Here is a 69,964-nt window from a genome sequence, read left to right as displayed (position 1 = left end):
GGTTAAATGTATATTTTCAAGATTAATAACTCACGAAAATAAAATAAAAAAATTAATATCATTTATGCATTGATTTTATAAAATAACAAATATTAAGAATCATCTATATTTTTATTAAGGATGACATAAATAAGAACATAGGGAGTACCATGCTAAGTTAAAAGAATGCCACATACAATAAAGTGGAGAGTAAATTCTTTCTGGAAATAGCATAACATTTTTGTCGTAGTTCAATAAAGGAACCATTGGGCTTCTAGTTTTGGGGGACAAAACTGGACGACCTAACAAGTCCGGATGACCCATTTTTACGAGGCCTCTTATATAAACCACATCTCATCATATGAGAGGTAGGAATAAGTAGGCTAAGCATGATTTGATAGTTATCCAATATCATATTGAAATTGAATTTTTTGACATCACACTTTTGATATTATTATATGGTACTTGGTGTGAGTTTTAAAAAAAATATTGATATCTGAGATAGTATTCATTATTTATAAGAAGATTAAAAAAATATTGAATATCATATCGAAATATATAATTACATATATAAATTATATACAATAGTTACAAATACTAATTATACAGTCTTCAGAACTTTAATTATCATATCTTTGATTGAAATGTTTTTTTTTCCTGTAAATGATTAAAAAACTGAATTGCATGTGTGTATGGTATAATTGATACATATCTTAAAAAAACAAAGTCATAATTCTTCATTACATCAATATATGTAAATTAAAGTCGAACAACTTATTATTATTATTTTATCATACAACAAATTATTGAAAACGAACTTTAAAATTTCAAATTATATCAAATTAATTTAATATGCCAATAATATAATATTTTTAAAAATCAAAATTATCGAATTAAAATTTTTAATACCGTAATGTGCCCACTTAAAAATAAGTACATCTCGAACAATGGGTGCTGCACTCTGATTTTGGCACCACATTGAGCCAACATCAATCTAACAGTTCTAATAGCTAACACCTTAATCGCTTATAAAAAAGAATTTGAAGAATATAGTCGTGCTATAGTCGATAAAGTTCATGCAGTCAATAGAACACCATATATCGATATTCTAATTAGTTTAACACATTTCAATTGTTAATCATTTCATTGATATTGTTCATCAATTTATTTAGCTTAACTTTAATGCTTTAAAGGAGTAATAGTACGATGGACCAAGTTTTTTAGATAAAAAATAAGTAATTTTTGGGTTAAATGAGTAAAACACACCCCACCTAACCCTCGATTTTCAATTTTTTTATCATTTCTTAAAATAAAATTTTTATTTCTATTAAATTCAATATGCAAGTAGGAAAAAATATTTTTCTAAAAATATATATATACATATCAAATACAAACTGAAAAAATGTAAATTAAGTACAGAGGGTTAGATGGGTGAGTATGAATTTTTTTTTTAAAAATAAAAATAATAACATTTTTTTTTAAAAAGGAGAAATATGAATTATTTTTTAATATATTTTATAAAAAAAAATTAAAAAAATAAAAGAACAGAAATTAATAATAAATAATAGTTTAGATATGATACTCAAACTTTTAATAGTTTTTTACACCTATGTCAAGATAAAAAAAATAACTTACACTTTCAAAGAAAACACTTTTTAAAGCTGGGTCAATTATCCCAATACTATTATTTTTAAAATATACTTTATTAAAAAAAAAAAATTCACAATAATATCCACAGTTAACCCATTCACAAGGTCGTTGGCTCTATCGAACATAAAAATAACATAGAAATTGGAGGTAGCATTTTATCAATGCTAGTCATGAACTGATTTCTACAGCTACTCTTTTGGAGACAGGAAGGAATGGAATTTTTGTTTTTTAATTATACAAATGGGCATGCTGATAAACTTGGTCAATTAAATCATTAAAATCTCACAATCCATCTAACATTCACCTAATGAATAAACTTGGTCAAACTACCAATAAACAAATTCTAATTCCTACGAGAACCAAGCAAATCTATACTTGAGTGAACAAGAATTTATAGCTTATTCAAAAAAAAAAAAAAAAATCTAAGAAATTAAAGTCTTCATGATTTGTCAAACAATATTATGACCCAAAGAGTTAATTAAAAAAAAATGGATTGAATTTAAGGGCGATACAGGCAGCATAGACCTGAGATAATTCCTAGCTGCAAAGCGGAGCCCTATAAAATCAGTATATGCACTTTTAATATATTAGGCGTCTGGGCATATGCTTTCTGCAGCCACAGATCCTATTTCCTAGTGCAATTTTCAAAATAACAAGTCATAAAGAGAATTTACTGATACTCCGTTGAAAGCTGCAAGCTCTCTCGTTAACATGGTGGTAGGGGAACCCTAATTCCAAAATTTTGAGGTTTCGCGCTATTTATGGAGTACAGAGTTATCGTAGTTGGGCCAGATGGGCCAATTCCATTTACCAAGAAAATAAATGGGCCTCCATTTAAGGGATTGGAGGTTGAAACTAATTTGATGAATACGGAAATCGGCTCATTGGGCTTCCAGTTCTGGGCACAAAAAGACCACGCCCTATATTGCTAATGGTCTTGAATATTTGAACCCTTTCAAGAAAAATGAGATCTCTTGTTTTCTACAATTTGAATTTTTTTAAAAAAGACATCATTTGATCTTTACATGTAAAAATGAAGATCTCGGTAAAAAGCTAGAAAATTATTTCTCTTCTTTGCCCATGGAACGAAATTTATTAAAGTTTTTACATAGTGCAAACGGATCAAAAGTGTATAATCACATAGTTTCAAAATCAATCTTGTAAATCACCCATTAAGAAGAAAGTGAATTGAAGGAATTAAGACAATTGAAACAGTATCTCTTTAACATTTGAATGGTGATGCACTAAGAGGTAAGTCAACCCGATAATAATATATGTTTCAAATTTGTTATAACATACTGTTAGAATCGACATAATATTAAGCAACTTCAATATTAAATTATTCCACCCAACTATGTAAATCTGAAGTTCCTTACAACTGTTTGGATGGTTGTTACAGTATCATTTTGTAGATGCAAAATTTGAATAGATAATATCATTTATTGTAATTTAATAACAATTATATTCTTTACTTGGTGTGTATCATATTATACAATTACTAATAAGTTTACTTAAAAAACTTAATTGTTGCAAGCATTAGATTTATATAAGAATTACAAATAAATTGAGACATTCATTTTCTTAATTTACACAAATAATGCCTGATAAATATTTTAAGATATCGTTGCGTAAAAATGAAAAAAAGAGGTGCAGAATGACAAGAGAGAGAGAAACCAAAAAGATGGACAAACTAGAAATCTGAGACATTGATGTCCAAATCACAACATATCTTTTGTTGAATCAAATGAGTCTTTTAGTTGTTCCGAATTTAACAATGCAATAAAATATAATTTGACACCAAGATAATATTATATGTAAAATAATAGTACAACACAACACAATACAGGGGTAACAACCATCCGAAAAGCTGTCGATAGCAACCGTCCAAGTATGTATAAAATAAGAAACCGTATGAAATGTCATCATCAACAATTTACGACAAGCATACATGACATATATGAACAACAATTTACACACCACCAGAAAATGTGAAAAAAATCACTTATTTTCACGTACAACACATTTTTTCAAGAAAACATTTTCTGAAAAAAGTTTTTCATCATAGGAAACACACCCCGCGTCTCTTCAGGAAATGGGATGGAAGCACAGCAATGGAAATAACCATTGCTATCGTACACATACCTTTGTGAAAGATGAACTTCACGGATATGACACTCTCCCCACTCTTCTGAGCCATATTGAGCAAAAATTGGTCGTGCATCAGAGGGATCAGTTTTTTCTGATTTTTTTTTGCTACAATTTCCAGATCAGTAAGTCAGTGCAAACTCAACAGCAAAGATAGTTATGCAACTGGTAGAATCATAAAAGACTTCAAGCCGAGAATAAACGAGACACAATGAAAGAATTAAAAATGTCACCTTCTTCTATGTTGCGCATTCATTATTGTGGCATGCAACTGTATAAGAAGATGGCAAAAATAGAAAAAAAGGTAACTTTAGGAATTTTCACCAGGAGAGCTTCATGGTAAGAGGGAAAACAAGAAGCCACAAGAGACGATGAAATATATCGAGAAAGTAACTGCATACTTGAATAAGCTGAAGCATAATGTTTAAGTACTTAATGCTTGATACCAGAATAAAAATGAATGAACACCACAAGAAAGCACCAGCAAGCAAAATGCAACTGAAGAAATAAGTTCCAGGCATATAGTTGGAATGCAGGAGGTGAGAATAAAACAGGGTTCCAGAAAGCCAAATTCCAAAGGTATCAGAAATAAAATTGTTGATTCTTGGTAGTGAGTAAAACTGCTTCCCTTTTCAAAACAGGCTAGAACCATTTCTCGCTGTATTAAGAGATTCTCTACCAAGTGCCTTACATTTTTAGGACCTTGTTTTTTTATAGCCAAGAAATCCCAGAGGGAACTCGATGGATAACAAGCCTGCCTGTCTACCCTTCTCCACTTAAATAACAGACTTTTGTACCATAGATCAAAGCCATGGGGGCACTTCTAGAACCTTGACTGTGATGAATAAATTGCTTTTACGAGAAAAGAAGGTGGAGCGGTCGACAGAATAAAGAATTAACACCTTGAGAGCTATACCTCTAACTTATGGTTTGCATCTTTCTCAAGAACAAGACCAGCTTCAGTGAACGCATCAATTATCACCTCTAGAAAGGTTAAGGTATAACAAATGTAGGTACTGAATTCCCTTAAAAAAGCAGAGAAATTAAAATAGTGGCTAGGGTGAGGGAATAAGATGCCAGAAATTGTGGATACGACAGGCACGTAAAAGTCGGGATTTTCCACCAATTACTTCCAGAGGAGCATGTACAACATAAGCTTTTGCTGGAGTACCTCTATCTTTCATGCAGGCCTGCAGAATAAGAACAAATTCTGAGTTCCAGGCTTCCAGCCAAGAAAAGTTATGCCGTTGTGAAATCTCATTATATGCAACAGCCTCGAAACATCCAGCATCTAAACGTCTACATGATATGTAGTCTCTCTCCCTAATACACACACAGGGACCAACCGAACGAAGAAGCATCCATAAAAAGACATGGAAGGAAAATGAAATCACTAGATATAATATTAGATTCTTTTTGCAGTACTAAATCATTTTGTTCATTTGCTTTGCGTAATTCCAAATTGGTCCATATTGCTACCAGTGGCATGGTTGAAGGCTCTAATACACATTTACCCATTGTTTGTTTCAGAGTTAAAAATTTACAGAAGCCTATCATTACATAACTTGGATAAAGACTTACCAAGCCCTTCAGTCTTATATAGACAGGTCGTCTCTCCAAAGCATCAATTACTTTTGGTGAGACACACTGGAAGGACAATGAAAAGCAATTTATTCATTTTGAAAAGTTAGACAGCCAAAAATATATTACAAAAGGAATAAAATGGTCATCTAAGTATAAACTTTTACCCGCAAAACCTCAGCGGCAGCTTCAATTCGATCAGTATTCCAAAGCTTCAGCATTTGCACAGTCAAGTGTAATGTTTTTGGATTAATAAAAATGGACTTCTCAATTCCCAAACCTGTTGAGTCGAAAAACATTTGTCAATTTAGTCATAGATTACGACATAATGAAGGAAGCAATGAGCCCCTGTGCTAAATTAAACATAATAATGATAAAAAATTTCATCTTGATTAACTTTATTAGTTCCAAGAACAGAGTTCTGAAAGTTGTTGAGCTTGGCGACCATTTCAGGATGCAAGGACAATGGAAGTGATACAAAGTGAGAGTCCTCAACATTTTTGCTTTTAATTGCCTACAGGAAAAAGAGGGCGACCATAAAACCTTAAGGAATAACTCAATAGTAGAAGTAACTCTCTGACAATAAAATTTTTATTCATGATTTTATCAGTACGTTTAGAATCAATCAAAGGAAAATAGACAGAGAACATCCATAATAAAGAGTCTAGTGATAGTGATAAAAGCATCCGCTGATGTAAATTGAAGATGTCAGGCCATCTCCAATCCATAACACCAAATTTTACAGACAGATAACCAAATTCAGCTGAAAAAACACTCACTTGAGAAGTCGTCATAGTATTAAAGCTGCAGGTCTCCCGTTGCTATGGAGGAGAGAATTTGTTAATTTTGACACTTCTCTTTTTGGGATGAACGGGTCAATCCACATCGTGTTTACCAATTTTTTCCAGTCTATTCATCATTTGATTGGATTGGACCCACCAAGTAGGAAAACTTCACATCAATTCATTCAAAAGATTGGGTCAGTCACCATTTTCATTTTTTTAATTCAATTATGGAGCAGTGTCACCGTTCAAACTATTTTGATCTGGAAAAAAAATACTAATTAGATTATAACTTATTCATTAATCGAAATAGGCCAAAATTGCCTTTGAAATATTGAAAATGGTATAAAAATGTCACGCATCCATCTATTGAGCCTAAAATACCTTTGACATCCATCTTTAGGTCCAAAAATAATTTTTTCTCTAACGAAAAAGGGCACTTTAGACCCAATATATGGATGAGGGAAATTTTTTTACCATTTTCAATAGTTCGAGTGCATATTAGGCCATTTTTAATTTTTAATTTTCAGAATCATCAAATCGAATTTTTAATTTTTTACCCACTGATTATTATATAAAATTCTGAAAATTAATGCCCTTGTCATCCACCTTTAGGTCCAAAAATAAATTGAATATTTTTTTTAAATACGTGGCGACCATCTATTGGTTAAAATTTAATTAATTAAAATTAATGATAAATTAAAATTTATTTATCAGAATTTTAATCATGGAAAAGGGCCTAAAATGCTCTCGAACTATTGGAAATGATACAAAAATGCCCCTCATCCATATATTGGATCTAAAATGCCATTTTTCGTTAAAGAAAAGATCATTTTTGGACCTAAAGGTGGGTGTCAATGGTATTTTAGACCCAATAAATGGATAATGAACATTTTTATATCATTTTAAATAGTTTAAGTGCATTTTAGGCTCTTTTCCATTCTTTAATTCAATTCATTTTATTTTATGAAATGTTTTCACTTCTGCTTTTGATAAGTGACATGACAAAACTAAGGCGCAAATACATATTAATTATAAATTATGTTAAAATTATATTGTACAACATATATCATATATTTTTTGAATTACTATAAATACTAATAATTTCTTAATCATTAATACATGCAACAAAATGAAATAAGAGTAATCTTAGTAGTTTAGTTGATTGTCTGTCTAAATTTGATCTCTACATTAAAATTTACTTCCACATTTAAAATTTTAGTAACTTAGTTGGTTGATTATCTAAATTGCTTTCTATTTTGGAATTCACTCCCTAGGAAATATTAGCAGTTCAGTTGTTTTACCATCTAATTTCAAACCTTGAAATCCAGTTCTCCATTTATAATTTTAATAACTCAGTTTGTTGAGTATTTAAATTTAATTTCTACTTGAAATCTACTCCCCTTTTAGAATCTTAGTAACTCATTAATGGACTATCTAATTTGATATCGCACCTTTTAATTCACTCTCCATTTCTCCTTTTTTCGTTGCTCCAAATTTAAATGAAAAATTAACAAAAAAAAAGGAGAAGAAAGAAGTGCGGGAAAGTAGAAACGTGGGTTTTGTTAGACCCCCAAGTTCGAACCTAGACGCAAAGGGGCGAGGGCAGTGTCAAGGGCTTGTACAATGCCCCTTGACACGGGCCTATGTGGCTATGGCAAATAATGTGCGGAGTTGCATGCCTATGGCATGGTGTGCAGCTAAGTTAAGATGCTTGGATGTTGGCAAAGCAGCTTGACGAATGTCAGTGGCGCGACAGGAGCATGTCACCAGTCGGGCATGCGCGCGATAAGCGCATGGCACCAGGCGGACATGCGTGCAGGCAAAGGGTTGGCACCGGCTAACATGAGCATTGACATGGACTGGCTGGGGCCAAGGCGGATGGACGTGGCAAGTGTTGGCATGGCATTGGCAAAGCCAAGGCAGATGGACATGGCAAGGCATTGGCATGGCGTTGGCGAGGCCAAGGCAGATGGACATGGCAAGGCGTTGGCTAGACCAAGGCAGATGGACATGGCAAAACGTTGGCATGGTGATGGCATGACATTGGCGTAAAGCTATGAGGCGAGGATCAGGATAACGCACGCGCGAGGCACGTGAACGAGGCGTGCGCGCGGCACATGCAGAGGAGTCATGCGCGAGGCACATGTGACGGTTATGCCCGATTCTCTAAAGGCTTTACAGACGTGGGTGAAATGTTAGGCCCTGTATGTAGGCCATGATTCCCATGATCCCCATGTAAATGCTGGCACATGCCATGCACATCCCTCCCCTTGTAGTTGCTTGTAACTGCCCTGGTAGGTTGTATATATGTAGGACGAATTTGGCTAAGGCAAGGGAGCAAGAGTTTTGTAGGCCTTCCAAATTCGTGAGTTCCTTTTTGTATATCTAAGTGAGAGATAATAATAAAAAGGTTGGGCACTACCTGTAACGTTGTGTGTCATTTGTTTATATTGAGTTTGATACGAAATTAAACTAAGTATCAAACGTTTTTATGTGTTGGTAGGTTGAAATTGACTGCGACGCTGACTGTTGGACGATGGTGACGTTGAGGAGAAAAAAAAATCACCCATGTTTCAGTTGCCTCGTTGAGAGGACAAACACAGCTAAAGTTGGCAGGTCAATCTCCATTTGTACAAGTATATTCCTTTCATGCACATAAAAAGCCATTACAAAATTCCCAAGTTGACTTTTCAACACCACAAAGCGTTTGCTATTCTGCCTTTTGGTTAACTTTACAAACCTACAAACAAGAGAAACACGAATTGTCAGTTGTGAGTTAATATTCTGTAAACAAAAGATTCCCAACTCCATCGCAACCTTTTTTTCTACTATTTCTCGCATATACGTAGCATTCATAGTTATCTTCATTATATTCTTAACAATCCAAAAAGGCAATAAAATAAAATATAATCACTGCGTTTACCATAACTGATTGTATCTTATAATAAATAATAAAATATGTTTCCTCTTTGTTCTTTCATCACATGATTACAATTAGAGACCCAAAAGGAAATTATTTGATCAGTTGTTTATTTAATCTAAATAAGATGAAATTGATTTGATTGTTGTGTTTTTCTGGAAGAAGTGAGTGATTAATTCTTGTTATGAAATTCGGGAAAGAGTTTACAACGCATTTAGAAGAAACCCTACCCGAATGGAGGGACAAGTATTTGTGTTACAAACCCCTGAAGAAGCTTCTCAAGCACCTTCCTTCTACCGGCGATAATCTTCCTGACGGCGGTGAGAATCCTCCTGCTCCGCTTCCACCTCCGCCGCACTTGCAGGACTGGTTCGTCAGAATTCTCAATGAGGAACTTGACAAATTCAACGATTTTTATGTCGATAAAGAGGAGGAATTTATTATTCGTTTACAGGTTTCTTTTCTTCTTCGGTACAAATCTAAGTATGTCAATCAATCAATCAAACTTCCTATTATTAATTGGGGCCGGCTATATGAATCCATTATACTAATCTACGCCCAATTTCTTAGAATTTTATCTGAAATTTTGATTGATTCATATTCTTTTACCACATTAATCTTGTAAATTGCACGGGGATTAGCTGTGATCTTTACTGCTTACATGATGTTTTTTGCCCTTTTTACTGCTGATTATTCCAACTTACAATTTAATCTCCATAAATTGTTTGTTAATTTAAACCTTTGACGGATCATGAAAGGTATGAAGCAGGGGTTTACTTGTACTGCTTGTTACAATGGATTTCTAGAGTTTGAATGTATGATGAATAGAATGGGGAGACTTCATTTGCTTGATAAATGGGTTGTCTAGGCCAACTTGTGCTTGCTATCTTCAGTAGCATAAGTATCAGATAAGTCTACTCATCAAGACTTGGTAGATGGAAGAAATCACCTGCATGAAGAGATTTTTAAGATTTCATCTGCTGCTACGTCACATAAAAGTTCGTATGCAGCATTGACTGGAATTCTACGCAAATATAAAGCAGGTCAAATGTTATTGTGGAAATTGATGACATTATTTGAAGTACAAAAAGAGGGAAGTAGATGCAAAATGAAATTATGAGGAACTTGAGAGGGGTGACAAGAACTTAATAGCTACAGCAAGGTGAGAGGAGATAGATATACGCAAAAACAAATAAATAAGTGGTCAGGGAGAAGGTATCACAGGAGCTACCTGGAGAATATTCTTAGTTAAGCTGAAGCATAAGAGTATATTGATGGTATATTCCACCTTAGTGCCTTTCAAACTTGTTGAACTATTTTAAGAAAATGACCCTACATACTTAAATTATAATACTCCTGTCATAATCAACACGACCTACGTTATTTTTAATCTTATAACGGTGGTCCCGAGCGAATTTATGTCCACCTTGATTCTACCGAGTTCCTGCTACCTCCCACCAATATAGATATAGGTAACTCTAACTATCAACGCTTTTGCATATCACATATGGGGAAAATCACCTAGTTTTTTTTTTCTCACTGGGATTTAAACTCTAGTCTCCAAGGTGTTCACCCACTTCTTTGATTACTTGGCCAAACTCTTAGGTGTTTAATCAACAGAACAACCTACCTTGATTTATGTAGTTAAATATCGTACAAACAGCCTGTCAATCCATCATCAAACAAAGCCTTTATCTCAGATTAGGTGTATGAATCCTCTTATACCATTCTACTCTATTCAGGTCCATTTGATTGTAATACTTTAAATAACATATTTGAACTTATTGTTTTTTTTAAATAAATTTTGGTATTTTATTGATGAATTAATGAGTATAAACACCACCTTACACCTCCTCGGGCAATGCTCATCCCCTACATGGCCCAATCGACTAGGAAAGAAATAAACAAACAACCAAAAACAAATACCTAACACTTTGAACCTCCTTGTCCCCTCTATCCCTTAGCTGGAGTTACTCTCAAATAGGGACATTTTAGTTTATCACTATTAATGATCTTTCTTCCTGCTACTTTCAAACTGCTGAAATCTTAGTAGTTGCACCCTCTTTTATCGATTGTAATATTTGCCAAGTAGTCTATTAGTTGATTTCCTCCCCTGAGAATATGCTGGAATGTATGTTGTTTTTTCTGTAAAGATATTTTGATTTCTGTCACCATCTCTGTGATTATCCTGGGACATGACCATTTTTCTTCTAGAATCTTGTACAATAGCATAGAGTCTGTTTGAATGATTATATTATTGTGTTGTTCCTGCCTGTTATGTTTACATGCTTCTAGAATGTCTTCGCCTCTGCTATAGTGTTAGTCGTGTTTTCAATAGTAACTCCCCCTTCATAGAGTAAATCCCCTCTTTCATTCCTCAAACAAAAGGCATAGGAGCTTATACCTGGATTTCCCCTCGAAGCTCTATTTGTATTGTATTTTAGCCAGCCTACTGGTGGAAAATCCCACAATACTCTTGTTATCTTCATCTTGGGATTGTAACCTTCTAATTCTTTAATCATATCTGGCCAATTATTAGGACATTTCATATTAGGATTCTTCATTTGTATCATCATGAAAATGTTCCTGGTAATATTAAGAATAACTCCCTCAATTGATGTCTTCTTTCCCTCATGTTTCATTCTATTCCTCCTTCTCCAAAGTTCCTATATTATAAAGCTAGGGATAGCTCTATAGTATGGTCTCATTCCTTTTTTAACATCTGTCTCCCACCATTTCCGAAAGGTATCCTTTTTAAAGTGACATTTACAATGTGGAGATTATGGAGGGAACTTTCATGTCATTATGTGTTGCATATGGGTACAACATGGCATCCCTAAACTTAGATTGCCTAAGAAAAGTTCCTCCAAATTTGATGGTGCTGCCAGTTAGTTTCATCGTTGTTGTATGATTACTGCCTAGTTTGGAAAGGGTTTGACAGTTTATTTCTCTTTTCCCACAACTGCCGGTTCATTGTGCTATTTTCTACTGCAAGTTTTGTTTGTTAATAAGCACTATACATAGTAGGAGTTAGCAATGAGTCATGCTAACATTTGATGCTAGTAGCAGTCTAACAGATATTTTTTGATTCACTACAACTAACTAGTTGGTCCTTGGATACTTTTATGCTTTGTATAAAACTATTGTAGGGTGACAGATTAACATATAAATTTAAATTGAAGCATTCTTCGTGGAGATAAAAAGCACTCAAGGTGAAAAGTATGTGCTATTTGACTATAGCTAATGTCAATCAATATCTTATTTTTTCCCCTTAATTTGATTTAGTTGGGTCCCTTGGTCTCCATAATGCTAGCTTTATACAAGTTGTCAAATTTTCATGAATGATGAACAATTTATCTGAATCATGCATGGGCTCAGGTTTGATCTTGACAACGACATTTGGCGCGATATCATAATGAGCATTTCCCCCCTTTTTTCTTTGCACTAATCAGAATTTGATGAAACTTGGAAGGGAGGAAGTTAGACTTTCGAAGTTACTCTCATCTGTTTCATGCCTTGGGTGGAAGATTGATATCTAGCTTAGTCTTGTATTAGGATTGTTAGGTGGTGAAATGAGATATGCAATATATGATATTTAGAAGTTCATTCCTTTTTGGATTTGTTGGTATGCCGTGGAGGATGACATTCACTTGTGGCGGTTGATGGGCAATAAGGAAAAATATATATGTTTGAATTTATCAAGGGAACTTTTTTCATTTGGACTTGGATCGATCTCTCTAATGGAGTTCCAGAAGGGGACTGAAAGTAGGAAATTTAGTTCTCTTTCTCTTTTCTTGGTCTTGGAGAGGTAGGATTGGGAAGGAAGGGTTCAAGAAAACATGCCCCAGAGTAAGCAAGTAAAAATTTAGAAGTGAAAAAAAAAAATACTCAAATATGTGGGTATCAATTGTAATTGTCTTTCGTATGCAAATTGATCTTATCCTATCTACTTCTATACTAGGAATTGAAGGAACGAATTGAAAGAGTGAAGGAGAAGAGTGGCAAAGATGGAGTTCTCACAAAAGACAGTGAATTTAGTGATGAAGTGATGGGTATACGTAAAGACTTTGTTGCCATACACGGGGAGATGGTTCTTCTTAAAAATTACAGCTCTCTAAATTTTGCAGGTACCGCAGCAGTTACACTCTATTTAAAGCATATATTTGTGATATCAGTTAGTTACCATTGCTCAAGCATGTGTGTTTCAAGTATCGTATTGCTCTTGTTTTAACGGAATAACAACCTCATGTAGAGCCTGTTTAAATTTTATGCAAGGCAAGTTCCATCAGCTTTCCATAACAAATTGTTTTTTCCCTCAGGTCTTGTTAAGATTTTGAAGAAGTTTGATAAAAGAACTGGGAGATTGTTGCGTCTTCCTTTCACACAACTTGCTCTTGATCAGCCCTTCTTTACAACGGAGCCTCTAAATAGATTAGTTCGTGAGTGTGAGGAAAATCTTGAGCTCCTATTTCCTTTGGAAGCAGAAGTTGTAGAATCAGATGCTACTGCAGGAGGAACTACTTCTTATGCTTCAAATGTTTCTTTGGCACTGCCACTTGGGGAAGATAATGTGGATATATATCGAAGTACACTTGCGGCAATCAAAGCTATTCAGGGACTGAAGAAGGCAAGCTCCACATATAATCCACTATCATTTTCATATATCTTTGGTAACCAAGATAATGATAGCACAGGCGCTATAACTGCAGAAAACTCTGATTCAGACCAGTTGGTTGCCTCTCAGAGTGATAAAGATACAGGTCAAGAGGATTCCCATCCACCGGAATAGAGTTCACCGTTCTAGTTTGCCCAGTGGTTTGCTTCTTCATTGTATACTACTGTTCTGGAATAAATTGCTCTCCAGCTATAACTTTTAGCACTAACTGGACTTTAGTGATTCTTGGATTGCTTCTCATTTGTTTGAAACTTTTAGAGGGCAAAACCTTCTAAGTTATACATTCTGGGGAAGATGTGTAGCATCGAAGTTAGTCTTTTCAAAACTCGAACACTCTTAAGATATAGGTGCTACCATTTCTGTTAATGGTGTGTTTATTATGTGTCCAATCTAACTATGTCGCGAGTTTTGATCAACAGATATGAAGTGTGTTTTCATATAGAAAAGGAGTATTATGTTGTCAGTCTAATCTATAGGCATAATACATAAAACAACACTCAAATGAAGTGTGTTTATGTACTGTGCCTAATCCATATTATATTCCTTCGTTCTTCTACTATTACGTGTCCACTTAAGTTGATTGGACGTTTGTCCTTCATAAGAACTAGATAATGGCCTTGCCAGTCATTTTCATGTGAAATTTTCGAAAGCTATGGGACCTCGAGCATTGATTGCCTTGTTAAATATTTTGGAACTCTTTTGATGAAGAAAGCTGGATGTGGACGGATATATATTAGCTGTAATTCTTCAGCTATTGTTTTTGTCATGGTTATGCTAATGTCATACATCAATCATTTTCCTAAGAAAATAATACTATGAGACATGACTAAAGGAAAAGATCAGCTAAAGGCACATTAAATTCAGATACAACAATACATAGAACGTAGAAATCTGAGCAAAAACATAAAAGAACATTTTTAGCCTCTTGATTATGGATATCTCCTCTTCCACTTTTAATCCTTAATATAGAGGCTGGAATTAACTTTCTTTTCGTCCTATACACTGTCTAATTTCATGAACAAAACTTCGTTATAAGCACCATTGACATGAGTCGAAGAATTATACAAGAAAAGAGGAACCAAGGAAAAAGAAGATCATTTTTGAATCTCGACTACTCTGGATTCCTTTGATTTTCCTTTTACATACTCTTGTCTTCGTCGTAGTTGAAAGGGAGTGGTACAGACTTGGAGACACGATATTTCCCAACGTTATTTAAGTGCTCATTTTCCAACCTGAACAGTAAAAACAGCAGAAAAAGTACTACTGTGAGAAAAGCAGTATCTTCTATGTGAAGTAAAATAAATACACAAGTACCTGGCTAACTCATCAAATTTCTGTGATGAAATAGATAGGATTTAACTTATGTGTATATATATACTGACAGTGCAAGGATTCTTAACAATATCTGTGTATCTAAACATGTTGTAGCATACGACCAGGTAACCTGTCGTTACTCATTCCACCTTTTAGGGACAGTAGTTATTTTTTGTAATGTCTGTGAATGTTCTTTAAATAGTCGATGTATAGAATTTAAACTCAATAGGTAATGTATCTGACCTGAAAAAGTTCCACAAGCCTCGGCGAAGGATTTCCAAACAGGCAACAATTGCAACAAAAGCTTTCTTGTGCAGATGAGGTAGTTCTTGAAAATCTAGAACCAACTGCATCCATACTAGTCTAAGAAGAATGTCAAGAACCTGCATTAAGACTTCAATCATCAAAAAACTTGATTTCGCTGCGAGTTTTTTATAACTGATTTTCGAAACTTGTGCCCGCACTTACAATGGCAACAAAGTAGACAATCTTGTGTGGCACAAGTAGCTTGTCTCTCAACCAGGGATTTTTGGAATTCCTTTGCAATAGACCCCAATCTATGACAAGGTCCCAGTAAGTGTTTGCAACTGTAGTAATTCCTGAAGTTGATGCTGCCATTACTTTCCAAAAGGTTCCTCTCTTCTGATCATATAGTGTCCTCATTACAAGAGCAACAATAGTTGAGAAATATTTGAGGCTATTAAGCCCCTGCATCGAATCTTTCTCTTCAAATAAGCGACGAAGACACTGTATATATCAAGAAATCATACGAAGCACCATATTACATAATTATCAAGATATCTATAGTGGGAAATAGGAATGATGATTTGCTGGGTGTAAAAATTCTCAAACCTGAATAAACCGAGACCAAAAGGGAATAATTGCAACGACTATGTATAAGATCTGGTAAACACTGCTGTCTTGACATGTGCTTGATCTTGTTTTGAAGTTTCCCCATACATAGTAGCAGACATAGAATTGCAAACTTCTAATTGCTTGAACCTGAAATACAAGAGCACAGTTTGGTTTTTTGCGACAAGCACAGAACAATTTGCACATTATACTGACTGAATTATCAACATTTTGGATCCTATTTTGGTATAGTGTAGAAGTTTCCCATATAGAAAAAGGCCGAGTGTCGAACCTGGCTGGTAAGTTGATCTGCCAAGATGAAATCTGGAAGAGTAACCTGCAAATTGATGTAAGACATTTTAGTATGTATGCACTTCCTGTGATATTAATGCGTGTGAATCTGTACATCTCTTAAACAAACTGCTGGTACCTTATAGAGGGGAGCGCATAGGCAGTGCCAGGCAGTTCTTAACAAGAAGAAACGACTTGAACGATATAAAATGTTCAGAGGACAAAAAGTTATCAAAATAAGAACCTGAAAAGAAGGATTTAAGATCATTAGGGGGTTCAAATTTTTTGAATAGGTCAGTTGTAGAATGAAAGTAGAAGGAGAACTAATGTTCCTAAACTTACAAACACCAACAGAAGTGGGATCAGCTCTTTCATTGTCTCAAAACTTTTTGTTGTCGGGTTCATATCCATATCCAGGTTGGAGAGTGCAGCAGCCAATGCAAGTACTGAAAGACCAGAAGCAAGGAGGAAAACTTGTTTGTAACCCAACTCTGTTCCCTGCTTGAAGCCAAATATGAAGGGATAATTGACCCGAAAACGCTTCCAGTAGTATACATTCGCCCCGTACATGAGCATATGGAGGACAATGTATCCAAATAGGCTGCAATGTTAGAGGGATAATCATTACTCATATGTCTTGCTTAAAACATGGTTTCGCTTGTAGACAGACATTAGGAAAGAATCAATATGAATTTGTAAAAGACAGATGGTTAGTTCACCTATAGAGTGGAAATATGTTATCCATATACTGCCCGCGACCGACATGCTCTAGAAGGTGCCCTGCACGTATCGCTACAACAATAGCTGCCACTAATGCTATTGAGCAGCCAGAGAACAAACCTGTAGGTGAAAAGTGTATCAGTTACATAGTTCAAACTGAATGCAATAGGTTCAGCTGAACCAGCAGAATCTGTCCTTTGACCTTTTATTAATAATAAGGATGCATCCTTACCCATGAAAAATGTTACTCGATGAGTCTCTCTTTTAGCTTGTGGTCTTAAATATTTCATTCCTTTCCTTCGATTTCCATTGACAAAATGTTTTACGAACGTAACCTCCACTCTTTCTATGAGCTTGTTAATCTAACAAAGGGCAAAGATTGATGAGAAGTTCAACCTTCAAACTATAGTTGCAAGTGAAATAATTGAAGGAAATGTACCTCATCTGAGTTACCAAGATCAGATTTATCAACCATATCTGAGTATGATTTAGAAGCTTTCCTTGAAGTGGTCTGTATAAATAAATTGCAGGGTTAAAAGCCAAAATTCAAACTTTTACTTTTTATTGCCAAATAGTTATCGATAACTTCAGTGTAGTACCTTATCATACTTCTTCAAGATCTTGGAGAACGCCAACACGTTTAAGAAACTAATACAACAAGTAGCAAAGTGTTAGTTAAAGTGAAAACAAAAACAGCTATAAGTCCTCATTTGGGAGAAAGAGTTTGCACCATTACCGGTAGCTTTTCAGAAGTCTAAGCTTTTTATAGAACTCAACCAAAGCCTTTTTCATTTGTTCTTCAGCTTTTCTAAGTTCATCTTTGCTGAATTTTAAGTTTGCTTTTGAACACTTGATCACATTTTTCAAAGTCGAGATAGGTGTTGCGGGATCAATATTGATTTTTACATTGTCCAAAATCTCAATTGGAGCAGGCCTAAAACCCATGAGATTCTTCTTTGCTTTCTCTCTTTTCTCTGATGTTGATTCCTCTTCTAGAATTTCTTCACCAGTCATCTCAACTTCTTGAATTGCCTCCATATGTGACCCACCTGTATTCGGGTAAAACATGAATTCAAACAAATTACAGATAAGTCTCCGTGTGACCTATACGCCACAGGTTAGAGACTTGGAGTATTTGAGAGATTGGACTAACCTGGACTTCTCATATGAGTAGGAACCACTGATGCTGGAGACAAAGTACTATCATCATTGGTTGAAGGATCCATCATCACTTGGTCACTGTGCATTGCAATTGAAGGTTTATCAACCATAATTCTTAGAGCAATAAGTGCATCCATTTGTTTACTCAACTCATCAGCTTCAGCCTTCACTTCCCCTACTTTTTTCTTGTAAAAAGTTATCACCTTGTTGAATTCATCATCAAGTCTTCTAAAGAAAACCATCTCATATTCTCCACCTTGTTCAGATGACATAAGAAACATAGTTTGATGGTGTCCTTGGGATCCTTCTTGCTGCAGTGAACTTACTAAAATAACTTCTTCATCTTCATTGTCACTTCTACCAGGAGAACCTTTGAAACTGAATCTACTTTGTAATCCACTAAAAGCTCTGTACATAGATATCCTTCTCTTTAATGAGCCTTTTGGGGTGGCTGCAACTTCAGGTAATGGTGCATTTTTCTTCTTGAAACATGATATGTCTTTCAACACACCCTTTAGATAATTATAATCCATGTAGGCTTCTTGCCATTCAGGAACCATTTGGGAAGCAAATTCTTTCCCAAATTTCATCTTTATCAAAACTGTATGGTTTTCCTTTAAGAAAAAAAAGTGGGTTTTCCTCTGTTTTACCAGAAATGAAAAAGATTGGAGTTTAAATAAGAATGTTGGCGTGGGGGGTTTTGGGTTGCAGCCGTCAGTGAAGAAAAGGTCAGAATCAAACTAGTAAGGTTCCAAGAAAATCGTGGAAAAATGAATACAAGATTTTGTAAGATTAGTCTTGGGTAAAATCAACCGCTTTCCTTTTTCTTTTCTTGATTAGTTTAGGGAATTTGGAACTTCTTTTTCTTCAAATACACTTTAACAATGGCAGCAGCAGCAACCCAGAAAGGCACTGTGCAATAAATTATATTACTATCAAGTGGTCGCTATGTCAGACCTGGCCTCTTCTTCTCTGCCAACGTTGAACTCTTCACCAATTGACTGCCCCATTAACAAATTACCTTTTTTCTGTTTGTTTGATAGTGATCACATTTAACATTTAACTTTAACGGTTTCTATCATACCTCAATTTTTTTATGTGATTTTGGCTTCACATGAAATTTAAAAATAAAATAAACATCTAATAATTTATTGAACTGCATTATACAGAATCTGAATCAGAAGTTACTAAGCTCAAATGAAGCCATACATTATATTAGTCCTTGATAATAGGCTAGTTTGTGTACACGCTACATCCTAACTGCTCTACTTAGATGGATGAGAAAAAATATCTTACTTGCTTAATGTTTTTGGACTATATTAAAATATAAACTTAATCTCTCATTATTTTTTATGAAAAATTATCTAAACACATATTTTATTTTATCATAAATATTAAAATTTCGTATAATTTAAAAGAAATTCAAAAATTCATTTTGAATATATCACTTTCCTCTAGCTATCCCTTCTTAGATATATTTGTCTCCTATGTATCTAGATATTCTATATCCTCATAATCAATTCTTAACATTATGAAATTTATATAAATTACGTTTTTTTTATACAATCTATTGAACACGAAACTATTTCAGTATTTACAGGACTACACCTATTGAAAGAAAAACCTTCACTTCCTCCCATCCATATTAAAGAGTACTTTTAGCTTCTATTTAAGAAGAGTTTTTATTAACTTATCCTGTCTTTAATTAAATTGCACTTATTTAATATAATTTTTTAGTTACACAAAATATCACTAGGAGTAAATTTATAAGAAAATAAATAATACCTTTTTTGTTAGAAACGTTATTTATTTTGACTCAAAAAAAAAATTCTTTATTTAAAAAAGAATGACTTTTTTTTTAGTCAATTTCAAAAAGAATGACCCCTTTCATTTTTGGATAAGACTTTAATTTCATCTTTCACATAACATGTTTCAGATCATAAGATTAAAGGATATTTTTATAAATTTGATATAATTTTAATTTAGAACTACAAAAAATTATTTTTTTAAAACGGAGGGAGTACTTAATATGAATTACAAGGAGGAGGAGTTTTCAAATTATTTAATGATGACCAAAACCGTCTAAACTGGAAAACAAATGGGGGAAGAAGACTGGTTCGTGGATATTATAAAATATTGATAAAAAAAGTGTCTCATCAAATCTCTATAAAAAGATACAAATGATTCTGATCCAATTGGATAAGAATGTACGGATAGAGACATTGGCCCTAAGATCACAATTTGCACCTCTATTTAAAAATAATTTAATATTATCATCTATCATAAAATCGACATAAATATATTTTTAATGTTATAAAAGTAATTTAATTTTTTTTTTTTTTTAATTTTAATTAAAATGACATGTTTAATCATCTTATTAAAATGTTACTCAAAGTCATTAACACTTTCACCTATATGTCCATTGCTAATTCACTACAAATATAATTATTCAATTTAGTATTGCATTTGTTACTCTACTTTTATAATCACAACAGGTCTTTGATTATCAAATCAAAAGAATTACTTTTTCAATTAACATTTTTGTTGATTAATATTTAACTGTGGTTTTTTCCCTATAATTAATTTTAAAAAATAATTTTGGCTTCCCATAGGCCGTGCATCAATCATATACGTAGATATTTTCATAATCATATTTAACATTTTATTTCACATAAAATAAAATAAAAGTATTTGCAAAACATATGCAAATATTTATTCTGAGGAAAAACTAATTTAAAACAAATATTTTGAGAAATTATGTCAAAAATTAATATGGTTGTAAGTTCAGACAAAAATATTATATAAATTAATCTTTAAATTTGTGCGAAAATTAATCTTATTTTATGTTTTACTCCCAATCAAAATGAAACAAGACGGCTGATTTGGTGAGTTGACATGTCATTTTGCCTAAAATTGATGAGATTAATAGAGAAAGACAAATTTGAGCAACTTATATATTATTAAGAATATATATAAACTAATAATATGATACTAATGGGCAATGGCATATATAAACAAATATATACAGTATGATGAAAGATATTATTAATTTATTTTTCAATAGTAGGTGAACAAACACGATCGTTTCCCTATATTCTAATTAAAAAAAATTTAAACGTTTCGTAAAAGTCCTTACAAAATGTATTTAAAATAATTATTAGAGTATATAATAACAGGTAAGTAAAATGAAATCCATGATGTAACAAGCTTCTTATTTCGTAATCCACATCATGATTCGAGTTTTTAATTAACTTTTATTTCTTATATAAGTATATATAATTCAGCTAAAATATAAATAAACATAACTAACCCAGAAAGATTGACCTTAATTATTTCCACATTGACTCTAACAGTGACCCGTACACCATGCATAAAACAAGAAAATTGTATTGTATTAATTCTTCTGATATCCCACTTCCAACCGTAAAAAGATATCATGGGGATTAAATTAAAAGAAACTTTTAGAGTGTAAATAAAAAAAATATGACACAAGTTTTAAAAATGAAGTAAAAGAGACTCTTCTTTAATTAGTGATAATGACACATATTTTAAGAACCCACAAATTTTTTTAATTTATAAAAGACCTCATCTCTTTTTTTCTCTGCCCCTCATCCACCCCTCAGCCCCATCCTCGCCCAACCTCCCCTCCTCCACGTAATCATCACTTCCAAACAACTGACAGATGTTTAAACATTTGTCTAAACAACTAACAAATGTTTTCATATTTCGATCTCCAAAACAATTAACAAATATTTTCATATCTCTCCAAACAACTAATTGATATTTAAAATATTCTCATTGTTTTAACTAAACAATCATAAAAAATACTTAAACAATTTAGGGTTGTTTAAATATCTCCTGATTGTTTGAACTAAATAAATTTTGGTTATTTAAACAATTTTTGATTGTTTAAACAACTTCTGTTGTTTGAACTAAACAACTTAGGGTTGTTTAAATAATTTTTGGTTGCTTGAACGACTCCTGTTTATATAAACAACATATCAAAAAAAAATTATAATTTTCACAATCAAATTAGAGTGAAAAAAAAAATAAGAATGACAACATTCGAAAAAAAAGATGAAAACACAAAAAGTTTGAAAAGAAAGACAAAAACAGAGAAAAAAAAAGGCAAAGAAGAAGATGAAAGGGAAAATGAACAAGAAAAGAAAAAAAAAAGAGATGGAAGGAATAAGAAATTTTGAATTTTGAAAGGAACAAGAAAAGAAGAAAAAGGAGAGATTAGTAAAAAAAAGATACGGAGAAAATAAAAAAATTGAATTTTGAAATATAAAAGAGGAGACTTTTTGGGATTGTGTTTTTAATCTTTTAATTTTTTATCCTAAATTTACAAATATTTTAAATCAACCCCACTTCTTTATAAGTAACCCCTAATTAATGTTTATAAAAAATAAAAAAAAAATTATATTTTACATTCCACTCTCAAAAGTCTAGCTCATTTTCCGAAGTAATTAGAAGAATTAAAAGAGCCAGGCTGTTAGAAAAGGTATTGAGCAAGAATCCAACATTGTATTTATTAACGATGTTACATTTGATTGTACAAACTAGGGGTGTTCACAGTTTTGGTTAAAATCAAAACCAAATCGAAAATTTAACCAAACTGAATAAAAAAACCGACATTTGGTTTGGTTTGGTTTGGTTTGGTTTTAAATTTGAATAACCGATAATATTTGGTTTGGTTATGGTTATAGGAAAAAATAACCGAATAAATAACCGAATCAAACCGATAATTATATACATAAAATTTATAATTATTTATATGTATAATATTAGTTTTTCATAAATAATTAAAGATATTTTATACCTTTTAATTATTAATTTAATATTAATCTACTTATTTTTAAGGCCCAACAATCCAAGCCCAACTCTCAAGCCCAATTCTAAATCCTAAATTCCTAATAAGCACTAAGCACTTAAGCAGCAGGCAGCAACATAAGGTAAAAGTTAAAACTTTAAAACCCTAGTATCTATTTTTCTTTTATATTTCTGTTCCTCTCACGTTGGTTTCTCACAAAGTCACAAACCCACAGTCATAGACTAACAGTGAAGGCTCAAAAGCAACCTCAACTTCTCAACTCCAAGTACAAGATTATCAAATTTTAAGAAGGTTTATAAGAAGTTTTTCAAATTTTAAATTGATTTTAAGTTGTTTTCTTTTTTGTTTAGAATGTTTAAGTTGTTTCCTTTTCTGTTTCAAATCTCTGTGGGCCGTGAGGAAAAAAGAGCTTCGTAAGAATTTGAAGAATGTAGAGAGAGAATATTTGAATTGTCTCGGCTAGTCATAAACCGAATAACCGAACCAAATCGAACCAAACCGACAATAACCAAACCCGTAGTTATTATTTTACTTGGTTTGGTTATGGTTTTAGACATTTAATAACCGATTAAATTGGTTTGGTTATGATTTTAATCAATAACCGACCCAAACCGAACCATGAACACCCCTAGTACAAACTGCATTTATTTCTCTTTTATTCATCCCTTCCTGGTCCGCCTCTTCTTATAATACCCTTTATGGACCTATATTAAAAATTATGTTAAATAATGCTTTTTAAAAATTAATTATTAATTTTAATAATATTTTTTATTTATAGCAATACATAGCAATATTATAATAAATCTACACTTATATTAAAAGTAAATTATGCATACAATATAAATATATTATAAGTCTATTAAAATATGTGATAAATGTATTATCTATCTATAAAACTTGTATTATATATGTTTTATAAATAGTTATCTACAATATTTATTAAAACTGTATTATAAATGTACTATAAGTGTACAGTAATTTTTTTTTATTGCTATAGATGATAAATATTTTATTAATATTATATATTTACGTAAGTTCCCTTAAATTATACGGTAAGCAATACCTTTTATATCTTTATTATTTTATTTATCACACATGTCTTTTTCATTTAATTTTGCTATGTGGTAATACATAATTAACATCAACGAATCCACGGAACAAACTTCCCAAACAATCATATTTCTATAGTTTTGCAACACATAACTATACTGAATTGGAATTTTTTTTTAGGTTTTAAAATGCAACTTCAACTTCATAATATTTGACGTTTAATAATTACTCCCTCAGGTCCAAAATAATTGATGTTTCACAAAGCAAGATAAGATATTTAATTCTTTTTCAAAATTTCCCTTATCACATTTCAAGTCAATTCAGTATACAAATTTATAATGTCAACCTAAATTTTTTTATAGAAAGGGTATTTTAGTAAAGAAACAAACTTCTTAATTTTTAAGAGTAAGCAGATTCTTAACTCATGTACAAAATAATTGATGTTTTACAAAGCAAGATAAAATATTTAATTCTTTTCCAAATTTTCCCTTATCACATTTCAAGTCAATTCAGTATACAAATTTATAATGTCAACCTAAAAAGAAAAAAAATATCATATAAAGGGTATTTTAGTAAGAAAACAAACTTCTTAATTTTTAAGAGTAAGCAGATTCTTAACTCATTTGCAAAATAATTGATGTTTTACAAAGCAAGATAAGATATTTAATTCTTTTTCAAATTTTCCCTTATCACATTTCAAGTCAATTCAGTATACAAATTTATAATGTCAACCTAAAAAGAAAAAAAAAATTATATAAAGGATATTTTAGTAAGAAAACAAACTTCTTAATTTTTAAGAGTAAACAGATTCTTAACTCATGTGCCCAAACCTAAAACATTTTGGACTGGAGGAATCGGTATTAAATATGACATACATTCTCATCACTTAATAATTTAAGATAAACAATTTGCTAACTCTAGTCTTTAGATTGTGTTTCAAAGATAGTATATAAAGTTACAATAACATTCGGCAAGTGCATAAAAATAGTAAAAATAAATAAATAAAAACTTTCCCTACTCACTTATCTCCTAGAAAAAGAAATAGAAATTGCTAGTTTTACAGGTATTTCACAATCAAAATCTTGTCATAAACAAGACATTATTTATTGACAAAAAAATTGAAATGATAGCTAAGTCAAAAAGGTATTAATTGAAAATTGCTTATCCCACCGCCCAGAGGACTATTAGAGTCTTTTGCTTCTCCTATCATAACTAAATCATAATATAACTAATTTTATTATAACTTATATTCAAATCAAACGATCCTAAAAATATAGAAAAAATAATTTACTTTCTTGTACTCCCTTTATTCTATATTAGTTGAATTTTTAAGGTTATGCACACATATTAAGAAAATAATTCATAGACAAAATTTGAATCATATTTTCCTCTATTGCCCTTTTGTTTAATCAATATTGTAAAGATGATTAAATATGAAATCATAAATACAAGTAGTTCTTTATTGAAGTATAACTTTATAAGTAATTTAGTTACTCCTAGAAAACTACAAAATTTCATTAATGAAAAGTGTAAACATGGAATTTTTTTTAAAATATTTTTCTTGATTTTTGAACAATTTAATTATTTTGAATAATAAAAAAAACTCAACAAAATTTAATTAATATGAAATAGAGGGAGTAGTGATTAAGGAAGAAAGAAAGAGCAGAGTATTATTCTAAAGGCTGAATGTGAAATTTTAATATAAGCCGCTTTTACGGATGGAATACTTATTAAGATGGCTAATAGGGAAATTTAAGAGAAGCTACATATATCCTACGGCTACTATTTCTATTGGACAAATAAATGAGTGTCTAACGTGAAATGACACTGAAACAGTGAATGAAGAAGAATGGACCTCCCTTTTGAATAATATTAATTCTTCTATCCTAAACTAAGTTGAATTCCACGTCTATAAGACTAGTTAATTACTGTTTGAGCTTTGTTTGGATGTTGTCTAAGATAAGTACTTCCTCCATTTTTATTTATATGTCACTATTTTACATTTTACGTTCATTAAGAAATTAAGTAAATTTACTATTCTATTCCTATTTAATATTTTTTGAAGTCAAGTTTTTAATCAATGAATATGACTCAACTTATTTCGATTCACTAATTTGATCAATATCCATGAATTATTTACTTAGTTTTTTTATGTTGGTTAAATGTATATTTTCAATATTAATAACTCATAAGGATAAAATAAAAAAATTAATATCATTTATACATTAATTTTGTAAAATAACAAATATTAAGAATCATCCATTTTTATTAAAGATGAAATAAATTAGAACATAGGGAGTACCATGCTAAGTTAAAAGAATGCCACATACAATAAAGTGGAGAGTAAATTCTTTCTGGAAATAGCATAACATTTTTGTAGTAGTTCAATAAAGGAACCATTGGGCTTCTAGTTTTGGGGGACAGAACTGGAGGACCTAACAAGTCCGGATGACCCATTTTTACGAGGCCTCTTATATAAACCACATCTCATCATATGAGAGGTAGGAATAAGTAGGCTAAGCATGATTTGATAGTTATCGAATATCATATTGAAATTGAATTTTTTGACATCACACTTTGTATATTATTATATGGTATTTGGTGTGAGTTTTAAAAAAATATTGATATCTGAGGTAGTATTCATTATTTATAAAAAGATAACAAAAATATTGAATATCATATCGAAATATATAATTACATATATAAATTATATATAGTACTTATAAATACTAATTATATTTGCTTCAGAACTTTAATTATCATATCTTGATTGAAATATATTTTTTTCTTCTATAATTGATTAAAAAACTAAATTGCATGTGTGTATGGTATAATTGATACATATCTTTAAAAAACAAAGTCACAATTCTTCATTACATCAATTTATGTAAATTGAAGTCAAACAACCTATGATTATCATTTTATCAAACCGCAAATTATTGAAAACGAACTTTAAAATTTCAAATTATATCAAATTAATTTAATGTTCCAATAATATAATATTTTTAAAAATCAAAAATCAAAATTATCGAATGAAAATTTTCAATACCGTAATGTGCCCATCTTAAAAATAAGTACATCTCGAACACCATATAGTCGTGCTAAAGTTCATGCAGTCAATAGAACACCATATGTCGATATTCTAATTAGTTTAACACATTTCAATTGTTAATCATTTCTTTGATAGTGTTCATCAATTTATTTAGCTTAACTTTAATGCTTTAAAGGAGTAATAGTACGATGGACCAAGTTTTTTAGATAAAAAATAAGTAATTTTTGGGTTAAATGAGTAAAACACACCCCACCTAACCCTCGATTTTCAATTTTTTTATCATTTCTTAAAATAAAATTTTTATTTCTATTAAATTCAATATGCAAGTAGGAAAAAATATTTTTCTAAAAATATATATATACATATCAAATACAAACTGAAAAAATGTAAATTAAGTACAGAGGGTTAGATGGGTGAGTATGAAATTTTTTTAAAAAAATAAAAATAATAACATTTTTTTAAAAAGGAGAAATATGAATTATTTTTTAATATATTTTATAAAAAAAATTAAAAAAATAAAAGAACAAAAATTAATAATAAATAATAGTTTAGATATGATAGTCAAACTTTTAATAGTTTTTTACACCTATGTCAAGATAAAAAAAAAATAACTTACACTTTCAAAGAAAACACTTTTTAAAGCTGGGTCAATTATCCCAATACTATTATTTTTAAAATATACTTTATTAAAAAAAATAAATTCACAATAATATCCACAGTTAACCCATTCACAAGGTCGTTGGCTCTATCGAACATAAAAATAACATAGAAATTGGAGGTAGCATTTTATCAATGCTAGTCATGAACTGATTTCTACAGCTACTCTTTTGGAGACAGGAAGGAATGGAATTTTTGTTTTTTAATTATACAAATGGGCATGCTGATAAACTTGGTCAATTAAATCATTAAAATCTCACAATCCATCTAACATTCACCTAATGAATAAACTTGGTCAAACTACCAATAAACAAATTCTAATTCCTACGAGAACCAAGCAAATCTATACTTGAGTGAACAAGAATTTATAGCTTATTCAACAAAAAAAGAATCTAAGAAATTAAAGTCTTCATGATTTGTCAAACAATATTATGACCCAAAGAGTTATTTAAAAATGGATTGAATTTAAGGGCGATACAGGCAGCATAGACCTGAGATAATTCCTAGCTGCAAAGCGGAGCCCTATAAAATCAGTATATGCACTTTTAATATATTAGGCGTCTGGGCATATGCTTTCTGCCGCCACAGATCCTATTTCCTAGTGCAATTTTCAAAATAACAAATCATAAAGAGAATTTACTGATACTCCGTTGAAAGCTGCAAGCTCTCTCGTTAACATGGTGGTAGGGGAACCCTAATTCCAAAATTATGAGGTTTCGCGCTATTTATGGAGTACAGAGTTATCGTAGTTGGGCCAGATGGGCCAATTCCATTTACCAAGAAAATAAATGGGCCTCCATTTAAGGGATTGGAGGTTGAAACTAATTTGATGAATACGGAAATCGGCTCATTGGGCTTCCAGTTCTGGGCACAAAAAGACCACGCCCTATATTGCTAATGGTCTTGAATATTTGAACCCTTTCAAGAAAAATGAGATCTCTTGTTTTCTACAATTTGAATTTTTTTAAAAAAGACATCATTTGATCTTTACATGTAAAAATGAAGATCTTGGTAAAAAGCTAGAAAATTATTTCTCTTCTTTGCCCATGGAACGAAATTTATTAAAGTTTTTACATAGTGCAAACGGATCAAAAGTGTATAATCACATAGTTTCAAAATCAATCTTGTAAATCACCCATTAAGAAGAAAGTGAATTGAAGGAATTAAGACAATTGAAACAGTATCTCTTTAACATTTGAATGGTGATGCACTAAGTGGTAAGTCAACCCGATAATAATATATGTTTCAAATTTGTTATAACATACTGTTAGAATCGACATAATATTAAGCAACTTCAATATTAAATTATTCCACCCAACTATGTAAATCTGAAGTTCCTTACAACTGTTTGGATGGTTGTTACAGTATCATTTTGTAGATGCAAAATTTGAATAGATAATATCATTTATTGTAATTTAATAACAATTATATTCTTTACTTGGTGTGTATCATATTATACAATTACTAATAAGTTTACTTAAAAAAACTTAATTGTTGCAAGCATTAGATTTATATAAGAATTACAAATAAATTGAGACATTCATTTTCTTAATTTACACAAATAATGCCTGATAAATATTTTAAGATATCGTTGCGTAAAAATGAAAAAAAGAGGTGCAGAATGACAAGAGAGAGAGAAACCAAAAAGATGGACAAACTAGAAATCTGAGACATTGATGTCCAAATCACAACATATCTTTTGTTGAATCAAATGAGTCTTTTAGTTGTTCCGAATTTAACAATGCAATAAAATATAATTTGACACCAAGATAATATTATATGTAAAATAATAGTACAACACAACACAATACAGGGGTAACAACCATCCGAAAAGCTGTCGATAGCAACCGTCCAAGTATGCATAAAATAAGAAACCGTATGAAATGTCATCATCAACAATTTACGACAAGCATACATGACATATATGAACAACAATTTACACACCACCAGAAAATGTGAAAAAAATCACTTATTTTCACGTACAACACATTTTTTCAAGAAAACATTTTCTGAAAAAAGTTTTTCATCATAGGAAACACACCCCGCGTCTCTTCAGGAAATGGGATGGAAGCACAGCAATGGAAATAACCATTGCTATCGTACACATACCTTTGTGAAAGATGAACTTCACGGATATGACACTCTCCCCACTCTTCTGAGCCATATTGAGCAAAAATTGGTCGTGCATCAAAGGGATCAGTTTTTTCTGATTTTTTTTTGCTACAATTTCCAGATCAGTAAGTCAGTGCAAACTCAACAGCAAAGATAGTTATGCAACTGGTAGAATCATATTAGACTTCAAGCCGAGAATAAACGAGACACAATGAAAGAATTAAAAATGTCACCTTCTTCTATGTTGCGCATTCATTATTGTGGCATGCAACTGTATAAGAAGATGGCAAAAATAGAAAAAAAGGTAACTTTAGGAATTTTCACCAGGAGAGCTTCATGGTAAGAGGGAAAACAAGAAGCCACAAGAGACGATGAAATATATCGAGAAAGTAACTGCATACTTGAATAAGCTGAAGCATAATGTTTAAGTACTTAATGCTTGATACCAGAATAAAAATAAATGAACACCACAAGAAAGCACCAGCAAGCAAAATGCAACTGAAGAAATAAGTTCCAGGCATATAGTTGGAATGCAGGAGGTGAGAATAAAACAGGGTTCCAGAAAGCCAAATTCCAAAGGTATCAGAAATAAAATTGTTGATTCTTGGTAGTGAGTAAAACTGCTTCCCTTTTCAAAACAGGCTAGAACCATTTCTCGCTGTATTAAGAGATTCTCTACCAAGTGCCTTACATTTTTAGGACCTTGTTTTTTTATAGCCAAGAAATCCCAGAGGGAACTCGATGGATAACAAGCCTGCCTGTCTACCCTTCTCCACTTAAATAACAGACTTTTGTACCATAGATCAAAGCCATGGGGGCACTTCTAGAACCTTGACTGTGATGAATAAATTGCTTTTACGAGAAAAGAAGGTGGAGCGGTCGACAGAATAAAGAATTAACACCTTGAGAGCTATACCTCTAACTTATGGTTTGCATCTTTCTCAAGAACAAGACCAGCTTCAGTGAACGCATCAATTATCACCTCTAGAAAGGCTAAGGTATAACAAATGTAGGTACTGAATTCCCTTAAAAAAGCAGAGAAATTAAAATAGTGGCTAGGGTGAGGGAATAAGATGCCAGAAATTGTGGATACGACAGGCACGTAAAAGTCGGGATTTTCCACCAATTACTTCCAGAGGAGCATGTACAACATAAGCTTTTGCTGGAGTACCTCTATCTTTCATGCAGGCCTGCAGAAAAAGAATAAATTCTGAGTTCCAGGCTTCCAGCCAAGAAAAGTTATGCCGTTGTGAAATCTCATTATATGCAACAGCCTCGAAACATCCAGCATCTAAACGTCTACATGATATGTAGTCTCTCTCCCTAATACACACACAGGGACCAACCGAACGAAGAAGCATCCATAAAAAGACATGGAAGGAAAATGAAATCACTAGATATAATATTAGATTCTTTTTGCAGTACTAAATCATTTTGTTCATTTGCTTTGCGTAATTCCAAATTGGTCCATATTGCTACCAGTGGCATGGTTGAAGGCTCTAATACACATTTACCCATTGTTTGTTTCAGAGTTAAAAATTTACAGAAGCCTATCATTACATAACTTGGATAAAGACTTACCAAGCCCTTCAGTCTTATATAGACAGGTCGTCTCTCCAAAGCATCAATTACTTTTGGTGAGACACACTGGAAGGACAATGAAAAGCAATTTATTCATTTTGAAAAGTTAGACAGCCAAAAATATATTACAAAAGGAATAAAATGGTCATCTAAGTATAAACTTTTACCCGCAAAACCTCAGCGGCAGCTTCAATTCGATCAGTATTCCAAAGCTTCAGCATTTGCACAGTCAAGTGTAATGTTTTTGGATTAATAAAAATGGACTTCTCAATTCCCAAACCTGTTGAGTCGAAAAACATTTGTCAATTTAGTCATAGATTACGACATAATGAAGGAAGCAATGAGCCCCTGTGCTAAATTAAACATAATAATGATAAAAAATTTCATCTTGATTAACTTTATTAGTTCCAAGAACAGAGTTCTGAAAGTTGTTGAGCTTGGCGACCATTTCAGGATGCAAGGACAATGGAAGTGATACAAAGTGAGAGTCCTCAACATTTTTGCTTTTAATTGCCTACAGGAAAAAGAGGGCGACCATAAAACCTTAAGGAATAACTCAATAGTAGAAGTAACTCTCTGACAATAAAATTTTTATTCATGATTTTATCAGTACGTTTAGAATCAATCAAAGGAAAATAGACAGAGAACATCCATAATAAAGAGTCTAGTGATAGTGATAAAAGCATCCGCTGATGTAAATTGAAGATGTCAGGCCATCTCCAATCCATAACACCAAATTTTACAGACAGATAACCAAATTCAGCTGAAAAAACACTCACTTGAGAAGTCGTCATAGTATTAAAGCTGCAGGTCTCCCGTTGCTATGGAGGAGAGAATTTGTTAATTTTGACACTTCTCTTTTTGGGATGAACGGGTCAATCCACATCGTGTTTACCAATTTTTTCCAGTCTATTCATCATTTGATTGGATTGGACCCACCAAGTAGGAAAACTTCACATCAATTCATTCAAAAGATTGGGTCAGTCACCATTTTCATTTTTTTAATTCAATTATGGAGCAGTGTCACCGTTCAAACTATTTTGATCTGGAAAAAAAATACTAATTAGATTATAACTTATTCATTAATCGAAATAGGCCAAAATTGCCTTTGAAATATTGAAAATGGTATAAAAATGTCACGCATCCATCTATTGAGCCTAAAATACCTTTGACATCCATCTTTAGGTCCAAAAATAATTTTTTCTCTAACGAAAAAGGGCACTTTAGACCCAATATATGGATGAGGGAAATTTTTTTACCATTTTCAATAGTTCGAGTGCATATTAGGCCATTTTTAATTTTTAATTTTCAGAATCATCAAATCGAATTTTTAATTTTTTACCCACTGATTATTATATAAAATTCTGAAAATTAATGCCCTTGTCATCCACCTTTAGGTCCAAAAATAAATTGAATATTTTTTTTAAATACGTGGCGACCATCTATTGGTTAAAATTTAATTAATTAAAATTAATGATAAATTAAAATTTATTTATCAGAATTTTAATCATGGAAAAGGGCCTAAAATGCTCTCGAACTATTGGAAATGATACAAAAATGCCCCTCATCCATATATTGGATCTAAAATGCCATTTTTCGTTAAAGAAAAGATCATTTTTGGACCTAAAGGTGGGTGTCAATGGTATTTTAGACCTAATAAATGGATAATGAACATTTTTATATCATTTTAAATAGTTTAAGTGCATTTTAGGCTCTTTTCCATTCTTTAATTCAATTCATTTTATTTTATGAAATGTTTTCACTTCTGCTTTTGATAAGTGACATGACAAAACTAAGGCGCAAATACATATTAATTATAAATTATGTTAAAATTATATTGTACAACATATATCATATATTTTTTGAATTACTATAAATACTAATAATTTCTTAATCATTAATACATGCAACAAAATGAAATAAGAGTAATCTTAGTAGTTTAGTTGATTGTCTGTCTAAATTTGATCTCTACATTAAAATTTACTTCCACATTTAAAATCTTAGTAACTTAGTTGGTTGATTATCTAAATTGCTTTCTATTTTGGAATTCACTCCCTAGGAAATATTAGCAGTTCAGTTGTTTTACCATCTAATTTCAAACCTTGAAATCCAGTTCTCCATTTATAATTTTAATAACTCAGTTTGTTGAGTATTTAAATTTAATTTCTACTTGAAATCTACTCCCCTTTTAGAATCTTAGTAACTCATTAATGGACTATCTAATTTGATTTCGCACCTTTTAATTCACTCTCCATTTCTCCTTTTTTCGTTGCTCCAAATTTAAATGAAAAATTAACAAAAAAAAAAGGAGAAGAAAGAAGTGCGGGAAAGTAGAAATGTGGGTTTTGTTAGACCCCCAAGTTCGAACCTAGACGCAAAGGGGCGAGGGCAGTGTCAAGGGCTTGTACAATGCCCCTTGACACGGGCCTATGCGGCTATGGCAAATAATGTGCGGAGTTGCATGCCTATGGCATGGTGTGCAGCTAAGTTAAGATGCTTGGATGTTGGTAAAGCAGCTTGACGAATGTCAGTGGCGCGACAGGAGCATGTCACCAGTCGGGCATGCGCGCGATAAGCGCATGGCACCAGGCGGACATGTGTGCAGGCAAAGGGTTGGCACCGGCTAACATGAGCATTGACATGGACTGGCTGGGGCCAAGGCGGATGGACGTGGCAAGCGTTGGCATGGCATTGGCAAAGCCAAGGCAGATGGACATGGCAAGGCATTGGCATGGCGTTGGCGAGGCCAAGGCAGATGGACATGGCAAGGCGTTGGCTAGACCAAGGCAGATGGACATGGCAAAACGTTGGCATGGTGATGGCATGACATTGGCGTAAAGCTATGAGGCGAGGATCAGGATAATGCACGCGCGAGGCACTTGAACGAGGCGTGCGCGCGGCACATGCAGAGGAGTCATGCGCGAGGCACATGTGACGGTTATGCCCGATTCTCTAAAGGCTTTACAGACGTGGGTGAAATGTTAGGACCTGTATGTAGGCCATGATTCCCATGATCCCCATGTAAATGCTGGCACATGCCATGCACATCCCTCCCCTTGTAGTTGCTTGTAACTGCCCTGGTAGGTTGTATATATGTAGGACGAATTTGGCTAAGGCAAGGGAGCAAGAGTTTTGTAGGCCTTCCAAATTCGTGAGTTCCTTTTTGTATATCTAAGTGAGAGATAATAATAAAAAGGTTGGGCTATACCTGTAACGTTGCGTGTCATTTGTTTATATTGAGTTTGATACGAAATTAAACTAAGTATCAAACGTGTGTATATGTTGATAGGTTGAAATTGACTGCGACGCTGACTGTTGGACGGTGGTGACGTTGAGGAGAAAAAAAAATCACCCATGTTTCAGTTGCCTCGTTGAGAGGACAAACACAGCTAAAGTTGGCAGGTCAATCTCCATTTGTACAAGTATATTCCTTTCATGCACATAAAAAGCCATTACAAAATTCCCAAGTTGACTTTTCAACACCACAAAGCGTTTGCTATTCTGCCTTTTGGTTAACTTTACAAACCTACAAACAAGAGAAACACGAATTGTCAGTTGTGAGTTAATATTCTGTAAACAAAAGATTCCCAACTCCATCGCAACCTTTTTTTCTACTATTTCTCGCATATACGTAGCATTCATAGTTATCTTCATTATATTCTTAACAATCCAAAAAGGCAATAAAATAAAATATAATCACTGCGTTTACCATAACTGATTGTATCTTATAATAAATAATAAAAAATGTTTCCTCTTTGTTCTTTCATCACATGATTACAATTAGAGACCCAAAAGGAAATTATTTGATCAGTTGTTTATTTAATCTAAATAAGATGAAATTGATTTGATTGTTGTGTTTTTCTGGAAGAAGTGAGTGATTAATTCTTGTTATGAAATTCGGGAAAGAGTTTACAACGCATTTAGAAGAAACCCTACCCGAATGGAGGGACAAGTATTTGTGTTACAAACCCCTGAAGAAGCTTCTCAAGCACCTTCCTTCTACCGGCGATAATCTTCCTGACGGCGGTGAGAATCCTCCGGCTCCGCTTCCACCTCCGCCGCACTTGCAGGACTGGTTCGTCAGAATTCTCAATGAGGAACTTGACAAATTCAACGATTTTTATGTCGATAAAGAGGAGGAATTTATTATTCGTTTACAGGTTTCTTTTCTTCTTCGTACAAATCTAAGTATGTCAATCAATCAATCAAACTTCCTATTATTAATTGGGGCCGGCTATATGAATCCATTATACTAATCTACGCCCAATTTCTTAGAATTTTATCTGAAATTTTGATTGATTCATATTCTTTTACCACATTAATCTTGTAAATTGCACGGGGATTAGCTGTGATCTTTACTGCTTACATGATGTTTTTTGCCCTTTTTACTGCTGATTATTCCAACTTACAATTTAATCTCCATAAATTGTTTGTTAATTTAAACCTTTGACGGATCATGAAAGGTATGAAGCAGGGGTTTACTTGTACTGCTTGTTACAATGGATTTCTAGAGTTTGAATGTATGATGAATAGAATGGGGAGACTTCATTTGCTTGATAAATGGGTTGTCTAGGCCAACTTGTGCTTGCTATCTTCAGTAGCATAAGTATCAGATAAGTCTACTCATCAAGACTTGGTAGATGGAAGAAATCACCTGCATGAAGAGATTTTTAAGATTTCATCTGCTGCTACGTCACATAAAAGTTCGTATGCAGCATTGACTGGAATTCTACGCAAATATAAAGCAGGTCAAATGTTATTGTGGAAATTGATGACATTATTTGAAGTACAAAAAGAGGGAAGTAGATGCAAAATGAAATTATGAGGAACTTGAGAGGGGTGACAAGAACTTAATAGCTACAGCAAGGTGAGAGGAGATAGATATACGCAAAAACAAATAAATAAGTGGTCAGGGAGAAGGTATCACAGGAGCTACCTGGAGAATATTCTTAGTTAAGCTGAAGCATAAGAGTATATTGATGGTATATTCCACCTTAGTGCCTTTCAAACTTGTTGAACTATTTTAAGAAAATGACCCTACATACTTAAATTATAATACTCCTGTCATAATCAACACGACCTACGTTATTTTTAATCTTATAACGGTGGTCCCGAGCGAATTTATGTCCACCTTGATTCTACCGAATTCCTGCTACCTCCCACCAATATAGATATAGGTAACTCTAACTATCAACGCTTTTGCATATCACATATGGGGAAAATCACCTAGTTTTTTTTTTCTCACTGGGATTTAAACTCTAGTCTCCAAGGTGTTCACCCACTTCTTTGATTACTTGGCCAAACTCTTAGGTGCTTAATCAACAGAACAACCTACCTTGATTTATGTAGTTAAATATCGTACAAACAGCCTGTCAATCCATCATCAAACAAAGCCTTTATCTCAGATCAGGTGTATGAATCCTCTTATACCATTCTACTCTATTCAGGTCCATTTGATTGTAATACTTTAAATAACATATTTGAACTTATTGTTTTTTTTAAATAAATTTTGGTATTTTATTGATGAATTAATGAGTATAAACACCACCTTACACCTCCTCGGGCAATGCTCATCCCCTACATGGCCCAATCGACTAGGAAAGAAATAAACAAACAACCAAAAACAAATACCTAACACTTTGAACCTCCTTGTCCCCTCTATCCCTTAGCTGAAGTTACTCTCAAATAGGGACATTTTAGTTTATCACTATTAATGATCTTTCTTCCTGCTACTTTCAAACTGCTGAAATCTTAGTAGTTGCACCCTCTTTTATCGATTGCAATATTTGCCAAGTAGTCTATTAGTTGATTTCCTCCCCTGAGAATATGCTGGAATGTATGTTGTTTTTTCTGTAAAGATATTTTGATTTCTGTCACCATCTCTGTGATTATCCTGGGACATGACCATTTTTCTTCTAGAATCTTGTATAATAGCATAGAGTCTGTTTGAATGATTATATTATTGTGTTGTTCCTGCCTGCTATGTTTACATGCTTCTAGAATGTCTTCGCCTCTGCTATAGTGTTAGTCGTGTTTTCAATAGTAACTCCCTCTTCATAGAGTAAATCCCCTCTTTCATTCCTCAAACAAAAGGCATAGGAGCTTATACCTGGATTTTCCCTCGAAGCTCTATCTGTATTGTATTTTAGCCAGCCTACTGGTGGAAAATCCCACAATACTCTTGTTATCTTCATCTTGGGATTGTAACCTTCTAATTCTTTAATCATATCTGGCCAATTATTAGGACATTTCATATTAGGATTCTTCATTTGTATCATCATGAAAATGTTCCTGGTAATATTAAGAATAACTCCCTCAATTGATGTCTTCTTTCCCTCATGTTTCATTCTATTCCTCCTTCTCCAAAGTTCCTATATTATAAAGCTAGGGATAGCTCTATAGTATGGTCTCATTCCTTTTTTAACATCTGTCTCCCACCATTTCCGAAAGGTATCCTTTTTAAAGTGACATTTACAATGTGGAGATTATGGAGGGAACTTTCATGTCATTATGTGTTGCATATGGGTACAACATGGCATCCCTAAACTTAGATTGCCTAAGAAAAGTTCCTCCAAATTTGATGGTGCTGCCAGTTAGTTTCATCGTTGTTGTATGATTACTGCCTAGTTTGGAAAGGGTTTGACAGTTTATTTCTCTTTTCCCACAACTGCCGGTTCATTGTGCTATTTTCTACTGCAAGTTTTGTTTGTTAATAAGCACTATACATAGTAGGAGTTAGCAATGAGTCATGCTAACATTTGATGCTAGTAGCAGTCTAACAGATATTTTTTGATTCACTACAACTAACTAGTTGGTCCTTGGATACTTTTATGCTTTGTATAAAACTATTGTAGGGTGACAGATTAACATATAAATTTAAATTGAAGCATTCTTCGTGGAGATAAAAAGCACTCAAGGTGAAAAGTATGTGCTATTTGACTATAGCTAATGTCAATCAATATCTTATTTTTTCCCCTTAATTTGATTTAGTTGGGTCCCTTGGTCTCCATAATGCTAGCTTTATACAAGTTGTCAAATTTTCATGAATGATGAACAATTTATCTGAATCATGCATGGGCTCAGGTTTGATCTTGACAACGACATTTGGCGCGATATCATAATGAGCATTTCCCCCCTTTTTTCTTTGCACTAATCAGAATTTGATGAAACTTGGAAGGGAGGAAGTTAGACTTTCGAAGTTACTCTCATCTGTTTCATGCCTTGGGTGGAAGATTGATATCTAGCTTAGTCTTGTATTAGGATTGTTAGGTGGTGAAATGAGTTATGCAATATATGATATTTAGAAGTTCATTCCTTTTTGGATTTGTTGGTATGCCGTGGAGGATGACATTCACTTGTGGCGGTTGATGGGCAATAAGGAAAAATATATATGTTTGAATTTATCAAGGGAACTTTTTTCATTTGGACTTGGATCGATCTCTCTAATGGAGTTCCAGAAGGGGACTGAAAGTAGGAAATTTAGTTCTCTTTCTCTTTTCTTGGTCTTGGAGAGGTAGGATTGGGAAGGAAGGGTTCAAGAAAACATGCCCCAGAGTAAGCAAGTAAAAATTTAGAAGTGAAAAAAAAAAAATACTCAAATATGTGGGTATCAATTGTAATTGTCTTTCGTATGCAAATTGATCTTATCCTATCTACTTCTATACTAGGAATTGAAGGAACGAATTGAAAGAGTGAAGGAGAAGAGTGGCAAAGATGGAGTTCTCACAAAAGACAGTGAATTTAGTGATGAAGTGATGGGTATACGTAAAGACTTTGTTGCCATACACGGGGAGATGGTTCTTCTTAAAAATTACAGCTCTCTAAATTTTGCAGGTACCGCAGCAGTTACACTCTATTTAAAGCATATATTTGTGATATCAGTTAGTTACCATTGCTCAAGCATGTGTGTTTCAAGTATCGTATTGCTCTTGTTTTAACGGAATAACAACCTCATGTAGAGCCTGTTTAAATTTTATGCAAGGCAAGTTCCATCAGCTTTCCATAACAAATTGTTTTTTCCCTCAGGTCTTGTTAAGATTTTGAAGAAGTTTGATAAAAGAACTGGGAGATTGTTGCGTCTTCCTTTCACACAACTTGCTCTTGATCAGCCCTTCTTTACAACGGAGCCTCTAAATAGATTAGTTCGTGAGTGTGAGGAAAATCTTGAGCTCCTATTTCCTTTGGAAGCAGAAGTTGTAGAATCAGATGCTACTGCAGGAGGAACTACTTCTTATGCTTCAAATGTTTCTTTGGCACTGCCACTTGGGGAAGATAATGTGGATATATATCGAAGTACACTTGCGGCAATCAAAGCTATTCAGGGACTGAAGAAGGCAAGCTCCACATATAATCCACTATCATTTTCATATATCTTTGGTAACCAAGATAATGATAGCACAGGCGCTATAACTGCAGAAAACTCTGATTCAGACCAGTTGGTTGCCTCTCAGAGTGATAAAGATACAGGTCAAGAGGATTCCCATCCACCGGAATAGAGTTCACCGTTCTAGTTTGCCCAGTGGTTTGCTTCTTCATTGTATACTACTGTTCTGGAATAAATTGCTCTCCAGCTATAACTTTTAGCACTAACTGGACTTTAGTGATTCTTGGATTGCTTCTCATTTGTTTGAAACTTTTAGAGGGCAAAACCTTCTAAGTTATACATTCTGGGGAAGATGTGTAGCATCGAAGTTAGTCTTTTCAAAACTCGAACACTCTTAAGATATAGGTGCTACCATTTCTGTTAATGGTGTGTTTATTATGTGTCCAATCTAACTATGTCGCGAGTTTTGATCAACAGATATGAAGTGTGTTTTCATATAGAAAAGGAGTATTATGTTGTCAGTCTAATCTATAGGCATAATACATAAAACAACACTCAAATGAAGTGTGTTTATGTACTGTGCCTAATCCATATTATATTCCTTCGTTCTTCTACTAATACGTGTCCACTTAAGTTGATTGGACGTTTGTCCTTCATAAGAACTAGAGAATGGCCTTGCCAGTCATTTTCATGTGAAATTTTCGAAAGCTATGGGACCTCGAGCATTGATTGCCTTGTTAAATATTTTGGAACTCTTTTGATGAAGAAAGCTGGATGTGGACGGATATATATTAGCTGTAATTCTTCAGCTATTGTTTTTGTCATGGTTATGCTAATGTCATACATCAATCATTTTCCTAAGAAAATAATACTATGAGACATGACTAAAGGAAAAGATCAGCTAAAGGCACATTAAATTCAGATACAACAATACATAGAACGTAGAAATCTGAGCAAAAACATAAAAGAACATTTTTAGCCTCTTGATTATGGATATCTCCTCTTCCACTTTTAATCCTTAATATAGAGGCTGGAATTAACTTTCTTTTCGTCCTATACACTGTCTAATTTCATGAACAAAACTTTGTTATAAGCACCATTGACATGAGTCGAAGAATTATACAAGAAAAGAGGAACCAAGGAAAAAGATCATTTTTGAATCTCGACTACTCTGGATTCCTTTGATTTTTCCTTTTACATACTCTTGTCTTCGTCGTAGTTGAAAGGGAGTGGTACAGACTTGGAGACACGATATTTCCCAACGTTATTTAAGTGCTCATTTTCCAACCTGAACAGTAAAAACAGCAGAAAAAGTACTACTGTGAGAAAAGCAGTATCTTCTATGTGAAGTAAAATAAATACACAAGTACCTGGCTAACTCATCAAATTTCTGTGATGAAATAGATAGGATTTAACTTATGTGTATATATATACTGACAGTGCAAGGATTCTTAACAATATCTGTGTATCTAAACATGTTGTAGCATACGACCAGGTAACCTGTCGTTACTCATTCCACCTTTTAGGACAGTAGTTATTTTTTGTAATGTCTGTGAATGTTCTTTAAATAGTCGATGTATAGAATTTAAACTCAATAGGTAATGTATCTGACCTGAAAAAGTTCCACAAGCCTCGGCGAAGGATTTCCAAACAGGCAACAATTGCAACAAAAGCTTTCTTGTGCAGATGAGGTAGTTCTTGAAAATCTAGAACCAACTGCATCCATACTAGTCTAAGAAGAATGTCAAGAACCTGCATTAAGACTTCAATCATCAAAAAACTTGATTTCGCTGCGAGTTTTTTATAACTGATTTTTGAAACTTGTGCCCGCACTTACAATGGCAACAAAGTAGACAATCTTGTGTGGCACAAGTAGCTTGTCTCTCAACCAGGGATTTTTGGAATTCCTTTGCAATAGACCCCAATCTATGACAAGGTCCCAGTAAGTGTTTGCAACTGTAGTAATTCCTGAAGTTGATGCTGCCATTACTTTCCAAAAGGTTCCTCTCTTCTGATCATATAGTGTCCTCATTACAAGAGCAACAATAGTTGAGAAATATTTGAGGCTATTAAGCCCCTGCATCGAATCTTTCTCTTCAAATAAGCGACGAAGACACTGTATACATCAAGAAATCATACGAAGCACCATATTACATAATTATCAAGATACCTATAGTGGGAAATAGGAATGATGATTTGCTGGGTGTAAAAATTCTCAAACCTGAATAAACCGAGACCAAAAGGGAATAATTGCAACGACTATGTATAAGATCTGGTAAACACTGCTGTCTTGACATGTGCTTGATCTTGTTTTGAAGTTGCCCCATACATAGTAGCATACATAGAATTGCAAACTTCTAATTGCTTGAACCTGAAATACAAGAGCACAGTTTGGTTTTTTGCGACAAGCACAGGACAATTTGCACATTATACTGACTGAATTATCAACATTTTGGATCCTATTTTGGTATAATGTAGAAGTTTCCCATATAGAAAAAGGCTGAGTGTCGAACCTGGCTGGTAAGTTGATCTGCCAAGATGAAATCTGGAAGAGTAACCTGCAAATTGATGTAAGACATTTTAGTATGTATGCACTTCCTGTGATATTAATGCGTGTGAATCTGTATATCTCTTAAACAAACTGCTGGTACCTTATAGAGGGGAGCGCATAAGCAGTGCCAGGCAGTTCTTAACAAGAAGAAACGACTTGAACGATATAAAATGTTCAGAGGACAAAAAGTTATCAAAATAAGAACCTGAAAAGAAGGATTTAAGATCATTAGGGGGTTCAATTTTTTTGAATAGGTCAGTTGTAGAATGAAAGTAGAAGGAGAACTAATGTTCCTAAACTTACAAACACCAACAGAAGTGGGATCAGCTCTTTCATTGTCTCAAAACTTTTTGTTGTCGGGTTCATATCCATATCCAGGTTGGAGAGTGCAGCAGCCAATGCAAGTACTGAAAGACCAGAAGCAAGGAGGAAAACTTGTCTGTAACCTAACTCTGTTCCCTGCTTGAAGCCAAATATGAAGGGATAATTGACCCGAAAACGCTTCCAGTAGTATACATTCGCCCCGTACATGAGCATATGGAGGACAATGTATCCAAATAGGCTGCAATGTTAGAGGGATAATCATTACTCATATGTCTTGCTTAAAACATGGTTTCGCTTGTAGACAGACATTAGGAAAGAATCAATATGAATTTGTAAAAGACAGATGGTTAGTTCACCTATAGAGTGGAAATATGTTATCCATATACTGCCCGCGACCGACATGCTCTAGAAGGTGCCCTGCACGTATCGCTACAACAATAGCTGCCACTAATGCTATTGAGCAGCCAGAGAACAAACCTGTAGGTGAAAAGTGTATCAGTTACATAGTTCAAACTGAATGCAATAGGTTCAGCTGAACCAGCAGAATCTGTCCTTTGACCTTTTATTAATAATAAGGATGCATCCTTACCCATGAAAAATGTTACTCGATGAGTCTCTCTTTTAGCTTGTGGTCTTAAATATTTCATTCCTTTCCTTCGATTTCCATTGACAAAATGTTTTACGAACGTAACCTCCACTCTTTCTATGAGCTTGTTAATCTAACAAAGGGCAAAGATTGATGAGAAGTTCAACCTTCAAACTATAGTTGCAAGTGAAATAATTGAAGGAAATGTACCTCATCTGAGTTACCAAGATCAGATTTATCAACCATATCTGAGTATGATTTAGAAGCTTGCCTTGAAGTGGTCTGTATAAATAAATTGCAGGGTTAAAAGCCAAAATTCAAACTTTTACTTTTTATTGCCAAATAGTTATCGATAACTTCAGTGTAGTACCTTATCATACTTCTTCAAGATCTTGGAGAACGCCAACACGTTTAAGAAACTAATACAACAAGTAGCAAAGTGTTAGTTAAAGTGAACACAAAAACAGTTATAAGTCCTCATTTGGGAGAAAGAGTTTGCACCATTACCGGTAGCTTTTCAGAAGTCTAAGCTTTTTATAGAACTCAACCAAAGCCTTTTTCATTTGTTCTTCAGCTTTTCTAAGTTCATCTTTGCTGAATTTTAAGTTTGCTTTTGAACACTTGATCACATTTTTCAAAGTCGAGATAGGTGTTGCGGGATCAATATTGATTTTTACATTGTCCAAAATCTCAATTGGAGCAGGCCTAAAACCCATGAGATTCTTCTTTGCTTTCTCTCTTTTCTCTGATGTTGATTCCTCTTCTAGAATTTCTTCACCAGTCATCTCAACTTCTTGAATTGCCTCCATATGTGACCCACCTGTATTCGGGTAAAACATGAATTCAAACAAATTACAGATAAGTCTCCGTGTGACCTATACGCCACAGGTTAGAGACTTGGAGTATTTGAGAGATTGGACTAACCTGGACTTCTCATATGAGTAGGAACCACTGATGCTGGAGACAAAGTACTATCATCATTGGTTGAAGGATCCATCATCACTTGGTCACTGTGCATTGCAATTGAAGGTTTATCAACCATAATTCTTAGAGCAATAAGTGCATCCATTTGTTTACTCAACTCATCAGCTTCAGCCTTCACTTCCCCTACTTTTTTCTTGTAAAAAGTTATCACCTTGTTGAATTCATCATCAAGTCTTCTAAAGAAAACCATCTCATATTCTCCACCTTGTTCAGATGACATAAGAAACATAGTTTGATGGTGTCCTTGGGATCCTTCTTGCTGCAGTGAACTTACTAAAATAACTTCTTCATCTTCATTGTCACTTCTACCAGGAGAACCTTTGAAACTGAATCTACTTTGTAATCCACTAAAAGCTCTGTACATAGATATCCTTCTCTTTAATGAGCCTTTGGGGGTGGCTGCAACTTCAGGTAATGGTGCATTTTTCTTCTTGAAACATGATATGTCTTTCAACACACCCTTTAGATAATAATAATCCATGTAGGTTTCTTGCCATTCAGGAACCATTTGGGAAGCAAATTCTTTCCCAAATTTCATCTTTATCAAAACTGTATGGTTTTCCTTTAAGAAAAAAAAAAGTGGGTTTTCCTCTGTTTTACCAGAAATGAAAAAGATTGGAGTTTAAATAAGAATGTTGGTGTGGGGGGGGTTTGGGTTGCAGCCGTCAGTGAAGAAAAGGTCAGAATCAAAACTAGTAAGGTTCCAAGAAAATCGTGGAAAAATGAATACAAGATTTTGTAAGATTAGTCTTGGGTAAAATCAACCGCTTTCCTTTTTCTTTTCTTGATTAGTTTAGGGAATTTGGAACTTCTTTTTCTTCAAATACACTTTAACAATGGCAGCAGCAGCAACCCAGAAAGGCACTGTGCAATAAATTATATTACTATCAAGTGGTGGCTATGTCAGACCTGGCCTCTTCTTCTCTGCCAACTTTGAACTCTTCACCAATTGACTGCCCCATTAACAAATTACCTTTTTTCTGTTTGTTTGATAGTGATCACATTTAACATTTAACTTTAACGGTTTCTATCATACCTCAATTTTTTTATGTGATTTTGGCTTCACATGAAATTTAAAAATAAAATAAACATCTAATAATTTATTGAACTGCATTATACAGAATCTGAATCAGAAGTTACTAAGCTCAAATGAAGCCATACATTATATTAGTCCTTGATAATAGGCTAGTTTGTGTACACGCTACATCCTAACTGCTCTACTTAGATAGATGAGAAAAAATATCTTACTTGCTTAATGTTTTTGGACTATATTAAAATATAAACTTAATCTCTCATTATTTTTTATGAAAAATTATCTAAACACATATTTTATTTTATCATAAATATTAAAATTTCGTATAATTTAAAAGAAATTCAAAAATTTATTTTGAATATATCACTTTCCTCTCGCTGATCCCTTCTTAAATATATTTATCTCCTATGTATCTAGATATTCTATATACTCATAATCAACTCTTAACATTATGAAATTTATATAAATTACACTTTTTTTATACAATCTATTGAACACGAAACTATTTCAGTATTTACAGGACTACACCTATTGAAAGAAAAACCTTCACTTCCTCCCATCCATATTAAAGAGTACTTTTAGCTTCTATTTAAGAAGAGTTTTTATTAACTTATCCTGTCTTTAATTAAATTGCACTTATTTAATATAATTTTTTAGTTACATAAAATATCACTAGGAGTAAATTTATAAGAAAATAAATAATACCTTTTTTGTTAGAAACGTTATTTATTTTGACTCAAAAAAAAATCTTTATTTAAAAAAAATGACTTTTTTTTTAGTCAATTTCAAAAAGAATGACTTTTTTCTTTTTTGGATAAGACTTTAATTTCATCTTTCACATAACATGTTTCAGACCATAAGATAAAAGGACATTTTTATAAATTTGACATAATTTTAATTTAAAATCACAAAATTAAAAAAAAAATTAAAATTTCATGCCAAATTATTTTTTTAAAACGGAGGGAATACTTGATATGAATTACAAGGAGGAGTAGTTTTCAAATTATTTAATGATGACCAAAACCGTCTAACTGGAAAATAAATGGGGGAAGAAGACTGGTTCGTGGATATTATAAAATATTGATTAAAAAAGTGTCTCATCAAATCTCTATAAAAAGATACAAATGATTCTGATCCAATTGGATAAGAATGTACGGATAGAGACATTGGCCCTAAGATCACAATTTGCACCTCTATTTAAAAATAATTTAATATTATCATCTATCATAAAATCGACATAAATATATTTTTAATGTTATAAAAGTAATTTAAATTTGTTTTTTTTTTAATTTTAATTAAAATGACATGTTTAATCATCTTATTAAAATGTTACTCAAAGTCATTAACACTTTCACCCATATGTCCATTGCTAATTCACTACAAATATAATTATTCAATTTAGTATTGCATTTGTTACTCTACTTTTATAATCACAACAGGTCTTTGATTATCAAATCAAAAGAATTACTTTTTCAATTAACATTTTTGTTGATTAATATTTAACTGTGGTTTTTTCCCTATAATTAATTTTAAAAAAATAATTTTGGCTTCCCATAGGCCGTGCATCAATCATATACGTAGATATTTTCATAATCATATTTAACATTTTATTTCACATAAAATAAAATAAAAGTATTTGCAAAACATATGCAAATATTTATTCTGAGGAAAAACTAATTTAAACCAAATATTTTGAGAAATTATGTCAAAAATTAATATGGTTATAAGTTCAGACAAAAATATTATATAAATTAATCTTTAAATTTGTGCGAAGATTAATCTTATTTTATGTTTTACTCCCAATCAAAATGAAACAAGAAGGCTGATTTGGTGAGTTGACATGTCATTTTGCCTAAAATTGATGAGATTAATAGAGAAAGACAAATTTGAGCAACTTATATATTATTAAGAATATATATAAACTAATAATATGATACTAATGGGCAATGGCATATATAAACAAATATATACAGTATGATGAAAGATATTATTAATTTATTTTTCAATAGTAGGTGAACAAACACAATCGTTTCCCTATATTCTAATATAAAAAAATTTAAACGTTTCGTAAAAGTCCTTACAAAATGTATTTAAAATAATTATTAGAGTATATAATAACAGGTAAGTAAAATGAAATCCATGATGTAACAAGCTTCTTATTTCGTAATCCACATCATGATTCGAGTTTTTAATTAACTTTTATTTCTTATAGAAGTATATATAATTCAGCTAAAATATAAATAAACATAACTAACCCAGAAAGATTGACCTTAATTATTTCCACATTGACTCTAACAGTGACCCGTACACCATGCATAAAACAAGAAAATTGTATTGTATTAATTCTTCTGATATCCCACTTCCAACCATAAAAAGATATCACGGGAATTAAATTAAAAGAAATTTTTGAAAGTGTAAATAAAAAAAATATGACACAAGTTTTAAAAATGAAGTAAAAGAGACTCTTCTTTAATTAGTGATAATGACACATATTTTAAGAACCCACAAATTTTTTTAATTTATAAAAGACCTCATCTCTTCTTTTCTCTGCCCCTCATCCACCCCTCAGCCCCATCCTCGCCTAACCTCCCCTCCTCCACGTCATCACCACCTCCAAACAACTGACAGATGTTTAAACATTTGTCTAAACAACTAACAAATATTTTTATATTTCGATCTCCAAAACAATTAGCAAATATTTTCATATTTCTCCAAACAACTAATTGATATTTAAAATATTCTCATTGTTTTAACTAAACAATCATAAAAAATACTTAAACAACTTAGGGTTGTGTTAAATATCTTCTGGTTGTTTGAACTAAACAACTTTTGATTATTTAAACAATTTTTGGTTGTTTAAACAACTTCTGTTGTTTGAACTAAACAACTTAGGGTTGTTTAAACAATTTTTGGTTGCTTGAACGACTCCTGTTTATATAAACAACATATCAAAAAAAATTTATAATTTTCACAATCAAATTAGAGTGGAAAAAAAAATAAGAATGACAACATTCGAAAAAGAAGATGAAAACACAAAAAATTTGAAAAGAAAGACAAAAACAGAGAAAAAAAAAAGGCAAAGAAGTTAAGGAAGAAGAAGATGAAAGGAAAAATGAACAAGAAAAGAAAAAAAAAAGATGGAAGGAATAAGAAATTTTGAATTTTGAAATATGAAAGGAACAAGAAAAGAAGAAAAAGGAGATATTAGTAAAAAAAAGATACGGAGGAAATAAAAAAAATTGAATTTTGAAATATAAAAGAGGAGACTTTTTGGGGTTGTGTTTTTGATCTTTTAATTTTTTATCCTAAATTTACAAATATTTTAAATCAACCTCACTTCTTCATAATTAACCCCTAATTAATATTTATAAAAAAATAATAATAAAAAAAATCTATTTTACATTCCACTCTCAAAAGTCTAGCTCATTTTCCGAAGTAATTAGAAGAATTAAAAGAGCCAGGCTGTTAGAAAAGGTATTGAGCAAGAATCCAACATTGTATTTATTAACGATGTTACATTTGATTGTACAAACTGCATTTATTTCTCTTTTATTCATCCCTTCCTGGTCCGCCTCTTCTTATAATACCCTTTATGGACCTACATTAAAAATTATGCTAAATAATGTTTTTTAAAAATTAATTATTAATTTTAATAATATTTTTTATTTATAGCAATACATAGCAATAATATGATAAATCTACATTTATATTAAAAGTAAATTATGCATACAATATAAATATATTATAAGTCTATTAAAATATGTGATAAATGTATTATCTATCTATAAAACTTGTATTATATATGTTTTATAAATAGTTATCTACAATATTTATTAAAACTGTATTATAAATGTACTATAAGTATACAGTGATTTTTTTTTATTGCTATAGATAATAAATATTTTATTAATATTGTATATTTACGGAAGTTCCCTTAAATTATACGGTAAGCAATACCTTTTATATCTTTATTATTTTATTTATCACACATGTCTTTTTCATTTAATTTTGCTATGTGGTAATACATAATTAACATCAACGAATCCACGGAACAAACTTCCCAAACAATCATATTTCTATAGTTTTGCAACACATAACTATACTGAATTGGAAATTTTTTTTTAGGTTTTAAAATGCAACTTCAACTTCATAATATTTGACGTTTAATAATTACTCCCTCAGGTCCAAAATAATTGATGTTTCACAAAGCAAGATAAGATATTTAATTCTTTTTCAAAATTTCCCTTATCACATTTCAAGTCAATTCAGTATACAAATTTATAATGTCAACCTAAAAAGAAAAAAAAAATCATATAAAGGGTATTTTAGTAAGAAAACAAACATTTTGGACTGGAGGAATCTGTATTAAATATGACATACATTCTCATCACTTAATAATTTAAGATAAACAATTTGTTAACTCTAGTCTTTAGATTGTGTTTCAAAGATAGTATATAAAGTTACAATAACATTCGGCAAGTGCATAAAAATAGTAAAAATAAATAAATAAAAACTTTCCCTACTCACTTATCTCCTAGAAAAAGAAATAGAAATTGCTAGTTTTACAGGTATTTCACTATCAAAATCTTGTCATAAACAAGACATTATTTATTGACAAAAAAAATTGAAATGATAGCTAAGTCAAAAAGGTATTTATTGAATTGCTTATCCCACCGCCCAGAGGACTATTAGGAGTCTTTTGCTTCTCCTATCATAACTAAATCATAATATAACTAATTTTATTATAACTTATATTCAAATCAAACGATCTTAAAAATATAGAAGAAATAATTCACTTTCTTGTACTCCCTTTATTTCATATTAGTTGAATTTCTAAGATTATGCACACATATTAAAAAAATAATTCATAAACAAAATTTGAACCATATTTTTTTCTATTGCCCTTTTGTTTAATCAACATCGTAAAAATGATTAAATATGAAATCATAAATACAAGTAGTTCTTTATTGAAGTATAACTTTATAAGTAATTTAGTTACTCCTAGAAAATTACAAAATTTCATTAATGGAAAGGGAAACATGAAAAAAGTTTTAAACATTTTTCTTGAATTTTGAACAATTTAATTATTTTGAATAATAAAAAAAGCTCTAAAAATTTAATTAATATGAAATAGAGGGAGTAGTGATTAAGGAAGAAAGAAAGAGCAGAGTATTATTCTAAAGGCTGAATGTGAAATTTTAATATAAGCCGCTTTTACGGATGGAATACTTATTAAGATGGCTAATAGGGAAATTTAAGAGAAGCTACATATATCCTACGGCTACTATTTCTATTGGACAAATAAATGAGTGTCTAACGTGAAATGACACTGAAACAGTGAATGAAGAAGAATGGACCTCCCTTTTGAATAATATTAATTCTTCTATCCTAAACTAAGTTGAATTCCACGTCTATAAGACTAGTTAATTACTGTTTGAGCTTTGTTTGGATGTTGTCTAAGATAAGTACTTCCTCCATTTTTATTTATATGTCACTATTTTACATTTTACGTTCATTAAGAAATTAAGTAAATTTACTATTCTATTCCTATTTAATATTTTTTGAAGTCAAGTTTTTAATCAATGAATATGACTCAACTTATTTCGATTCACTAATTTGATCAATATCCATGAATTATTTACTTAGTTTTTTTATGTTGGTTAAATGTATATTTTCAATATTAATAACTCATAAGGATAAAATAAAAAAATTAATATCATTTATACATTAATTTTGTAAAATAACAAATATTAAGAATCATCCATTTTTATTAAAGATGAAATAAATTAGAACATAGGGAGTACCATGCTAAGTTAAAAGAATGCCACATACAATAAAGTGGAGAGTAAATTCTTTCTGGAAATAGCATAACATTTTTGTAGTAGTTCAATAAAGGAACCATTGGGCTTCTAGTTTTGGGGGACAGAACTGGAGGACCTAACAAGTCCGGATGACCCATTTTTACGAGGCCTCTTATATAAACCACATCTCATCATATGAGAGGTAGGAATAAGTAGGCTAAGCATGATTTGATAGTTATCGAATATCATATTGAAATTGAATTTTTTGACATCACACTTTGTATATTATTATATGGTATTTGGTGTGAGTTTTAAAAAAATATTGATATCTGAGGTAGTATTCATTATTTATAAAAAGATAACAAAAATATTGAATATCATATCGAAATATATAATTACATATATAAATTATATATAGTACTTATAAATACTAATTATATTTGCTTCAGAACTTTAATTATCATATCTTGATTGAAATATATTTTTTTCTTCTATAATTGATTAAAAAACTAAATTGCATGTGTGTATGGTATAATTGATACATATCTTTAAAAAACAAAGTCACAATTCTTCATTACATCAATTTATGTAAATTGAAGTCAAACAACCTATGATTATCATTTTATCAAACCGCAAATTATTGAAAACGAATTTTAAAATTTCAAATTATATCAAATTAATTTAATGTGCCAATAATATAATATTTTTAAAAATCAAAAATCAAAATTATCGAATTAAAATTTTGTGCCGGTACCAGTCCGGTCCGATTAAATTTTAAGTAACTTTTTTCAACCATTAGTGATGCACTAACTTCATTGTATGTTGGATTTAATAAACAAACAGTTCAATAAATTTGAGGAATAAGAAAAAAATATTTTTAAAATTTTTCAATCATCTTAGCAATAGAATCTTTAAGTTTTTGTTTATTTGGATAATCATAAAATTTAGTCAAAATTGAACAAATATTTGGTAAAACGGAACAAATAATAGGGTAATAGAGTCCAGAAATTTATTTTGTAGCTGAGAAAAAAACTTTTAAAAACTCCACAAGTTCTTTTACGTTATCTCAGTCTATTTCTGAAAGTCTATAATCCATATTTGCGTTATGAGCATTCCAAACCATTTGCAAAGATTTTCTATATTAATAAGCTACCTTAAGCATTTCATATAACGAATTCCACCTAGTAGCAACAGTTTTTGAATTTTTTTTATATGGGAGATTAAACTCATGGCACCAAATTCTTTACGTCTAGATTTCGTCCCGATATATACTGGACCGGGACGACGATTATAAAAATTACCAGTTTGTACCGCTATCGGTCCGGTCCTATTCCAGACGGAACCGCCATTTTCATGGCCAATTCCATCGGTTCGATTGTCTCGGTTCCGATACCGCTGCCACGCTTATTTTTATGTGGTATGATATAGAGAATAACTTTTGTGTGATAACTCTTATTTAACAAAAAATTGTTACATAAAAGTAACTTTTGTATGAAGAACATAAAGCTGAATGACCAATTTATTTAGTCAATTTTAGGACAATTGAGACTATATGTAGACAAATAATTTCCTTCGCCTTGGTCAGTGTTTTTGGTTGCTGCTCTATGTACTGAAGAGCAAAAAAACAAGCGCGTATTTTGTCGTTTGATTTGGCTTTGGACGTATTATTATAAACTGTATAGTATTAGAGGACTAATTCTATTCAAATCCCGTATTTATAATGAAAAGTGATCAATATAAGGTCAACCGCGTTGATAAAGGTTTGGATAACGATTTGATCAACTCAATAGCTTTTATTTAAATAATATATTTATATTAATAAATTCATTAAACTTATATAAATATTAACTTTATAATTTAAGATATTCAGTTATTAATAACTGAAGTCATTGTTTTAAAATTCAGAATATATTAAATTAAAATTTTAGCTCCGGTCTCTGTATGAGGCCAAGAGCTTGTACGTTTACCGTTCATACTTTACTAGAACTAATTTAGGCCATACAAAAGTTATAATTACATCATGCAGCTACTAGTAAATTAAACTAGGATTACTTTTTCTTTTCTAAAAAATTGTTTGGGGGTGACTTTCTCTTTCCTACTTTTCATGGGCCGTTTGTTCAAATTTCCAAATGCATGTCGTACCTAACAAACGACGAAAGTTGAAAACAAACCAAAGAAATTAGGTGCACTGGTGATCCTCATTGGTATATTCAAAAGATTTTCTAGATCTGCAGAATTTGTCATTTTCTAGTTTTAAATAAGTATTGAATCTTTCTTAAATAATAATTCAAAGTAGGGGTGTTAAAATGAGTCCAAATATAAATAATTCGTTTAATTCGTTCAAATTTTATGGATTGAGCTCAAGATAATTTGTATTGGATTAATCTCAATCCATGTAAGCCTTAACCCATTTTAAAAGAATCTTCAATTGAGTCCAACTCAATCTCTAATTTCAACCCGTTTTAAGGCTCTTTATTTGCATTGGTATACTGTATGTTCTCATATTACATATATGAATTCTTATCTATTTTATATCTTTTAGGATTAATCTATCCATTTGTAAATTATTTTTATTTTCTTGAGTTGAAATTGAAATTGTGGTTAAAAAAGATAAATAATAATATATTAAAATTATTGATATTAAGAGGATCAAATTGGGTGGGTCATGACCCAACCAGAATTTTAGCCCAATTGAGCCCAAAGTAAATTTGGGCATGTCATGACCCAACCCAATTTTTATTTCAACCCATTTTAATATTTTCAATTTCAACTTAACCCGCTCATTTGATACCCCTAATTCAATTTTAGAGTAGGAATCTTAAATTGTTTAAGATTTGTTATTTTTAATATTTATTTAATTAATTTCTAGTTAGAATTTATTTGTCATAGTTTATATAGGAATATATTTTCTAGTACTTGTTTAATTTAGTTTCTTACTATTATAAATAGGATGTTGCTAAGTTATTTTTAAGATACAGAAAAATACAGAATATACAGAAAAGAATGATCAAGAGAGATGTTGTAGTAAGATTAAAGAGATTTTGAGTTTATGAATAAAATATTTTTCTTCAAATTGGTATTAGAGCTTCTACGATCCTGATAGATTATCGAATATTTTCCGCTGCAGGCAAGCGGCTATGCCCCATATATGTTGTTCGTCTGGCCAATAATCATGCTGACAAACGCCGGACAAATGATATATGCATAAAAAAATATACTACGGATGAAGGACTCTTACAAAAACATTACAGATTTAAAAGAGGTACAAGCAAGCATGACATAAGAGGAAGAAACTTTTATCAAATTAAAAGTTGGAGAAAGTTTTTTTTTTTAAAAAAAGGAGTTGGTGGGAAGGGTATCAACGATAGTTGAAGACAACGTGTTCCAACAATAACAAAAAAAATATAAAAAAAAAGAGTTGGTGGAAAGGAAATAAACGACAGTTGGAGAGAACATGCTAAAAAAAAAGAGCTAGGGAGAAGGCATTAAGGAGTTAGAGACACAGTGCTCCAACACTTGAAAGTTGGAGTGAAATGCTCCAACACAACCAACGGAAAAAATAATGTGAGTTGGAGAGAAAGTGTTCAACACTTTGGAAGTTGGAGAGAAAGTGCTTCAATAGAACTAAGAAAAAAAAATTATTGATAATTGAAGAAAAGTTCTCCAATACAACAACGACAAGAATTAAATTGAAGATTGAAGAAAAGTAATTTTCAATATAACAACAATGACAAGAGGGAAAAGGTAAGAAAATACAATTTTGAATTACGTGAGAATGTTGGAATAATAATTCAAGAAATTATAAATATTCAGGAAAACAAAGGTGAAGAGAGATCTTGTCGTAAGATTGAAGAGATTTTGAATTTATGAATAAAATATTTTTCATTCAATCCTTAATCAAGAGGCTATATTCAACTTTCTTTTTGTCCTATACCTTCACTGTAGAATTTCATGAACAAAACTATATTATAAACACCATTGATGAATGAATTAAAGAAGTACTCTGGATTCCTTTGATTTTCGTTTTACATACTCTTGTCTTCGTCGTAGTTGAAAGGCAGGGGTACGGACTTGGAGGCACGATATTTACCAACGTTATTTAAGTGCTCATTTTCCAACCTGAACGACAAAAACAGCACAAAAACTACTACTGTTAGAGAAAAGCAGTACTACTATCTTCCGTGTGATGTCAAATAAAACAAATGTATTTAGCTTTCTTAATTTTGTGGTTACTAATTCCAACAATAGTTATTGTTTAGGTGACATGGTAAGGTACATAAAAAAATTGTATAGAAGTTAAACTCAGTCTATAATGCACCGATCTGACCTGAAAAAGTTCCACATGCCTCGGCGAAGGATTTCCAAACAGGCCACCATTGCAACAAATGCTTTCTTGTGCAAAAAGGGTAGTTCTTGAAAATCTAGAACCAATTGCATCCATACTAGTCTCAGAATAATGTTAAGAACCTGCATTTAGACTCAAATAATCAACAACTTACCCAGCAAACCTTTTTTTTTATAATTGATTATTGAAACCTGTGTGTGTCCACACTTACAATGGCAACAAAGTAGACAATCTTGTATGGCACAAGTAGCTTGTCTCTCAACCAGGGGTTTTTGGAATTCCTTTGTAATAAACCCCAATCTATGACAAGGTCCCAATAAGTGTTTGCAACTGTAGTAATTCCTGAAGTTGATGCTGCCATTACTTTCCAAAAGGTTCCTCTTTTCTGATCATATAGTGTCCTCATCACAAGAGCAACAATTGTTGATAAATATTTGAGGCTATTAAACCCCTGCATCGAATCTTTCTCTTCAAACAAGCGACGAAGACACTGTATATCATGAAGTCATACGAAGCACCATATTAAATATTTGTCAAGATAACTATTGTAGAATGATCATTTTTCTTGTGCAAAAATTCTCACACCTGAATAAACCGAGACCAAAAGGGAATAATTGCGAGGAATATGTATAAGATTGGGTAAATACTGCTTTGTTGACATTTATTTGACCTTTCTCTGAAGTTGCCCCACACATAGTAGCAGACATAGAATTGCAAACTCCTAATTGCCTGAACCTGAAATGCAAGATCACATTATAGTTCTTTCTGATAAGTAATGCAAAATTTGCACATTACACCGACCGAATTGTCAACTTATTGGATCCTCTTTTGGTATAACATAGAAGCTTAGTGTCAAACCTGGCTGGTAAGTTGATCTGCCAAGAAAAAATCTGGTAGGGTAACCTGCAAAATAATGTGAGACATTTTACTATCTATGTAAGTTCTGTGATATGAATCTGTATGTCTCTTAAACAAACTTCTGGTACCTTATAAAGGGGAGCACACAGACAGCGCCAGACACATTTTATAAAGAAGAAACGACTTGAACGATATATAATGTTCAGAGGACAAAAAGTTATTAGAAGCAGAACCTGAAAAAAGATTTTAGATCATTAGGGGATTTGAAATTTGAAACATTTTGTTTAGTCTATAGATTAATTGTTGAATGTAAGTAAAAGAAGAAGTAATGTTTTTCTAGACTTACAATCACCAAGGCAAGTGGGGTCAGCTCAGTCACTGTCTCAAAACTTCGTGTTTTCGGATCAATATCCATATCCAGGTGATAGAGTGCAGCAGCCAATGCAAGTAATGAAAGAGCAGAAGCGAGGAGGAGAACTTGTCTGTAACCTAACTCTGTTCCCTGCTTGAAGCCAAATATGAAGGGATAATTGACTCGAAAACGCCTCCAGTAGTATATGTTTGCCCCGTACATGAGCATATGCAGGATAACGAATCCGAATAGGCTGCAAAGACTCACCTTCATTACTTGTACGTATTGCTGAAAACTTGTTTTTTCTTGTAGATAGACAAAAGGGAAGAATCAGTATGACTACAAAAGAAAGATGATTAGTTCACCTGTACAATGGAAATATGTTTTCCATATACTGCCCACGACCCTCGTGCTCTAGTAGGTTTCCTGCACGTATCGATACAGCTATAGCTGCTACTAATGCTAATGAGCAGCCAGAGAACAAACCTGTTGGTGCAAAGTATATCAGTTACTGAAATGAACATATGGTTGATGCTAATAAGGATGCATCCTTACCTAGGAAAAATGATACTCTATGCGTTTCTCTTTTTGCTTGTGGTCTTAAATATTTCATTCCTTTCCTTCGGTTTCCATTGACAAAATGCTTTATGAACGTGGCTTCCACGCCTGTTATGAGCTCAGAAACCTTAACAATAACAATGATTGATGCAACGTTCAAACTATAGTCACAAGTGGAATAAGGCTGAGAGGAAAAAAAAATTGAAACTGAAGGAAAACGTACCTCATCTGAGCTACGAAGATAAGATTTTTCAATCATCTCTAAGTATGATTTAGAAGCTTTCCTTGAAGTGATCTGTATCAATAAATTGCAAGGTTACAAGGCAAAACTTGAATACTTTATATTGCCAAATTGTAATAACTTTAGGGTAGTACCTTATCATACTTCTTCATGATCTTGGAAAATGCCAACACATTTAAGGAACTGGCACAATTTAGTAGTATAGTGTGAGCTGATTTGAGCACAAAAACAACAGTAACTCCTATTTTGAGAGTAAAAATACAACATTACCTGTATCTTTTTAAAAGTCTAAGCTTCTGATAGAACTCGACAAAAGCCTTTTTCATTTGTTCTTCAGCTTTTCTGAGCTCTTCTTTGCTGAATGATAAGTTTGATTTTGAAGTCATGATACAAGATCTTAAAGTTGAGATAGGTGATTCGGGTTCAATATTGATTTTTAAGTAGTCCAGAATCTCTAGTGGAGCAGGCCTAAAACCAATGGGATCCATCTTTGTTGTATCTCTTTTCCCTGTTGTTGCTTCCTCTTCCAAAATCTCTTCACTTGTCATCTCAACTTCTTGAATTGCCTCCTCTTCCAGTATTTCTTCATTGGTCATCTCAACTTCTTGAATTGCCTCCATTTGTGACCTACCTATCTTGGGGTTAAACAAGAATTCGAACAAATTAAAGGTCAATCATTGGATGTAGCAATTACACACTTGCCAACAGCTAAGATATCAAAACATGTCATATTTGCTCTCGACTTTAACGAAGTTCCAGCATACATGGAGTGCATTTTAGGTGTCAAAATACTACAGGAACGTAACAGTAACATAATTGCCATATAGTATCAGCAAAGATTGGACTTACCTGGACTACTGAAATGAATAGGATCCACTGATGCTGGAGACATGGCACTATTATCATTGGTTGAAGGATCGATCACTTGGGCACTTTGGATTCCAATTGAAATCTTATCAACCTTGATTCTTAGAGCAATAAGTGCATCCATTTGTTTACTCAACTCATCAGCCTCAACCTTCACTTCCCCTGCTTTTTTCTTGTAAAAAGTTAGCACCTTGTTGAATTCATCGTCCAATCTTCTAAAGAAAATCAGCTCACATTCTCCGCCTTCTTCATAAGACACAAGGAAGGTGGTTTCATAAAGACCTTCAGATCCCTCTTGTTGCACTGAATTCACTACTATCACTTCATCTTCGTGGTTATTTTTCCCATTGAAACTGTTGTATCTAGTTTGTAATCCACTAAATGCTCTGTACATTGATAGTCTTCTCTTTAAAGACCCTCTTGGGGTGGCTGCAACTTCAGGTAATGGTGCATTTTTTTCCTTGAAATTCAAGATTTCATTCAAAAGACTCTTGAGATAATTATAATCCATATAAGCTTCTTGCCATTCATGGACCATTTGGGATGCATATTCCTTCCCAAATTTCATCTTTATCAGCCAGCAACTGATTAACCCAAAGATGTATGCTTTTTTCTTCAAGAAAAAAGTGAACTTCCTCTGTTTTGTCTTCTAAAAAATAGCCATGACTGGAGGAATGGTGAACAATCAAAGAGTTGCCAAAACTAGAAAGTTTCCAAGAATGTTTTAGAAAAATTCAAACTTCTGAATTAAAATAGTCTCTTCTTCTTCTCTCTCTCTTGATAGTTGAGGAGTTTAGAATTTTTCTTCCCCTATTAATAAAGGAAGGAGCAATCCAGATTTTATCACTGTGTCTCAATCAATATTTCAGCTAAATCTCTTTAATAATTCATTTCCTTTAAGATCAGTGGGGCTCTGTGTTACATTGCTTGTACTCTGAACTGCACAAATTAAAGTTACCCATCTCCCATCAATAGCAATGTTTGTTTTGTAATGCTTGTGTTTGGTCCCAGCTCTTATGCGCTTGACTGTTCAGTCGCTACATTCTATCTATTTATACTACAAAAATCACTTTTCCATTTCTTTATCACATAAAAATCATTCAACTTCAGCCAAGTTTAACTACAAAACAAAATATCACCTTTATATTTTGTACTAGTTAGCTTAATAAAACATATTAGATGTAACGGGTTAATTCCAGATTTCTCTGTCCTTGTTTTAATATCTTTATAAGAATTCGAAATATCAAAAGAGTATTATGTTAGCCGTCTTTACCGATTAGTCGTGCATTCTTTTCCTTCAGTAATCTATTGTCTTGTTCACTTAAATAAAAGTTAAAGAGGATGACCTTTAACTTGTTACGAGCCAATTTTGAAAAGATCATATGGGACCTCAAACATTCACTGCTTTGATCAATATTTTGGTACTCTTTTTGATAAAGAAATCTGGGCCCGGCCCATGTATATTATTAGCTGTATTCTTCTTTTATTTCTTGTTAAAATCAGACAAATAAATTAAAATAAAGAAAGTCTTATGTATAAAAAAAAATAATTTTTTTTCATATATAAACAAAGATACAACTTTATATCTCAAAATAATTTTTAAAAAAATATATTATCAACTTTGCATCTTAAAAATAAATTTAGAAAAATATACTTTAAATAAATAATATATTATTAATTGTTATTAAAAAATACTTGAGCCATCCAACACACTCATGTTTCATCAAATATATATATATATATATATATATATATATATATATACTTATGTTTATTATGCTTAATATTATATTTTTACTGTATGAAAATAAAATGATATGAAGATGAAGATATTGGGTAAAAATAAATTAAATGAAAAGAAGAAGATAAGAAAAGGAATAAGGAGGTGGGGGACCTAATGATTGTGCACTAAGAAAGAAAAAGAAATTAAAGTTGTTAAAGACTAGCAGCAAGCCAAGCGACCAAACTCATTGAAACTTTACCCGTGCAGTTCCGCGTCGCGTGGGGCTAATGCCAGATTTAATTTTTTAAAAAATTTATTGTGGATTCAATTATTTTATTTGAAATTTTTTATACCTATAAATAGTTCATAAATACATTTGGGAAGGGGAGTTTTTATCTAAGATGGGTTACCTAAGGAGAAAGATTCGGCAACGAGTTTTTCTTTATCACCAAGAGTTGTGGTGGAGTGATAAGTACTATTTTATCTTTAATGAATAGGGCTCGCCCTTGGTATGAAGTTGTTTTTGTTAGGGAGCGTTTTATCCCATAATGTGGAATTTTCCAACACGAATCCAGACTTAATCGGGCTTTAATATAGGCACCGGACACAGGATGAGAAACCAAAAAAAAAAAGAGTTTTTCTTTCTTCCTATTTTTTATTATTGGCTATGAATTTTATTATTGTGTTTTGGCATACTTCTATGAATAGAACCTTTTGTAGGATAATTTTTTGCTACTTTAATTTATAGGATTGAGTCATTCTTTTTATCTTTTATTTGTTTAAGAAAAAATTCATGAGCGATAGAGATTAGTTTGGTGATGTTATAGCTAAAATGGCGAGAAGGAATCCAACAATTAAAGAAATCATAACTCTAGGCCTCCTGAATGTTGAATGTTAACCCATACTCTTACTCTTTAGTTGATATTTTTTACTGTTTTATTATTTATAGTTTGGTAGTTTAAAATAAAAATCTTAATCTTTAAAACTAAATAATTATCTAAACTTATTGTGTTAGCAATATTGAATAGTTACAGCTAAACCTTAGTTCTATTTGGGATTCGACTCCAGACCGCTTCTTCAATTTAGCACGAATTTTGGGCGTGATCACACACCCTGGTAGAGAGAGTCAACCAATTATCAAGCACAATTCCATTGAGACTTTTCATGAGCTAGTGTTTTTAAGACCTTTTTTAACACTTTTTCAGCCTCTTGATCAAGGCTAGATTCAGCTTCTATTTTTTGTCCTATACCTTCACCGTATAATTTCACAAAGAAAACTATATTATAAATACCATTGACAAACAACTAAAGAATTGTAGAGAAACCAGAAAATCATTTTTGAGTTTTGAGTAGTTTGGATTCCTTTGATTTCCTGGTATCAGCTAAACATAGTTATTGACTCTTGTCCTCATCGTAGTTAAAGGGCAGCGGTACGGACTTGAAGGCACGGTATTTTCCAACGTTATTCAAGTGCTCATTTTCCAACCTGAACAATTAAAACAGCACAACTAGTACAGTTAGATTGAGGCACTATCTTATTTGTAAACAAGTAGCTGTCTAACTCATCAAATTTCACCAATAAAGTAGATAAAGATTTTTAACTTATATATACTGAATGTGTAAAAATTCATAACCTGTTGTAGCATGTAATTTCTCTTATATTTTAAGTTACTAATTCCAATTTTATGGATAGTAGTTTATCTCTTAGGTGACAAAAGTAAACTTTGATCGATATAATGCTTTGGACCTGAAAAAGTTCCACAGGCCTCGACGAAGGATTTCCAAACATGCAACAACTGAAACGAATGCTTTCTTGTGCAGAAATGGCAGTTCCTGAATATCTAAAACCAACTGCATCCATACTAGTCTAAGAATAATGTCAAGAACCTGCATTTAAACATCAATCATCAAAAACTTAATTTCACTGCAAGTTTTTTGATATTGATTTTTGAAACCTGTGTCCGCACTTACAATGGCAACAAAGTAGACAATCTTGTGTGGCACGAGTAGCTTGTCTCTCAACCAACGGTTTTTGGAATTCCTTTGTAATAGACCCCAATCTATTACAAGGTCCCAATAAGTGTTTGCAACTGTAGTAACTCCTGAAGTTGATGCTGCCATTACTTTCCAAAAGGTTCCTCTCTTCTGAGAATAAAGTGTCCTCATCACAAGAGCAACAATAGTTGAGAAATATTTGAGGCTATTAAGCCCCTGCATTGAATCTTTCTCTTCAAATAAGCGGCGAAGGCACTGTATATTATGCAGTCATACAAAGCACCATATTAAATAAATCTCAAGATATTTGTTATCAGAATGATCATTTTTTGTGTGCAAAAATTCTCACACCTGAATAAAACGAGACCAAAAGGGAATAATTGCGACGACTATGTATAAGATTTGATAAACACTGCTTTCTTGACATTTATTTGATCTTGTTCTGAAATTTCCCCACACATAGTAGCAGACATAGAATTGCATGCTCCTAATTGCCTGAACCTGAAATATGAGAGCACATTATAGTTCTTTCCGGTAAGTACTGTACATTATAATACTGACTGAATTATAAACTTCTTGAATCCTATTTTGCTTTCCCATTAAGAAAAAGCTGAGTGTCAAACCTGGCTGGTAAGTTGATCTGCCAAGAGGAAATCTGGTAGAGTAACCTGCAATATGATGTGAGACATTTTAGTATCCATGTACTTTCTGTGATATTAATGCGCGTGAATCTGTATCTCTTAAAGAACCATGGGTACCTTATAAAGGGGAGCGCATAGACAGTGCCAGGCAGTTCTTAGAAGGAAGAAACGACTTGAACGATATATGATGTTAAGAGGACAACAAATTATTAGAATCAGAACCTGAAATAAGATTTAATATCATTCGGAGGTTTGAATAGATCAGTTGTAGAATGAAAGTGAAAGAACATATAATGTTTTTTTCTAGACTTACAATCACCAGAGCAAGTGGGATCAGCTCAGTTACTGTCTCAAACTTTCGTGTTTTCGGATCCATATCCATATCCAGGTGGGAGAGTGCAGCAGCCAATGCAAGAAATGAAAGACCAGAAGCAAGGAGGAGAACTTGTCTGTAACCTAACTCTGTTCCTTGCTTGAAGCCAAATATGAAGGGATAATTGACCCGGTAACGCCTCCAGTAATATACGTTCCCTGCGTACATGAGCATATGGAGGACAATGTATCCGAATAGGCTGCAAAGATAGAGCTTATTACTTGTACGTATTGCTTAAGATATGGTCTGGCTTGCAGACAGACAAATGGAAAGAATCAATATGAAAAAATAAAGGACAGATGGTTTAATTCACCTGTAGAGTGGAAATATGTTATCCATATACTGCCCACGACCTTCATGCTCAAGAAGGTTTCCTGCACGTATCGCTACAGCAATAGCTGCCACTAATGCTACTGAGCAGCCAGAGAACAATCCTGTAGGTTTAAAGTACATCAGTTAGTAAAATGAACATATGGTCCTTATGCAAGTGAGATGACAGGTCAATCCAGATGTCTCTAAAATAAATCTTTATGATGCACTTGACCTCCGATTACATAGGAGGAGGAAGTTGATACTAAGAAGGATGTGTGCTTACCCATGAAAAATGTTACTCTATGTGTTTCCCTTTTAGCTTGTGGTCTTAAAGATTTCATTCCTTTCCTTCGATTTCCATTGACAAAATGCTTTATGAATGTGGCCTCCACTCTTTCTATGAGCTTAGCGACCTAAAAAAGCAACGATTGATGAGAAGTTCAAGCTATAGCTGCAAGTTTGGAATAATGCTGAAAGGAAAACAGTTTTTTTAAAACTGAAAGAAAATGTACCTCATCTGAGCTACCAAGATAAGATTTATCAATCATCTCTAAGTATGATTTAGAAGCTTTCCTTGAGGTGATCTGTATCAATAAATTGGACGGTTAAAAGGGCAAACTTTATAGGAGTACTTTCTATTGCCGAATAGTGATCACTTTAGTATAGTACCTTATCATACTTCTTCATGATCTTAGAAAATGCCAACACATTTAAGAAACTGAACAATGAAGTAGCAAAGAGTTAGTTGAATTGAACAAAAAACAACAACTATAATTCATCATTTGGAAGGAACAACAAGGCAACATTACTTGTAGTTTTTTAAAAGTCGAAGCTTTTGATAAAACTCAACAAAAGCGTTTCTTATTTGTTCTTCAGCTTTTCTGAGCTCTGCTTTGCTGAATGATAAGTCAGATTTTGAAGACTTGATCACATTTTTCAAAGTCGAGATAGGTGTCGCGGGTTCAATATTGATTTTTACATTGTCCAGAATCTCTAGTGGAGCAGGCCTAAAACCCATAGGAGTCATCTTTGTTGGATCTCTTTTCTCTCTTGTTGATTCATCTTCTAGAATTTCTTCACTAGTCATCTCAACTTCTTGAATAGCTTCCATTACTGTATTGGGGTAAAACAAGAATTCAAAACATATTAAAGGGCAATCGTGGGATGGACTAATTAAGCAAGTGCCAGCAGCTGAGCTATCAATCCTTTGTTTCTCCCTCTCTACTTCAATGCCACCCAAATAAAGACAAAATAACTAAATGTGATGCCTATGATGGAGGATGGATTAAAGAGAAGGATAGACAGACTTCTAGATTGGCAAACTTCGGAGCGCATAATGTCTTAGGCAAATCCCACGTCTAAAAAACACACACAAAGTAAAGTTGCTATATAAGAGAGAACACAACTTCACATGATTCCTAAGCTATTTGGAACAAATAAAAGAGGCAAAGTATTTGGAACACTGATTGGCATCTTTATCACATTGGACAAAACGGACAATATGTATCTAAAGAGATTGGACTTACTTTGACTTCTCAAATGAACAGGAACCACAGATGCTGGATCCATCATTTGTGCACTATGCATTTCAATTGAAGGTTTATCAACCATAATCCTTAGAGCAATAAGTGCATCCATTTGTTTACTCAACTCATCAGCCTCAGCCTTCACTTGCCCTACTTTTTTCTTGTAAAAAGTTAACACCTTGTTGAACTCATCATCAAGTCTTTTAAAGAAAACCATCTCATATTCTCCACCTTGTTCAGATGACATAAGAAACATAGTTTGATGGTGTCCTTCTTGCTGCACTGTGTTCACTAAAATAACTTCATCTTCATTGTTATTATTCACAGGAGAACCTTTGAAACTTGTGTATCTACTTTGTAATCCACTAAAAGCTCTGTACATAGATATCCTTCTCTTTAATGAGCCATTTGGAGTGGCTGCAACTTCTGATGATGATGCATTTTTCTTCTTGAAATCCAAGATGTCTTTCAAAAGATTCTTGAGAAAATTATAATCCATATAAGCTTCTTGCCATTCATGGACCATTTGGGAAGCAAATTCTTTCCCAAATTTCATCTTTATCAACAGCTGATAAATCTTGAAAATAAAAAAGTGAACTTTCTCTGTTTTTTACCAAATACAAAATGGAAAGATGAACCTTTAAATAAGAATCTTGGGTTTGTCTTGTAGCGCGTGATTGGAGAAATGGTCAGCAATCAAGTTATTACAGGGTAGACATGTAGTATAATTTCCAAGAATGTCGTAGAAAAAATATAAAAACTTTTAGAAATTTTCTTCTTGTAATTTGGGCAGGAGTACCAAACCTAGAATATCAATATGTCTCAATCAATACTTCAAGTACATCTCTTAATATAAGATTTTGGGGGACTGCGTATGAGCTGGTTTGTGCACAAATGACCCCATTAACAACCTTTTTTTATTTATTTTATAACACTGGTGTTTTGTCATTTTGGGCACTATTCTACTTGTTATGAGACAACAATAATGAAAGCAATAGTAACGAAAAATAACACAAAACTTACGCGTGAAACACTTAGGAGATTTATCTTAAATTATAAATATATTTTTTGTAGTTTAAGTTGAAAAATTTACCTTATTTATGAGGTATATGAATTTCTCACCTAGAACGAATTTATTGTTACCTAGAATAGAAGATTGTACTGATGACAATGAAAAGCAATACTTTTCTTCTCTAATTTCTTCATTTATTAAACTTGAAGTCATTTCGCTAAATACTAAGCTACATCGGGGCGGATTTGCTATGCTTTGTTATGTATTCATGAAAATTCAATAACTTTTTACTTTAATCTTGTAAATATATATTAAGAATTTATTAAATGTTTATCATATTGTGTGAATTAAATTATTATTATTATTATTTTAATATTAACTTGAAATCGTCTTTTAAGATCACGAACTTCAAAATCCTATATCTGCTCATATAAAACCATACCCAGTTGAAGGCAAAAACTACTATAGTTTTTAAATTAGTGTTAATCATCGTGGAGTTTATGGAACACAAATGATGACCAAAACCGTCCAGGTCGTAGAAAACAAAAGTATACCAAGTGAAGAATATTGCATAGTAAAATTAAATATGATAAGCAAAATAACGCATCATCAAATCTCTGTCCCGAGATTAAAATGCCTTTATTCCAATCATAATTGTATTAAAAAGTGCAAATGGGTATATTTACTAGAGTCCAGATCGGAGAAAACAAAGGCATATCAAGTGGAGAATATTGTATAGTAAAATTAAATATGATAAGCAAAATAATGCATCATCAAATCTCTGTCCCGAGATTAAAATGCCTTTATTCCAATCATAATTGTATTAAAAAGTGCAAATGGGTATATTTACTAGAGTCCAGATCGGAGAAAACAAAGGCATATCAAGTGGAGAATATTGTATAGTAAAATTAAATATGATAAGCAAAATAATGCATCATCAAATCTCTGTCCAGAGATTAAAATGCTTTTACTCCAATCGTAATTGTATAAAAAAATGCAAATGGATATATTTACTAGAGTCCGGAGCCAAAAGAGTCACTTTTTAAAAAAAAACGCAAAAAGGGCTACTGAATTATTTTTTTAATATCAGAACCGACCAATCGTTGTTGGGGCAGCAATATCCTTTCTCAAATTTTAACTTCGTCAAAAATTGTTTTCTTATAATCGGTGCAGGGGCAGCGATTTCGTGATATTTTTTTAAAAAAAATAAAAATTGCTGCTCCAAAAGCGTTTTAAAAAATATATATTTAAAGAAAATTGGTGCACATGCAGCGTTTTTCAAAAAAATAAATAATTTTTTTAGAAAAAAATTGAAAATCGCTGCTAGAGCAGCGTTTTCTTAATTATTTTTTTTCGTAAAGTTATTCCCTTTTTTTTTTTAAGCTCAAACTGTTAGAATGCTCTATACAAACAGAGACATATCCAAATACAACAAAAAAACATGATTATAAACAAACACAAAACAATAACTACAGAAAACACTGCACATCAAAATATTTTATATATATTTTTTGAAAAACGCTGTTGGAGCAGCGATTTTCTTTAAATATTTTTTTATTTATTTTTTAAAAAAACACTGCTGGAGCGGTGATTTTAAATTTACAAAAAAATAATATCACGAAATAGCTATCTATGTAGCGATTTGAAAAAAATAATTTTTCACATCGTTAACAGGTTAAAAATTGAGAAAGGATATCGCTGCTCGTGATTTGTCCGTTTTGATATTAAAAAAATTCAATGGCCCTTTTTGCAATTTTTTTTTGAAAAAGAGTCTAAAATATTCTTGAACTATTAGAATTGATATAAAATTATCCTTCATCCATCTTTTAGCCCCCAAATACATCTGACGTCAACCTTTAAGCCCTATAATACCTCATTCTTAACGACCGACATTTTAACCCCCAATTAATAACTTCATTAATGACGTGTCACCCATCTATTGGTCATCCTATAATTAACTTAAACTAATTAAAAAATCTACCCATTACCCAGATCAGCCCCAAATCAATTTGACCCGCCCCAAACTTATTTAACCCATATGATTTCACCCAAATCAAAACTCTTCGTTCCAAAGATTATATTATGGGAGAAATTATATGTGTTTTGGGAAAACGCTCAAATATGTCATTCAACTTTAAAAAAAGGCTCATTTGTGTCATCCATTAAAAGTTTGGCTCATCTGTGCCATTACCATTTGAGAAAAGGTTCATCTATGCCATTATTTTTAACTCCGGTTTTGTAAAACCACTCAAATAACTTTTAACACTTTTTCTATTGGAGTTTTGAATCAAATATACTATTTTTGCTTCTTCTTCTTCAAATTTGAAATTTGAGGTGATTTCGTAAAAAAATGAAAAAGTTGGAAATTTGGAGTTTTGCTTTTTCTTCTTCAAGTTGAAATTAGAGGTAATTTCGTGAAAAGGTTGAAAATTTGAAATTTTTGGTATTTTTTTGGTGTTCTTGAAGAAAAAGAAGCAAAAAGAGTATATTTGATTCAAAACTCCAATAAAAAAGTGTTAGAAGTTGTTTAGTGGTTTTGCAAAATCGGAGTTAAAAAATAATGATATAGATGATCATTTTCTCACACGGCAATGGCATAGATGAACCAAATTTTTAACAAAAGACATAAATGAGTCTTTTCTCAAAGTTTGATGGCATATTTGAGCCTTTTCCCAGGATTAAATATGTTTGGGGCAGGTCAAAATGATTTCGGGTTGATCTGGGTAATGAGTGGATTTTTTAATTAGTTTAAGTTAATTACAGGATGGTCAATAGATGGATGACACGTCATTAATGAAATTATTAATTGGGGTTAAAATGTAGGCCATTAAAAATAAGGGTATTAGAGGGCCCAAAGGATGTTAGAGGTATTTTGGGGCTAAAAGGACAATCCGGTGCACTAAAGCTCCCGTTATGTGCAGGGTTAGGGAAAAAGCCCGATCACAAGGGTTTATTGTACGCAACTTTACCTTGCATTTCTGTCAAAAACTATTTTCAAGGTTTGAATCCGTGATTTTCTGATCAATAAAGAATAATTTTATACTAATTTTAATAGTTGAAATATATTTTAGATCTTTTTTCGTTTTTTTTTATAAAAAAAAAATGGTCTTTTGGCTGTGAACTCATATTTACCATGAGGTCACAATACCTAATCAATATTTCTCCAGAAGTTCTTCCAAGAAATATATTTTAAACTCCACGATGCGACGTGCTTCGTAATCCTAACTATTATTATTTTTCTCTCTAGCATCTTAGTTCTGACTTTTGTTAAAAAATAATAATTAGAAAGGCCCCCTTCTTTATTATGAGCTAAAAATTATCATTTTTGACAAGGCTACTATTTGTTGTACGGTCATATCATCAATTCATCACTTTACTAACTATGGACTTGACCCTTCTAACAAATACACTGCATCTTTTTTGCAAATTGACATACTATATTTTGTTAGTGGATGGATATCTTTACTCAATTGATATTTAATTTCTTTTCTTGTACAATTATTTAGTATTTAATATTTACTGATTCGATTAAGTTAATTTTATAATTATTTGATATTCGATATTTACTGATTCAACTAAATTAGTTTTATCCTATTAAATGGTAAAACACTTTCTATCAAAATTTCTATTTTAGATTTAGACTAGAACATTTTGTTGAATGTATTTATTTTCTAAAGTATGCTAGTACTTCATGTATATTTGTCATATATAATGGTCCAACTTCTGTTCGTATTTTTACCGCCTTTTTAAGACAGCAAATTAAGAGCCCGTTTGGATGGGCTTAAAAAAAATAACTTTTATGTATGAAGTGCTTTTAGAACTTTAAAGTGCTGAAAGTTATTTTTATAAATAAGCAGTTGAGTGTTTGGATAAAAGTGCTTAAATGAGAAAAATTATGTGAATTTCAGGGTTAAAAGAATAAAAAGGGTAGTTTGGGAATTTAGTTAAAATATAAGGGATATAAAAGTAATTTCCATGGTCAAAGAAAATGACTTTAAGCACTTAGGAAAAAAAAGTTAGGAATCCTAACTTTTCATTTTTGACTGACTTTAAGAACTTTTTGGCTTAAAGTTAGCATTAGGCAAACACGTCCAAAAGCTGAAAAGGGGCTTTAAGTTGGTTTTGACCAACTTAAAGCCAATCCAAACGGGCTCTAAATAATCAGCTAGATGGAAAGAAACAATAGCCATCCCATCCCTC

At 32.2% G+C, this 69,964-nt stretch overlaps 8 protein-coding genes across 10 annotated transcripts; 2 read left to right on the top strand and 6 right to left on the bottom strand.

Annotated features, from left to right (window-relative positions):
* Positions 1-3,404: 3,404 nt before the first annotated feature.
* LOC129875072 (uncharacterized) lies at positions 3,405-6,339 on the bottom strand. The gene is made up of 8 exons (XM_055950501.1): positions 6,135-6,339; positions 5,754-5,869; positions 5,523-5,637; positions 5,356-5,421; positions 4,868-4,964; positions 4,691-4,758; positions 4,008-4,045; positions 3,405-3,882 (listed from the first exon to the last, which is right to left on the bottom strand). Exons 1-8 carry the CDS (start codon positions 6,147-6,149, stop codon positions 3,657-3,659), a joined length of 741 nt encoding a protein of 246 aa, XP_055806476.1. The 5' UTR covers positions 6,150-6,339; the 3' UTR covers positions 3,405-3,656.
* A 2,770-nt stretch (positions 6,340-9,109) lies between these two features.
* Positions 9,110-14,192, top strand: LOC129875228 (SPX domain-containing protein 4-like). Its single transcript, XM_055950676.1, has 3 exons — positions 9,110-9,514; positions 13,022-13,187; positions 13,380-14,192. Exons 1-3 carry the CDS (start codon positions 9,245-9,247, stop codon positions 13,847-13,849), a joined length of 906 nt encoding a protein of 301 aa, XP_055806651.1. The 5' UTR covers positions 9,110-9,244; the 3' UTR covers positions 13,850-14,192.
* A 370-nt stretch (positions 14,193-14,562) lies between these two features.
* Positions 14,563-19,211, bottom strand: LOC129874373 (phosphate transporter PHO1 homolog 3-like). The gene is made up of 13 exons (XM_055949650.1): positions 18,066-19,211; positions 17,649-17,961; positions 17,512-17,560; positions 17,352-17,423; positions 17,145-17,274; positions 16,912-17,032; positions 16,535-16,793; positions 16,332-16,436; positions 16,194-16,238; positions 15,902-16,051; positions 15,518-15,796; positions 15,293-15,432; positions 14,563-14,967 (listed from the first exon to the last, which is right to left on the bottom strand). The coding sequence occupies exons 1-13, from the start codon at positions 18,661-18,663 to the stop codon at positions 14,874-14,876; spliced, it is 2,355 nt and encodes a 784-aa protein (XP_055805625.1). The 5' UTR covers positions 18,664-19,211; the 3' UTR covers positions 14,563-14,873.
* Positions 19,212-29,408: 10,197 nt separating this feature from the next.
* On the bottom strand, positions 29,409-32,318 carry LOC129873580 (uncharacterized). Its single transcript, XM_055948701.1, has 8 exons — positions 32,139-32,318; positions 31,758-31,873; positions 31,527-31,641; positions 31,360-31,425; positions 30,872-30,968; positions 30,695-30,762; positions 30,012-30,049; positions 29,409-29,886 (listed from the first exon to the last, which is right to left on the bottom strand). The coding sequence occupies exons 1-8, from the start codon at positions 32,151-32,153 to the stop codon at positions 29,661-29,663; spliced, it is 741 nt and encodes a 246-aa protein (XP_055804676.1). The 5' UTR covers positions 32,154-32,318; the 3' UTR covers positions 29,409-29,660.
* A 2,745-nt stretch (positions 32,319-35,063) lies between these two features.
* LOC129873579 (SPX domain-containing protein 4-like) lies at positions 35,064-40,197 on the top strand. The gene is made up of 3 exons (XM_055948700.1): positions 35,064-35,519; positions 39,027-39,192; positions 39,385-40,197. Exons 1-3 carry the CDS (start codon positions 35,250-35,252, stop codon positions 39,852-39,854), a joined length of 906 nt encoding a protein of 301 aa, XP_055804675.1. The 5' UTR covers positions 35,064-35,249; the 3' UTR covers positions 39,855-40,197.
* Positions 40,198-40,567: 370 nt separating this feature from the next.
* LOC129874094 (phosphate transporter PHO1 homolog 9-like) lies at positions 40,568-45,062 on the bottom strand. Its single transcript, XM_055949321.1, has 13 exons — positions 44,068-45,062; positions 43,651-43,963; positions 43,514-43,562; positions 43,354-43,425; positions 43,147-43,276; positions 42,914-43,034; positions 42,537-42,795; positions 42,334-42,438; positions 42,196-42,240; positions 41,904-42,053; positions 41,520-41,798; positions 41,295-41,434; positions 40,568-40,970 (listed from the first exon to the last, which is right to left on the bottom strand). The coding sequence occupies exons 1-13, from the start codon at positions 44,663-44,665 to the stop codon at positions 40,877-40,879; spliced, it is 2,355 nt and encodes a 784-aa protein (XP_055805296.1). The 5' UTR covers positions 44,666-45,062; the 3' UTR covers positions 40,568-40,876.
* A 9,723-nt stretch (positions 45,063-54,785) lies between these two features.
* Positions 54,786-59,312, bottom strand: LOC129874127 (phosphate transporter PHO1 homolog 9-like). 3 transcript variants are annotated; one of them, XM_055949362.1, is made up of 13 exons: positions 58,165-59,309; positions 57,586-57,946; positions 57,450-57,498; positions 57,298-57,369; positions 57,072-57,201; positions 56,882-57,002; positions 56,511-56,769; positions 56,293-56,397; positions 56,165-56,209; positions 55,892-56,041; positions 55,518-55,796; positions 55,289-55,428; positions 54,786-55,080 (listed from the first exon to the last, which is right to left on the bottom strand). In XM_055949362.1, the coding sequence occupies exons 1-13, from the start codon at positions 58,748-58,750 to the stop codon at positions 54,987-54,989; spliced, it is 2,391 nt and encodes a 796-aa protein (XP_055805337.1). In that variant the 5' UTR covers positions 58,751-59,309; the 3' UTR covers positions 54,786-54,986. The 3 variants fall into 3 exon arrangements, with proteins under 3 accessions (XP_055805337.1, XP_055805336.1, XP_055805338.1); XM_055949361.1 differs by having other exon boundaries at positions 57,072-57,369; positions 58,165-59,312; XM_055949363.1 differs by having other exon boundaries at positions 57,072-57,369; positions 57,586-57,950; positions 58,165-58,315.
* A 1,324-nt stretch (positions 59,313-60,636) lies between these two features.
* On the bottom strand, positions 60,637-65,570 carry LOC129875093 (phosphate transporter PHO1 homolog 3-like). Its single transcript, XM_055950525.1, has 13 exons — positions 64,753-65,570; positions 64,036-64,339; positions 63,896-63,944; positions 63,739-63,810; positions 63,510-63,639; positions 63,228-63,348; positions 62,855-63,113; positions 62,659-62,763; positions 62,524-62,568; positions 62,252-62,401; positions 61,877-62,155; positions 61,653-61,792; positions 60,637-61,391 (listed from the first exon to the last, which is right to left on the bottom strand). Exons 1-13 carry the CDS (start codon positions 65,306-65,308, stop codon positions 61,298-61,300), a joined length of 2,304 nt encoding a protein of 767 aa, XP_055806500.1. The 5' UTR covers positions 65,309-65,570; the 3' UTR covers positions 60,637-61,297.
* Positions 65,571-69,964: the final 4,394 nt, after the last annotated feature.

Source organism: Solanum dulcamara, chromosome 11 (genome assembly GCF_947179165.1).
Source record: "Solanum dulcamara chromosome 11, daSolDulc1.2, whole genome shotgun sequence".
Lineage (NCBI taxonomy): Eukaryota > Viridiplantae > Streptophyta > Magnoliopsida > Solanales > Solanaceae > Solanum > Solanum dulcamara.
Note: the sequence above shows the minus strand (reverse complement) of the source record. Positions and strands in the feature narration are given on the sequence as shown.

What these genes read in the sequence shown, in the direction of transcription:
- LOC129874127 (XM_055949361.1), bottom strand. Translation starts at nt 58,750, where the DNA reads ATGAAATTTGGGAAGGAATATGCATCCCAAATGGTCCATGAATGGCAA. An exon ending in TAGAGTATCATTTTTCCTAG is followed by an intron (nt 57,003 to 57,071) that starts GTAAGGATGCAT and finishes TTGCACCAACAG; the next exon opens with GTTTGTTCTCTGGCTGCTCA. An exon ending in TTTGGTCTCGGTTTATTCAG is followed by an intron (nt 55,797 to 55,891) that starts GTGTGAGAATTT and finishes CATGATATACAG; the next exon opens with TGTCTTCGTCGCTTGTTTGA.
- LOC129874373 (XM_055949650.1), bottom strand. Translation starts at nt 18,663, where the DNA reads ATGAAATTTGGGAAAGAATTTGCTTCCCAAATGGTTCCTGAATGGCAA. An exon ending in TATGCGCTCCCCTCTATAAG is followed by an intron (nt 16,239 to 16,331) that starts GTACCAGCAGTT and finishes ATCAATTTGCAG; the next exon opens with GTTACTCTTCCAGATTTCAT. An exon ending in TTTGGTCTCGGTTTATTCAG is followed by an intron (nt 15,797 to 15,901) that starts GTTTGAGAATTT and finishes TGATATATACAG; the next exon opens with TGTCTTCGTCGCTTATTTGA.
- LOC129873580 (XM_055948701.1), bottom strand. An exon ending in TCTGTTCTTGGAACTAATAA is followed by an intron (nt 31,642 to 31,757) that starts AGTTAATCAAGA and finishes TTTCGACTCAAC; the next exon opens with AGGTTTGGGAATTGAGAAGT. An exon ending in ATGCAAACCATAAGTTAGAG is followed by an intron (nt 30,050 to 30,694) that starts GTATAGCTCTCA and finishes CTTCTTATACAG; the next exon opens with TTGCATGCCACAATAATGAA.
- LOC129874094 (XM_055949321.1), bottom strand. Translation starts at nt 44,665, where the DNA reads ATGAAATTTGGGAAAGAATTTGCTTCCCAAATGGTTCCTGAATGGCAA. An exon ending in TCTTGAAGAAGTATGATAAG is followed by an intron (nt 43,426 to 43,513) that starts GTACTACACTGA and finishes TTATTTATACAG; the next exon opens with ACCACTTCAAGGCAAGCTTC. An exon ending in TCGAGTAACATTTTTCATGG is followed by an intron (nt 43,035 to 43,146) that starts GTAAGGATGCAT and finishes TTTCACCTACAG; the next exon opens with GTTTGTTCTCTGGCTGCTCA.
- LOC129873579 (XM_055948700.1), top strand. Translation starts at nt 35,250, where the DNA reads ATGAAATTCGGGAAAGAGTTTACAACGCATTTAGAAGAAACCCTACCC. An exon ending in AATTTATTATTCGTTTACAG is followed by an intron (nt 35,520 to 39,026) that starts GTTTCTTTTCTT and finishes CTTCTATACTAG; the next exon opens with GAATTGAAGGAACGAATTGA. An exon ending in CAGCTCTCTAAATTTTGCAG is followed by an intron (nt 39,193 to 39,384) that starts GTACCGCAGCAG and finishes TTTTTCCCTCAG; the next exon opens with GTCTTGTTAAGATTTTGAAG.
- LOC129875093 (XM_055950525.1), bottom strand. Translation starts at nt 65,308, where the DNA reads ATGAAATTTGGGAAAGAATTTGCTTCCCAAATGGTCCATGAATGGCAA. An exon ending in TAGAGTAACATTTTTCATGG is followed by an intron (nt 63,349 to 63,509) that starts GTAAGCACACAT and finishes TTAAACCTACAG; the next exon opens with GATTGTTCTCTGGCTGCTCA. An exon ending in TCCCACTTGCTCTGGTGATT is followed by an intron (nt 62,764 to 62,854) that starts GTAAGTCTAGAA and finishes ATCTTATTTCAG; the next exon opens with GTTCTGATTCTAATAATTTG.
- LOC129875072 (XM_055950501.1), bottom strand. An exon ending in TCTGTTCTTGGAACTAATAA is followed by an intron (nt 5,638 to 5,753) that starts AGTTAATCAAGA and finishes TTTCGACTCAAC; the next exon opens with AGGTTTGGGAATTGAGAAGT. An exon ending in CTGCCGCTGAGGTTTTGCGG is followed by an intron (nt 5,422 to 5,522) that starts GTAAAAGTTTAT and finishes TTGTCCTTCCAG; the next exon opens with TGTGTCTCACCAAAAGTAAT.
- LOC129875228 (XM_055950676.1), top strand. Translation starts at nt 9,245, where the DNA reads ATGAAATTCGGGAAAGAGTTTACAACGCATTTAGAAGAAACCCTACCC. An exon ending in AATTTATTATTCGTTTACAG is followed by an intron (nt 9,515 to 13,021) that starts GTTTCTTTTCTT and finishes CTTCTATACTAG; the next exon opens with GAATTGAAGGAACGAATTGA. An exon ending in CAGCTCTCTAAATTTTGCAG is followed by an intron (nt 13,188 to 13,379) that starts GTACCGCAGCAG and finishes TTTTTCCCTCAG; the next exon opens with GTCTTGTTAAGATTTTGAAG.